Raw genomic sequence first — 72,089 nt, 5'->3', positions numbered from 1 at the left:
CAGCTTAGATAGTCTCTGAGGCAGTTTCAGTATTAAAGGTTACATTGAGATGCTTCGGTTGATTTGTATAAAACTGACTGGTTAATGAAAAAGGAATAAAATATTAGTATGTCAGAAAATAGGAAGAGGGAATAATATGAAGAGGAGAGAGAGAGAGAGAGGAGGGACGGTCCAGATATTATGAAGATAAGATAAGATTAAGAGCCGACTGGCTGTCCGGGCGTAAGGTAAATAAAGGTGACGCGAGAGATTGCGAGGTAAGGGGGGAGGGAGGGGGGTGTGAGGTACGAGACTTGAAAACCATGACTTACACAGGTGATTTTCTAAATTTATATGAATAACTAAGGCTTACATAGACGATTTTGTAAGTTGAAAACATGTAAAATATGTCCGTAGAGTTCTCATGGAAACCCTAAAGAGCTATATACGTTACTTGAATTTGTCCCATAAGGCCTTAACAAACTTCTAAGTCTCGGAAATTATTTTTCTCATAAGAAATCCTTACTTCTAAAATCTGTGACTGTCCAAATTCGCCTGAAAAACCCTGGCTCACAAACGATTTTTCTCCCAGAAAAAAAAAATCGTCTGTGAGTCGTACAACTCACAGGGGTCCTCTCCCCCCCCAAAAAAAAATCGTCTGTGAGTCGTACAACTCACAGGGGTCCTCTCCCCCCAAAAAAAAAATCGTCTGTGAGTCGTACACCCTACTACTCCTATTGACATTGGTCCGAATTGTGGGTTCTCAAGGTGGCACTGCATTGGGCACTAGTAGGCACCTGCATGATTGCTGGATCACCTTCCTCAGGAGCCTGTCTCGGCTTGTTGGAGGGAGGGAGGTCTAGGAAGGTGTGTGAGGAGGGTCTAGGAGGGTTGAGGAAAGTGTCTGAGGAAGGTTGAGGTGGTGTGTGAGGAAGGTTGAGGAGGTGTGGTACACCACCATCTCTCACTGGATATTACTCTTTGCGCTAAAGCGGCTTTCTTTTACTGATAAAGACGGCGACCGAGTGCCAGATTTGCTGCTCTTATCTTCTGGCACTATCTCTTTATAAGAGTTTGTGCAGTAGACGCAACAATGAGCTATTCCAGGAACGATAATGGAGCGCGCATCAGAACAGTCCGCACTCTATCATACACACGAGGTGACTGGGGGCTGGGACCTCCCCTATAGCACAGCAAGGGATGAGAAGGTTGCCAATGAGTGTATATTTACTCCTTATGCATACATCGATATTTACGACGTTATTACGAAAAATTTGACGTTTAGAACGTACGACGCAATACTCTTGGCGCGCCACAGCCGCGGGGCACCGGATTCTGCACAATTACGCATGGAAATGTACCATAAATACTTTAATTTATATCATAACATTATCGGATTTGCGCCAAAGTGTTGCCAGAACGTTGTAGTATTTATATAAATTTTTCAAAAAGATTAGATTTTTTCCGAATTTTTGCGTTGGATAACCCCCCTTAATCGTTGATAATTAGTTTAAATCACATGAAGGAAAAGATGACTATTTTTACTTAAATACACAATACGAAAAACGTGAAAAAAGTCCCTATTACCATATTCGGGGATTTTTAGTTTAAATCACTTTTAGTTTAGTGTTTTTAGATCATTAATAAGGCATTTGGAAATGTTGTTTCTAATACAAACTATAAAAATCAATGTATTTTCATTATAATTAACTAAAATTTTCGAAATTTTCCGTTTATTTACCGATAGATCATATACAAGTAATTGCGCTTTAATCCGGCTGAAACGTTGAAATATGCAATAAAACAGTATTTCTCTCCTAATCAATATTTTACTCACTATTTGAATTAGGTACTAATTGGTTATTGAAAAAAAAAGAATTTAATGGGAATTTCCAATCAATTACGTGTTTGACACATAAATATCGTATATATAGTGAATATATTAAATTAACATTAAATAAACTGAAAATTATTAAAATCGTTGAAAAACGGCAAAATATGCCTATATCGTTGATATTTGGATTAAATCACATAATGGAAAACATGATGATAAACGTCAAAATATTGCTAAATTTGATAATTTTTAGTTCAAAACAAAATGCAAGAAAACTTGCTTAAAAACGCAATAATAAGCAAAATTCTGATATTAATAGGCCAAATCACATATAATGTGAAAACTTGAGGTGGTATCGCAATATTAGTATATGCGAATACGAAAATACACAATACGAAAAACGTGAAAAAGTCCCTATTACCATATTCGAGGATTTTTAGTTTATATCATAAAGTGTTTTTAGATCATTAAAAGGCAAAAGGAAATGATGTTTTCAATACAAACTATAAGAATCAATGGGTTTTCATTAAAATTAACTAAAATTAACTAAACTAAAAAAACTAGTTTCGAAATATTAGTAAATTCAAATATTTTTACTTAAATTCACACAATACGAAAACCGTGAAAAAGTCCCTATTACTATATTCGAGGATTTTTAGTTTAAATCATAAAGTGTTTTTAGATCATTAATATGGCATATGGAAATGTTGTTTCCAATACAAACTATAAAAATCAATGTGTTTTCATTATAATTAACAAAAATTTTCGTGATTTTCTGTTTATATTACCGAAAGAAGATATACAAGTAAATGCGCTCTAATCCGGCTGAAACGTTTCTGAAGATTCAACAATTGAAGATTGAAACAAGATTCTGAAGGGAATTGATAGGGTAGATAAAGACAGTCTATTTAACAAAAGGGGAACACGCACAAGGGGACACAGGTGGAAACTGAGTGCCCAAATGAGCCACAGAGATATTAGAAAGAACTTTTTTAGTGTCAGAGTGGTTGACAAATGGAATGCATTAGGAAGTGATGTGGTGGAGGCTGACTCCATACACAGTTTCAAGTGTAGATATGATAGAGCCCAATAGGCTCAGGAATCTGTACACCTGTTGATTGACGGTTGAGAGGCGGGATCAAAGAGCCAGAGCTCAACCCATGCAAACACAACTAGGTGAGTACAACTAGGTGATTACACACATACACACACACACACACACAGGATAAGACAGGACAGAGATGGTTGGGCAGACTGCATATTTCTGGACTGCCAAAAAGCCTTTGATACAGTACCGCACATGAGACTGCTGTTCAAGCTCGAGAGGCAGGCGGGGGTAGGGGGAAAGGTCCTAGCATGGATAAGGAACTACCTAACAGGAAGGAGCCAAAGAGTTACGGTAAGGGGCGAGAAGTCGGACTGGCGAACAGTAACAAGTGGAATACCACAAGGATCGGTGCTGGGACCAATTCTATTTCTTGTTTATGTTAACGACAAGTTTGCAGGCGTAGAGTCCTACATGTCGATGTTTGCGGATGATGCAAAGTTGATGAGAAGAGTTGTGACAGATGAGGATTGCAGGATCCTCCAAGAGGACCTGAACAGGTTGCAGAGATGGTCAGAGAAATGGCTACTGGAATTCAACACGAGCAAATGTAAAGTTATGGAAATGGGACTAGGAGATAGGAGACCAAAGGGACAGTACACAATGAAGGGGAACAGCCTACCTGTGACGACGCGCGAAAGAGACCTGGGGGTGGACGTAACACCTAATCTATCTCCTGAGGCACATATAAATAGGATAACATTAGCAGCGTACTCTACACTGGCAAAAGTTAGAACATCATTCAGAAAAATAATTAAGTAAGGAGGCATTTAGGGCGCTTTACACTGCCTACATGAGGCCAGTCTTAGAGTATGCCGCCTCATCATGGAGTCCCCATCTGAAGAAGCATATAATGAAACTGCAAAAGGTTCAGAGGTTTGCAACGAGACTCGTCCCAGAGCTACGAGGGATGGGGTATGAGGAGCGCCTGAGGAAACTGTGCCACTGTGACACTAGAAAGAAGAAGGGAGAGGGGGGACATGATAGGAACGTATAAGATACTCAGAGGGATTGACAGAGTGGACATAGACGAAATGTTCACACGGAATAGTAACAGAACGAGGGGATATGGATGGAAGCTTGAAACTCAGATGAGTCACAGAGATGTTAGGAAGTTTTCTTTTAGCGTGAGAGTAGTGGGAAAATGAAATGCACTTCAAGAACAGGTTGTGGAAGCAAATACTATTCATAATTTTAAAACCAGGTATGATAGGGAAATGGGACAGGAGTCATTGCTGTAAACAACCGATGCTCGAAAGGCGGGATCCAAGAGTCAATGCTCGATCCTGCAGACACAACTAGGTGAGTACAACTAGGTGAGTACACACACACACACACACACACACACACACACACACACACACACACATAAGAACTGCCTTCAGAAACATAACATAAGAACTGCCTTCAGAAACTTGTGTAAGGAATCTTTCAGAACCCTGTATACCACTTATGTAAGACCAATCCTGGAGTATGCAGCTCCAGCCTGGAGTCCATACCTAGTTAAACACAAGACAAAGTTAGAGAAGATTCAGCGGTATGCCACCAGGCTCGTCCCGGAACTGAGAGGATTGAGCTACGAGGAAAGGCTAAAGGAGCTGAACCTCACATCCCTGGAAAACAGAAGAGTAAGGGGAGACATGATAACCACCTACAAAATTCTCAGGGGAATTGACAGGGTGGACAAAGACAAACTCTTCAGCACGGGTGGGACACGAACAAGGGGACACAGGTGGAAACTTAGTACCCAGATGAGCCACAGAGACGTTAGAAAGAATTTTTTCAGTGTCAGAGTAGTTAATAAATGGAATGCACTAGGAAGTGATGTGGTGGAGGCTGACTCCATACACAGTTTCAAATGTAGGTATGATAGAGCCCAGTAGGCTCAGGAATCTGTACACCAGTTGATTGACAGTTGAGAGGCGGGACCAAAGAGCCAAAGCTCAACCCCCGCAAGCACAATTAGGTGAGTACAATTAGGTGAGTACACACACACACACACACACACACACACACACACACACACACACACACACACACACACACACACACACACACACACACACACACACACACACACACACACACACACACACACACACACACACACACACACACACACACACACACACACACACACACACACACACACACACACACGCACACAGACACACACACACACACATACACACACAGGACCCAGTAGGAATGAGCGACCACAGTGTACTGGTGTTTGAGTACTTGATTGAAGAAGGGTTATTGAACTCGAGGAGGGATACCGAAACCAAAAGGTTAGCATACCGAAAGGGAAACTATGAGGGGATAAGAAAATTCCAACAGATATAGCATGGGAAACAGAGCTCAGGGGAAAGACGGCCCAAGATATGATGGATTACATCACGCAGAAGTGCAAGGACGCAGCAAACAAGTTTGTCCCAGTCCAAAAGGAAAACAGAGAAATGAAGATGAGAAACCCATGGTTTAATCAAAGATGTAGGCTAGCTAAGCAGCAAAGCAAAAGGGCATGGAGAAACTATAGGAATAACAGGACACTGGAGAGCAGAGAAAGATACCAGAATGCCAGGAATGAATATGTCAGGATGAGAAGAGAGGCTGAAAGACAATACGAAAATGACATCGCAAGCAAGGCAAAGACTCAGCCTAAATTGTTGCATAGCCACATTAGGAGAAAAACAACAGTAAAGGAACAGGTTATGAGATTAAGGATAGGGGCGGAAGGATTCACTACAAATGACAAGGAAGTGTGTGAGGAATTGAATAAGAAATTCCAGGAGGTCTTCACCTTAGAACAAGGAGAAATTCCAGAGGTAAGTGAGGGAATAGCTAACCAGGAACCACTGGAAGAGTTTGAGATTACCAGTGGGGAAGTAAGGAAGTGTTTACTAGAGTTGGACGTGACGAAGGCTATAGGCCCAGATGGAATCTCCCCTTGGGTTCTAAAGGAAGGAGCAAGAGAACTGAGCCTACCACTCTCCATAGTGTATAACAAATCACTGGCAACAGGGGAACTGCCAGATATTTGGAAAGCAGCTAACGTTGTCCCGATATACAAGAAAGGGGATAGACAGGAGGCACTGAACTACAGGCCAGTGTCCCTAACCTGCATACCATGCAAGCTGATGGAGAAGATTGTGCGAAAAAAACTAGTGGAGCATCTGGAGCGAAGGAACTTTGTAACACAGCATCAACATGGGTTCAGGGATGGCAGGTCCTGCCTCACAGGGTTACTTGAATTCTACGACCAGGCAACAAAAATAAGGCAAGAAAGAGAAGGGTGGGCAGACTGCATATTTTTGGATTGTCAGAAAGCCTTTGATACAGTACCACACAAGAGGCTAGTGCGAAAGTTGGAGATGCAGGCTGGAGTGAGAGGGAAGGTACTCCGGTGGATAGAGGAATACCTAAGCAACAGGAGACAACGAGTCTGTGTGAGGGGTGAGGCCTCAGATTGGCGAGACGTCACAAGTGGAGTCCCGCAGGGGTCAGTCCTTGGACCTATACTGTTTCTGGTATATGTAAATGATCTCCCAGAGGGTATAGATTCGTTCCTCTCAATGTTTGCCGACGATGCAAAAATTATGAGGAGGATTGAAACAGAGGATGATAGTAGGAGGCTACAAGATGACCTGGATAGACTGAGTGAATGGTCCAACAAATGGCTGTTGAAGTTCAACCCGAGTAAATGCAAAGTAATGAAACTAGGCAGTGGAAACAGGAGGCCAGGCACAGGATACAGAATAGGAGATGAAGTACTTAATGAAACAGACAGAGAGAAAGATCTAGGAGTTGATATCACACCAAACCTGTCTCCTGAAGCCCACATAAAGAGAATTACGTCTGCGGCATATGCGAGGCTGGCTAACATCAGAACGGCGTTCAGGAACCTGTGTAAGGAATCATTCAGAATCTTGTACACCACATATGTAAGACCAATCCTGGAGTATGCGGCCCCAGCATGGAGCCCGTACCTTGTCAAGCACAAGACGAAGCTGGAAAAAGTCCAAAGGTATGCTACTAGACTAGTCCCAGAACTAAGAGGCATGAGTTATGAGGAAAGGCTGCGGGAAATGCACCTCACGACACTGGAAGACAGAAGAGTAAGGGGGGACATGATCACAACCTACAAAATCCTCAGGGGAATCGACCGGGTAAACAAGGATGAACTATTCAACACTGGTGGGACGCGAACAAGGGGACACAGGTGGAAGCTGAGTACCCAAATGAGCCACAGAGACGTTAGAAAGAACTTTTTCAGTGTCAGAGTAGTTAGTAAATGGAATGCATTAGGAAGTGATGTGGTGGAGGCTGACTCCATACACAGTTTCAAATGTAGATATGATAGAGCCCAATAGGCTCAGGAATCTGTACACCAGTTGATTGACGGTTGAGAGGCGGGACCAAAGAGCCAGAGCTCAACCCCCGCAAGCACAATTAGGTGAGTACAATTAGGTGAGTACACACACACACACACACACACACACACACACACACACACACACACACACACACACACACACACACACACACACACACACGCACACACACACCCATTGGACTGGAAAATTTGAATAGGAAACACACACACACACACACACACCCTCCCACTCATTGGATTGGAGAACTGGAATAGGAAACAAACATGGCAGGGGGAAGACGTAATACGGAGGGAGGTGAAGGACAAGATGACTCGCATCAGGAGATACTCTTTCATATGTGGAGAGGCATCAGGGAGGAGCTGAGGGTAATGGGGGAAAAAGGTAGCCAACCTGCAGGACGAGCTGAATGAGGCAAAAGAGGAGATTAAATGCCTGAAAGAGAATCCTCCCCAATACGAGACACGAACCAGCCCTAAGGAAGATGGTAATGTATCCACAAAAGGGACTTCTACAACTCAACCCTCATTTGCAGACATACTTCGGAGGACCCCATAAGTTGTCTCTGCAGTACAGGAAATTGCTATGAAAGTTGCTACTTCTCAGAAAGCATCAAGTTGCACTAGCCGACTGATAGAGAGGAAAAGAGCAGTAATTGTAGTTGGTATTAACGAGCAAATTGGGACCAGGCCAGATGAGAGGAGAGGTATGGAAAGAGCCACAGTTAAGGAGATCCTTGAAGGGGTACAGATGGAGAGGGAAGAACAGAATATAGAACAAGATTTCAGGATTGGCCAGTACAACATGGATAGAGATCGAGTGATAAAAGTGGATTTCAATAGTGAGGCCTTAAAAGAAGAAATTTTTGCAAAGAAGAGCAGGCTATTCAATGTACTGAAGTTCAAAAAGGTATTCCTGCAGAGGGATATGACCAGGGAGGAGAGATTGAGGGTAGCAGCAGCAAGGAAGGAGCGCATAGAGAGATACAGGAATCAGGGAGCCACAGCCCAGAACCCTATGATCCCAGAAGGGAGTGGGGAATCCACCACAGTCAGTTCAACAGCCCCAGTGGGAGGAGGAGGATCGCACCCACCTCCCACCCAATAGAAGCCCTACGTGCTCTAGCCCCTACGAACCCCTCCACTGAGTGGCAACCTGGACCACCCACCCACAACTCACCCCCTCTCCTCAAGGCTTTCCCTCTCCACCTCCCCAACCCTCCCTACTCCCCCAAACCCACCCAACTCCCCTAAGCCCGCCCTTCTTACCCACTCCCCAAGCAACCCCTTTTCTCCTACCACCCTAAGCCCTCCCTTCTCCCCCACCTCCCAGAGCCCTCCCTTATCCTCCTCCCCATTAAGCCCTCTTTTCTGAGGGTAAGGGGGACCCTCTAAGGGTCCCCCTTACCCTCAGCCCCACTCATAACCCAGGTTCCACCCCCCCTAACTCCTCCCCATCCTAGGCCCTCCAAGTTTACCTACTCCAGTGGAATCAACAGGAACTGAGGATGGACAGAAAAGAGTCAGCTTCCAGGTGATGTACTCAAAAATAGATGGGATTTCAAGCAAGGCAAGTGAACTTAGGGAAAGAGCGCAAGAAGTAAACCCAGATGTAATGGGACTCACGGAACAAAACTCTCAGGAATCATAACGAATGTGGTGTTCCCCAGGACTACACTGTAATAAGGAAAGAGAGGAAGCGTTGGCAGAGTGGCCCTATTCATGAGAAAGGAATGGAGTTTCAAGGAGATGGTTATCTCAGGCTGCGAGGGGTTTAGAGACTACATAACTGGCACCCTGACAATGGGAGGACCAAGAGTAGTAGTAGCAGTGATATATAATCCTACACCAAACCACAGAAGACCCAGGCAAGAGTATGACAGAAACAATATGGCAGTTAATAATATAATTGAGAGGGCAGCCTCTGCTGCCTGTAGAATTCGATCCCATCTGTTCATCATGGGAGACTTCAATCACGGAAGGACAGACTAGGAGAACAAGGAACCGCATGGAGGAGAGGAAACATGGAGAGCTAAACTACTGGAGGTGGCAACAAAAAACGTTTAAGTCAGCATGTCAGGGAAGCCACAAGAATGAGGTGAAATGATGAACCAGCGAGATTCGACTAAGTCTTTACTCTGAATGACTCCAATATAAGGGAAATTGACTTCGAGACCCCAGTAGGAATGAGCGATCACAGTGTACTGACGTTTGAGTATCTGGTCGAAGAGGGGTCAAAGTACTCGAGAAAGGGAGCTGAAAGCAAAAGGCTAGCATTCCATAAGGGAAACTATAAGGAGATAAGAAAATACCTAACAGATATAACTTGGGAAACAGAGCTCAGGGGAAAGACGGCCCAAGGCATGATGGAATACATCACGAAGAAGTGTAATGAGGCAGCAGAAAAGTTTAACCCAGCCCTAAAGGAAAAAAAAATTAAAGCAGATGAGAAACCCATGGTTTAATCAGAGATGTAAACTAGCTAAGCAACTAAGTAAAAGAGCGTGGAGAAACTATAGAAATAACTGGACACGTGAGAGCAGAGAAGGATACCAGAAAGCCAGGAATGAATATGTCCAGGTGAGAAGAGAGGCAGAAGGGCAATATGAAAACAACACAACAAACAAGACTAACACACAACCTAAATTGCTGCACAGCCACATCAGGAGAAAGAAAACAGTGAAAGAACAGGTAATAAAACTGAGGATAGGGGCAGACAGATTCACTACAAACGACAAAGAAGTGTGCGAGGAACTCAATAAGAATTTCCAGGAAGTCTTTGCATTAGAGCAAAGAGAAGTTCCAGATCAGGCAACCAATCAGGCAGGAAAGAGAGAGGTGGGCAGACTGCATATTTTTGGATTGTCAGAAAGCCTTTTGACACAGTACCACATCAGAGACTAGTGCGAAAGCTGGAGATGCAGGCAGGAGTGAAAGGAAAGGTACTCCATTGGATAAGGAAGTACCTAAATAACAGAAGAACGCGAGTCACTGTGAGGGATGAGGTCTCAGACTGGCGAGACGTCACCAGTGGAGTCCCGCAGGGTTCAGTCCTTGGACCCATACTGTTTCTGATATATGTAAATGATCTACCAGAGGGTATAGAATCATTCCTCTCATTGTTTGCTGATGATGCAAAAATTATTAGGAGGATTAAGACGGAGAAAGGCAGAATGAGACTACAAGATGACCTAGACAGACTGAATGAATGGTCCAGCAAATGGCTACTAAAGACAGTGAAAGAACAGGTAATAAAACTGAGGATAGGGGCAGACAGATTCACTACAAACGACAAAGAAGTGTGCGAGGAACTCAATAAGAATTTCCAGGAAGTCTTTGCATTAGAGCAAAGAGAAGTTCCAGATCAGGCAACCAATCAGGCAGGAATGAGAGGGGTGGGCAGACTGCATATTTTACCCGAGTAAATGTAAGGTAATGAAAAAAGTCTATGGAAACAGGAGGCCGGACACAGGATACAGAATGGGAGATGAAGACCTACATGAATTGGACAGAGAGAAAGCTCAAGGAGTTGATATTACACCAAACCTGTTTCCTGAAGCCCACATCAAGAAAATAACATCTGAGGCGTATGCGAGGCTGGCTATCATCAGAACTGCCTTCTGGAACCTGTGTTAGGAATCATTCAGAACCTTGTATACCACATATGTAAGACCAATCCTGGAGTATGTGGCCCCAGCATGGAGCCCGTACGTTGTCAAGCACAACGCGATGCTTAAAAAAGTTCAGATGTATGCTATTAGGCTAGTCCCAGAACTAAGAGGCATGAGATACGAGGAAAGGCTGAGTGAAATACACCTCACGACACTGGAAGACAGAAGAGTAAGGGGAGACATGATCACTACCTACAAAATTCTCAGAGGAATTGATAGGGTAGATAAAGATAAACTGTTTAACACGGGTGGAAGGCGAACAAGAGGACACAGGTGGAAACTGAGTACCCAAATGAGCCACAGGGACGTTAGAAAGAACTTTTTCAGTGTCAGAGTAGTTAACAGATCGAATGCATTAGGCAGTGATGTGGTGGAGGCTGACTCCATACACAGTTTCAAATGTAGATATGATAGATCCCAGTAGGCTTAGGAATATAATAATAATAATAATAATAATTTTTATTTAGGTAAGGTACATACATAAAGAGATTTACAAAGTTTGTTGGCTTTATAGATAGAGCTAGTACATACAATGCCTAAAGCCACTATTACGCAAAGCGTTTCGGGCAGGAAAAACATTAATGACTACAGCTTAAAACTAATGGGTAAAAAGAAAAGATGTGATGAGTACATATAAAAAATAGAGGTAAAAGAGGGGGGAACATTGTTGAAAAAGCAGCACAAATACAATTACAAATTATTACAGAAAATTACATTCAAACAGCGTTGATTTGAAAAACAAAAAACAAAAAATATACATGGGTTGACAACAGGGGGGTAAGGTGGGTTACATGGAATTTATTAGGTATAGCTTCGTTTTTAACTTAAACTGGTTGAGAGAGGTACAGTCTTTAACATGGTTGGGAAGGTCATTCCACATTCTGGGCCCCTTGATTTGTAGAGCATTTCTGGTTTGATTTAGTCGTACTCTAGGAATATCAAAACTGTATTTATTTCTGGTGTGGTGCTCATGGGTTCTGTTACAACCTTCTATGAAGCTTTTGAGATCAGGATTGGCATTATAGTTTAGCGTTTTATATATGTATAATACACATGAGAGAATGTGCAGTGACTTAATGTCTAACATATTCAGAGATTTGAGTAGGGGTACCGAGTGATGTCTGGGGCCAGAATTGGATATTGTCCTAATAGCAGCTTTGTGTTGAGCAATTAGAGGACGTAAGTGATTTTGGGTAGTAGAGCCCCAAGCACAAATACCATAGTTGAGATATGGATAGATAAGGGAGTAATAGAGAGTCACCAGGGCAGGGCGTGGTACATAATATCTGATCTTAGAAAGAATGCCCACAGTTTTTGAAACTTTTTTTGATATGTTTAGAATGTGTCCCTGGAAATTAAGCTTGTGGTCAATGAGAATGCCAAGGAATTTGCCATCTAATTTGTTACAAATTTGGGTATTGTTTATTTTGAGATTTATTTGATTAGAGGATTTATTGCCAAACAGAATATAGAAAGTTTTGTCAATGTTAAGGGTGAGTTTGTTGGCAGTTAGCCACAGATGGACTTTATTAAGCTCAGTATTTACTGTGGCATTTAGTGCAAGGGGATCAGGACTGGAGTAAATGAAGGTTGTGTCATCAGCAAATAGAATTGGTTTGAGGTGTTGGGAGGCATTTGGAAGGTCATTAATGTAGATGAGAAAGAGGAGAGGGCCAAGTATGCTGCCCTGGGGAACACCAATGTTGATGGGTAGTGTGGGAGAAATTGTATTATTCACAGAAACACATTGGAGCCTGTCAGTAAGGTAGGATTTGAGGTATTGTAGGGAGTGTCCTCTGACACCATAATGATGTAATTTAAGAAGAAGGTTTTGGTGGTTGACAGTATCGAAAGCTTTACGCAGGTCCACAAATAACCCAACAGGGAACTCATTTTGATCAAGAACTGTATGAATCGAGTTAAGCATACTAATAAGTGCATCGTTAGTGCTTTTTTTGGGCCTGAAGCCATATTGGCAAGGGCTAAGTATATTGAGTTTGGCTAGATATGAGTAAAGCGGCTTATAGATTAGTTTTCAAAAATTTTTGACAAGTTTGGCAGGATTGATATAGGTCTGTAGTTGTTAACATCTGTGAGATCACCACATTTGTGGACAGGCGTTACTCTCGCTTTTTTTAGAATATCTGGAAAAGTTTGGAGTTCAAGTGACTTGTTGAAGAGCAAAGCAATAGCAGGGGCTAAAGATCTGGAGGCTTTTTTGTAGATTAAAGTTGGTATCTCCTCAAGGGCACCAGACTTGGTTTTAAGGGAAAGGATTATCTCATTGACGTCAGTGGAATTAATAGGCTTTAGGTACAGAGACTGTGGATAGTTACCTGTAAGATAGTCCTTAATGTCAGTACTGGAAGATGGAATATCATTAGCAAGGGATGAACCAATGGAAGAGAAGAACCTATTGAACTCAATAGCAGAATCCGAGGCTGAAAGCTGACCATCGTTATTAGACAGGAGTGTTGGTTTGTTATTTAAAGACTTCTTTGATCCCAATATTTGTGAAATTGTTCTCCAAGTTTGTTTAATGTTGCTCTTTGTTTGGGTAAATTTATCTTCGTAGTATTTAGTTTTGGCTCGTCTAATTATCTTAGATAGCAATAATGAGTAATTCTTTGAGAATTCTTTGGAGACAATTCCTAACCTATACTTCTTCTCAAGGTCATGTTTTTTATTAATAGATTTAAGTATTCCCTTTGTAAGCCAGGGATTGTTAAGCCTTTTGGTTGTGACTTGTTTTGTAAGCATAGGACAGTGGGTATTATAAAGGCTAAGAGTTTTTTGAAGAAAAGATTGAACTGCTAGGTTGATGTCCTCTATGTTACCTAACTCGGACTCCCAGTTGACATTATCAGTAGCAGTTATAAAATTGTCTATAGCAGTTTCATTGTGTAGTCTAAAACGTATCTCTCTTGACTCAAGAGGTGGTTTGCTAATGTTAGTTAAGAGAAATGTGGGGTAATGGTCTGTAGTGCTATCGGTGATTATACCTGAAGTAAGCGGAGAGGTTATGTTTGTCCAGATGTGATCTAGAGTCGTGGCAGTGCTATCAGTGATTCTAGTAGGTCTAGTGATTAAGGGTATGAGGAAGCAGGAGTTCATACAGTTGAGGAAGCTAACAGCAGTAGGGTGTTCTGGCTCGCAGAGGTCAATATTAAAGTCCCCTGCAATAATTAGGTGGTTTTTGTTCAGTCTGTTATCAAGTATTAGATTTCTAAGGTTTGAGTTGAATTCGGACACATCAGTGTTAGGAATTCTATAAACTGCACCCACAGACAGGACAGACTCGGCACCCTTGACTCTGAAGCTGGTGAAGATATACTCCCCATAGCAGTCTCTAGTTCTAATTTCTTTTAAGCATGTTAGTTCTTGGTGGTAGTAAAGAGCAGTACCACCACCTCTCTGAAGTTGACGACAGTTGTGAATTGCTGAGTAGTTAGGCATGTTAAAGAGTTGAGTAGTATCCTCTTTCAACCATGTTTCAGTAAGTATAATAAAAGAGAATTTGTTGTCAATAGCTTCAATCAAGGCACTAACATCATCGAAGTGTTTACCTAGGGATCTAACATTCAAATTGATTACAGAGATATTGTGATTATGAGTTACTACATTGTTTACATCATGTGCTGCAAAATATCTGCAATTTAGATCATTAAAGTGATTATTGTTATAGATAGTGGATAAGAGATTAAGTTCTGGGTCTATACTTGACTGCATTAAAAAAAGCTGAATGCAGGAAAAACAAGGAAAGAAAGGCAGATTACAAGGTAGAAATAAGCTATAAAATAGGGGAAAAAAAAATGTACACAATACTGTGCAAAACAACCACAAAAGGGGCTTACAGGGGTACAATGGAGTAAGGGAGTATGGCTAGGCTAGGCAACCTAGGTAATAAATGAGATTAAAGAAAAAACATATAAACATGGACTATACAAAACACAAGATATAGATATACAAAACAAAAATATAAACAAGACTAAGCAATACAAAAACAAATTGATCAAAAATGAAAAATGAGGTAGATTGCTTATAAGTGCTCTCAGGTACACTGTAAGTAACAATAGATAGATAATATATATCAATATAGATAAGAATGTCACGATACAATAAGATGAGCAGTTACAGGAACAGATGAAAGCAAATCTGCTGTAAAATAGAAAGTAATTATAGCAAAACACAACAATATAATAATATAACAATACAATAAGAGCTTACAAAGTATTGAGTCTGCTAAATTAGAGAATAATTATGGCAAAACACAACAATAAATGCAAGTAAACAAAAGAATTGAAACAATTAGAGGTAGAATTAAGGTCACTAGATAGCCATGGAGGATATACAAGTTTGGTGGAGAGAACAAAAAATCAGTAGAGACTGACAAGATGAATGTATAAAAAAATTTGACAAATGATAATTGTAAAGTAAAATAATCTTAAAGATAAAAATTTTTATTAAGCTTAGTTTTAACTTATAATTAGTATGAATTTAATTAAAAGAACAAAAATGAGATCAATAATTGATTTCAATAAATGATATAGATCAATACAAATAAATTTAAAATATAATTGGAATAGGGTAAGATTAGTTTAAGAGTAAAATTTTACAATGAAACTGAGGTAGATGCTTGCATAAGTGCATGGAGACTTGATGGATTATTTAGGAAATTATATGAATGAGAGAACATTAGGTAAAAGGTAAGGCAGAGACAGCACCTTAGACAAAGTTAGATTAAGTTAGGTTAGGCTCAGGCACTGAAAGAGTTATTTTAAGTACTGGCATTGGTTGGGTTCAGGTTTTCAGATATACCACAATCACTTAAGAAGGCCAGGAGTTGTTGGTCACATATGTACAACTGTTGATTGAAATGGAGAGGCGGGACCAAAGAGCCAGAGTTCAACCCCCGCAAGCACAAATAGGTGAGTACACACACACACACACACACACTGCTGCCACTCCTGTTGTTACCAACAGGACACGCAATAACGGAAGGGAAGGGGGGTTACGGAGAAGCGGGGGAGGTCACTGAGTAAAGGGTGGGGGCCACAGAGGAGTGGGGGGTCGGTACTGGGGGTCACAGGGAAGTGGAGGAGGTGAGGGCGGCTTTGAAGGGGTCACGGTTCAGTGGGGGCAGTATTGGGGGTGGGGCCCGGAGGTTCCGGAGCGCTTCTCTTGTTCTTCCTCCTTATAAATGGGGGTTGTACTGGGGGAGGGTCACAGAGGAGCGGGGGAGGTGGGGGCTGGTCACAGAGGAGTGGAGGAGGAGAGGGCGGTACTGGAGGGGGGTCACGGTTCAGTGGGTTCAGTATTGGGGGTGGGCCCGGAGGTTCCGGAGCTCTTCTCTTGTTTTTCCTCCTTATAAATGGGGGTTGTACTGGGGAAGGGTCACAGAGGAGCGGGGGAGATGGGAGCTAGTCACAGAGAAGTGGAGGAGGTGAGGGCGGTACTGGAGGGGGGTCATGGTTCAGTGGGGGCAGTATTGGGGGTGGGCCAGGAGGTTCCGGAGCTCTTCTCTTTTTCTTCCTCCTTATAAATGGGGGTTGTACTGGGGGAGGGTCACAGTGGTGTGGGGGCGGTGTGTGTGTCTTCTCCTCCTTTTCCTCCTTCTTCTCCTTCTCCTCCTCCTTCTTTTCTTCCTCCTTCTTCTTTTCCTTCTCCGTCTCTTCCTTCCCCTTCTCCTCCTTCTTCTGCCAATACCGGCAGCGGACCACTCCTTCCGTCTCGTCGTCTTAATATCACAGATAAACGTAATATTAGTCAGGAGGGAATGTTTCTGGTTCGATAAGGGAAGATAAGAATAGGCCGGATGGCGGAGCAGGCCGGATGGTACGACAGGTGGCGCCGGCCCAGATAGCGGAGCAGGCCAGATATTACGACAGGTGGACATTCGTTTTCCATCAGGATCCGACTGCCCAAAAATGTCAACAAATGCTACACATGATAGAGTTTTCGTTTTCTATTTCACATCGACGGACTTCGTAAAGGGGTGCAAGGGTCTATTCCTTTTCAAGGGGGACAGGCATCAACCACGACTCCTCCATAGTAGTGTAAAGTGCGACTAGAGCGACGCGCACCACCTGCCCAGGTGGCACTCTTGAGTGCCAGCTGAGCAGGTGCACCGCGTCGCTCTAGTCGCAAAGGGTTTTGGAGGGGATTTTCCTGGAAGTTTGGCGTGTTTCGGACGCGTATGAGCGTCTGGTGTTATGGTATGTGGTCAGGAACGAGGGGGAGTCATGTTGTTGGATGCCAGGTGGTGGGCGGCGTCGTAGTCGCAGCGCGTCGCTCTAGTCACAAAGGGTTTGGGTGTGGAATTTCCCGGAAGTTTGGCGCGTGTCGAACGCGGTCTCGAGTGGCGGGTGAGCAGGTGTACCGCGTCGCTCTAGTCGCAGCGCGTCGCTCTAGTCACAAAGGGAATTTCTGGGAAGTCGTAAGAAAATAGAAGGATAAAAGGAAGGAGTAAATGAATATGTATGTGTGTTTGTCATAGACTTAATCCTGTGTGATGATGATAATAGTTTGATGATAGTAAGGTAAGTAGAGGATGAGAGGGGATCCAACATAGTGGATATGATGTTTGGGGAGGGGGGAGGGAGAACCCCCATACCTGAGAGGAAGGCCTTTACGTCCATTAGCTTCCCCCTACAGGAAGTCGTAAGTGTTGAGGGGTAAGAGAGCGAGAGAGCACCCTCCTGCGGAAGTGACCCATTTTGTCTTAAAGGGTTTTCAATGTTCATCCCGCCACGGTTCCCCATACACTGTGATTCCGGTAAGGAGGGGAGCGAGGTACATACAACAGACCCGCACCTGTCAGCCATCAATCACTTCTCATTTGACCCGGGGCATTTCACTTCCCTCACACACAAACGCGCCGTTAGTTCCCTGCGAGACTTCATCCGCTACACACACACACACTCACCATACAGCTCCATGTCATGGAAAGGCGAAGCTCTACAGCCTGCATGAAATGCGGAGTGTTTTATATTCCATCAGCAAATCAACTGTGTCGGCTGCAATGCGCAAGCTGTGAAAAACCGCCCCTAGGACATTACGACATCAAATGCAAGCGATGTCAGCAGATTTTCTGTGATAACCGTGAGTGTTATTCTTATTTAATATTCCACAGTTCATTTTATGGCATCCACAGGTGGAATATCGCGTGTGTAAACTACTATAGTGTGAGAATATTTACTCATTCGGGCTATTACATTCCACACAGTTAAATATGTTCTTTCCAATTTCAGTTTACAAAACCGTGAAGTGTCCTTATTGCTCACCTGCCCCGCGAGGTGGTCATCGCCGGAATGAAACTTCACGTAAACGTAGGTAGCATATAAAATATACTTCTCATATCTGTATTTCATCCACTTGCAAGCTAACACACATGCATAATAAACATATTTTTCCCCATTCACCCCGTGCTGAATATCATTTGTTCCATTTCAGGTTATAATCCCTACCTCAATCGACGGAGGGAACAGATCGACGTCATCGAGCCTATACCCCATTCCTCACACACTGAGCTAAGGAGAGCAGATCTCACTCGCGGGCAGTCACAGCCCCTTCATCAAGGTCAGCCACACTGCCAGATGGGGGGTTACGAGACCATATCTCATCCTGTTAACACGATGTTACGGATTCATACCACTCACCTGCTCAACCCCTTCACCATGACATAAGTAAGTTAATACTGTCTTATTTCAGTCTATTTCCTAAACATATTAATTCCCACTAGTCTGTTCCCTAACCTCATAATATATATATATATATATATATATATATATATATATATATATATATATATATATATATATATATATATATATATATATATATATATATATATATATATATATATATATATATATGCTTTCTAGAGATAATATGTTTTTCTTTTTTTTACAGACGACACACCGCTGTGCATAGATTTGACATCCAGCAGCAGCAGCAGCAGTGGCTGTGAGAGTGACACAGCAGGGCAGACATTGCCCACATCCGGCTCTCACGGGGAGGGGAAGGCACGTTCACGCCCTCACTCAACCCCCCGTTCCTCCCCCAGCCCCATACCCCAATCAATCAGCGACAGCTACAGCAGCAGCAGCAGCAGCAGCAACAGCAGCAGCAGCAGCAGCAGCAGCAGCAGTGGTGAGAACAGTACCATTAACATCGGCAGCGGCATCACAGACATTGAGAATAGCCATGAGTCAGACGACAGCTCAGCAGACCGTGACCTTGACTCGCAAGCGTCTGTCAATTCTGTCTTGTTAGCACCGTCTGGCGTAATAGCTGACCCTGCGGTCTCACCCATTCATCTCGGAGGGGGATTATCACCACCCCCCACCCCTCCCAGCCCTCTCCCATCACCACCTCTCTCTCCCTCTCCCCCACCTGCCCTAGAAATTCAACCTCAGCTACTGGATCGAATTGATAACTATAACGGCAGTTATGTCCGGCTTTCATTCTCCATACCAGAACATGTTAACACCTCCCCCGGACTCTATCTGAGAACATACAGGGAGTTTTTCATTAATGAGATACGCGCCCTTTTCTCTCCACAACACCCATCCCTCCTAATTTACCCAGACATCACTCTAATTGTGCGGAATTTAAATGTACAACAAGACGGGGAGGATAATCTATTGGATCCTATAAATAACGATGGCTTTCCCATACGAGGTGAGGGGCAAATGATAACTCGTGAGGAGGTAGACACTCTTATTGATTTTTGGGCTGACGAATTGACGGGGAAAATATCCCAGTATCTGGAAGCGAGGGAAGGGTCCAATGTCTTGGTTGAGCGGCTCACCGGGTTTTACATTAACTGTGAACAGATTGAACATCCGATAAGATTAGGCTCGCATGTAGACTATCCTGAAGGCTTGCGTGGAAAAAAATTGGTTTTCAATCCAGAGGGAGAGGCTGATATTTGCCTTATGCAGTGTGTTGCTGCTTATAAATGTTTAGCTAAGGGGATGCGACTAGGTAATATCCGCGCTAGATCTGTGAATGCTAGTTGGTGTCTCAGACACATGAAATGGCCAGCAGATGTCAATTCTGCAGTAACATTCGAGGATATTCACAAGGTAGAGAAAATGAATAAAGTCAGTATATTCATCTATTCGCTAGAAAGAGATGAAAATGCCAGACGACGACAGCGACATTACATTACACTAGCTAGGAAGGGAAGAGGGGGCTATACAGATGTCATACCATTGCTGATGTTGGAAGCTCAACACTTAGTATTAATTAAGGATTTTAACCAATATGTACGTAATTACGAGATCATGGTGATCGCATCCCGAGTCATCACAGCTTCTGTCATTGTTGTTTAATATCACTCCCAGCAGATAGCATGCAGAGCCATGAAAGTACATGCAAAGTACATCAGACTCTCAAATTCTACCCACCAGAGAGGAAGATTACTTTCCGTAACTATGGACGGGGATATGGTCCTAGTCACATGTGCTTTTATGACTTTGAGTGCTTGTTAGACCGCTCGAACCCTAAGGGAATGATAGAAACACGTCACAATGCAGTGGCGTATGCGTACATTATCATTGACAGACGGCTGAATATTGTTGAGAAAGATACTTATCTGGGTAAAGATGCAGCCAATCACTTTATAACCACGCTAGAAGCGTCATGGGCTAGAATCAAGAAGGGGATAGTATTGTACGAACTTCACATGTCTCAGCAACAACAGACACTATTTGAGACAAAAACTGCCTGTGAACTCTGTGATGAACCTTTTAACGGAGAAGATGTAATCAAAGTCCGTCATCACGACCACACAGTAAGATTCCACAATTATCAAGCAGCTTACTGTGATAGATGTAATTTGCAGTGTATAAATTCATACAAGTTCCTATACACTTTTTCACACAACGCTTCCTATGATTTAGGAGTAATCCTAAACGAGATGAGAGATAGACCAGGGAGTGAAATAGATATATTAGCTAAGGATGGATTTAAATTTATGAAAGTCGATGTGAACAACTTAAGATTTTTGGATAGTTTAGCCCTTCTCAACGGCTCGCTAGGAAGAATAGCCAAGGATCATATTGATAGTGGGAAACCTACCACATTCACTTTGGCTATGTTAAAAGGTGTAAATAAAGCGGCCATCCCAAAACTACTCAAGGGTAAACAATCATTCTGCTATGATTATTTATCCTCTATGAGTGTGTTAGATGAACCACACCTTCCTTCTCGCGATAAGTTTTACAATACACTAAAAGACGAAGAGTTGTCAGAAACAGATTATAAACAAGCCTTAGAAATTTTTGATTTGGCTAAATGTCGTAACATAGGGGAGTATCTGCTCCTTTACCTCAAAGTGGACACCGGATTGCTAGCTGATGTGTTCACAGTCTGGCGAGACACCATGCTGGCTCTCTACAAATTAGACATTTCACACTACATTTCTTTACCCTCATTTGCTTGGGATGCGTTCTTGCTTAAATCGAAAGTTGAACTTGATGTTGTGTCAGACCCATTATTATATGATTTACTTCGTCGGAATCTCCGAGGTGGGTTCACCAGTGTGACGAGACAGTACACGAATGTGGAGAACAGGCACACAGGCTTAGATCTAGGGGAAGATAGTAGCTACATCATTTACTTAGATTTTAATAGTCTTTACGGGGCGTGTATGACTGAACTGCTCCCTCGTGGTGGGATTCGGAAACTGACACACAATGAGCGTGACGTGCTGCTGGAGCAAGGCTTGGAGAATATCCCATGTGACGGGTCCAAGGGATATTGGGTGTTGTGTGATACACTGCAGGTCCGACCGGAGGTAGCTAGGTATACAGATGAACTGCCCCTTGTTCTTTCCCATACTTGCATTACTGAGGATCACATTTCACCCTACAGTAAGAACATTCTTACAGAAGAAAGTCGCGGGCTGCCTAAAAACAACACTAAATTAATTGCTTCTCACCTTCCTCAGAAAGACTACCTGGTTAGTCTGGACTTGTTACAGTTGCTCATGCGCATTGGATTAGAAGTAGCTAAAGTTCACGACATCTACGAATTCGAGCAGGAGAGTTACCTTAAAGACTTCATTGAAACCAATGTTCGTGAACGTGCCAGTACCAAATGCGCGATAAAAAAAAAAGGCTTTCAAACTCGTATCAAACTCTATATATGGAAAGAGTCTCACAGATGTATCTAAATATGGGAACAAACAATATTTGGTCACAGATCGTAGACATTTTCTGAAACATGCTCGAAACCCATTCTTCAAGCAGAGTCTTTTGTTAAGTAAGGATCGTGTGATATGTACTATCAAGCAGAAGTCTCTCCTAGTCAACACTCCTACGTATCTTGGCTATCATATACTTCAAATTGCTAAGAGGCGACTCTATGAGTTCTTGTATGATGTTGTCAAACCTGCGTATGGGGATAAAGCGAGTCTGTTATATACAGACACAGACTCTTTCATCATTAAACTGGACTGTCAGGATGTGTTTGAAGAGTTGAATAAGTCTCCTCTCTTCGACTGTATGGATTTTAGTAATTTTAATGACACACATCCATCCTACTCTAAAGCGCGAGAAGGTGAACTAGGATTGCTCAAGTCTGAAATAGGCTCTAAGATTATTAACCAGTTAATTGCTCTCAGACCTAAAACATATTCGTTCACCACTCATGATGGGGAGCACACTTGCAAGTGTAAGGGCGTACCTTACCATCTACAAGAGAAACTCTCACATGACTCATTTCAACACACTCTTGAAACAAACACTTCAATCAGGTATGTGTCTAGATCTATACGCAACGTGCAAGGAAAGATTTGTACATGTCGCAGTACCTGCAGAGGATTGTCAGCATTTGACGATAAACGCTACATTTTAAGCCCCACACAGTCCCTAGCGTATGGTCATCCTGATATTCCCAATAACAATGATGATGAGATGGATGTAGAAGTGAGAGAGGAGGAGGAGCTGGAAGAAGTGTTTATGGAGGAGGAGGAAGTAGAGCAAGCACAGAGACTCTACCCAATATTCCGTCCCTGGAGCAAACGCGATGCTACAGCTCAGAAACTATTCAACCCTCGCTAGATTTTATGTTGTACAATTGTTAGGTAGTATTAAGATGGGTGCCCCATATGACTAGAACTTTTTATACTAAATGAATAGGATGTTTAATATTATTGTTTGTGAACTGTAAGAACTATGATTAGTTTTAAAAAAATATGATGTTTAATATTATTGTTTGTGAACTGTAAGAACTATGTTTAGTTTTAAAAAGGTTGTTGCTGTACATAAAATATGTGAATAAACACCTGTAAATGACTATGTTTGTATAAATACCACCTCAGTTCCTTAGTTTTTAGCAGTCTTAACGAAGCATTAATCATGGACAGTTCCTATGATATAATCCATGAGGAACATCTAGATATTTTCAGAGAACCATCTCGTGTTATTATTGCTGGTTATTCAAACAGCGGAAAATCCTACTTGTGCAGTAAACTTGTAAGGAAGTATCAACACAAGTTCTCCTCAATAATCATATGCGGAGGAGGTTACTCTGAATTACGATCAGATCCACAAATTAAAGGGAAGCTGATCGAGCATTCAACCATTATTGATCCTGTGGAAGAGCGAGTAGATAATGACTCACATATCTTAGTAATCTATGATGACCTTTTTACAGAGTCTGCGAATTCAAAAATCGTATCAGACATGTTTACTAGGGGCAGACATTTCACGGTTTCCGTCATATTGATTACTCAAAATATATTTTTTCCTGGTAAATATTCTAGGAATATTAGTTTAAATGCTTCTCATTTCATATTGGTTAAATCACGAGACCTGTCACAAATTGAAACACTCGGACGACAAATATTTGGGAAAGTGGATTCAAAGAAATTTGTAGAGTTATATAAGCAAGTTATTAGCCAGCCCTACGGCTATTTGCTAGTAGATCTGGGCTCGAACACTCCATCTACGATAACATTACGCGGTAATATTGTTCACGAACCGCCCTATGAGATAGTTTACCAATGGTGAGCAAGAAAGATGTACTGGAACGAGTATATAACGACCCCTCATCTAGCGGAGGGCTTGGAGGGGTGCAGAGATTGTATAAGGCCGCCAAATTAATTAACTCTAGTATAACTCTAGCCGATGTAAAGGACTATCTGAAAAGCTCTGACTCCTATACGTTGCATTATTTACAACCACATAAATTCCCTCGGCGTCGGGTGTTAAGCCCTAAACCACGACTATTTCAAGCTATAGACTTGGCCGAGATGAGTTTATTGGACAAACATAATGACGGAGTGAAATATTTACTCGTATGTGTAGATATTTTCTCCAGGTACGCCCAAGTAGTACCCTTACGCGCCAAGGATGGGAAAAGCACCAGTAATGCTCTAGCTTTAATTCTAGATTCACCTCATTCTCAGGGAGTGCGCAAAATTAATTCTGATCCAGGTGGAGAATTTTATAACGCCACTATGAAAAAAATGCTGGCAGCAAGGAAAGTACAGTTATATAGTGTATTTTCTCAGGAGACTAAAGCTTCAATCGCTGAGCGGTTCATACGTACTTTAAAAGGTAAACTTTACAAGTTTATGACGGCGCACAACACTTTAAAATACACGCAGGCTCTACCAGATATTGTGAAAACATATAATTTAACCCCACACAGAGGATTGAAGGGGAAGACACCTGCAGAGGTGCACGCTCTATCCTCGCCCAGCGAACACGCCAAACAATTTGATTTAATGTATAAAAGCCCGAGAAAATCAAAGAGAGCTGTCATTCCTTCATTGAGTGTTGGTGATACAGTACGCATCACTCTATCTGATCGCATTTCCAAGTTTAAGAAAGGCTTTAAGCAGCAGAACACCGCGAGATCTTTACAGTTACACGTATTGATCGGAGACAACACATCCCTTTATACTTTCTAAAAGATCTGAATGGGGAAGAAATTGATGGTGGCTTCTATAAACAAGAATTAACACCAACACATTTGCCTCAAACCTTTAATATTGAGAAGGTATTGGGACAACGCAGAGTCTCTGGCAAACTCCAGTATAAAGTTAGGTACGCAGGTTATGATCGATCATTCGATCAATGGATTGATGCTGCTGAGATATTACATTTATAATGAAGAAGCCCGTAGTTTATAAATACAAGGAATTGATCCAACTATTATCAAAACTTCAGTATTCCTCGAGAAAGCAGTTGATTGAAAAATTGAAGAAACCACATATAAATTGTTTATCAGAAATTTTTAATAACTTTTTAAAAAAAAAATTGCCCGTGCCTGACAAGGTCGTTAAAAAGTTGAAAAAATATAAATTGCTTATTCGGTCACTAGCCTGTAAGAAACCTTCTGTGACAACTAAGAAACAGATATTAACCAGCAAACGAGGAGGCAGTATTTTATCCATTATTTTACCAATTGCAGCTAGTTTAATTACACGGTTGTTCAGTAAGTAAAATGAAAGCCTTTTATCTCATACCGCGTAAAATAGTGGACAACCGGAAAGCTGCACACAGCCCTGCTTACCCCACTGTGAAAGCTGTTGCTCGTCATCTTACTGTCAAACCACCACCTCCTCCTCAGCTGCATACCAACCCTTCCATAAAACATTTAATAGATTTGAAGTTGAAAGTGAGAGATCATGAATATGCAAGATCCTTGCTAAACCATTATGATGCTACTGGTATCGTTCGTTGGGATCTGAATGGAAATGTATTGGCTCCAGTATCTGGCATACATATAATTAATGACATTATACATAAAATGACTGTGCTTAAATCTGTTTTTTTACCGGATAAACTCCCCATTGCTCAACTGTTTTTCACACTAACATCTACATCGCGAGATTTATTCTGTAATACTACGGCAAGCAGTCAAGTGTATGAGCCTCCATCTGTTAAGAGAAAGGCAACTGTCAAGATTGATCCTCACAGTAAAAGGAATGCTTCCTGGATCGTATATTAACAGGTGAGTGTATATAAATGAGCGTGTAATGTGTAGCTGACCTTACTAGGCAAAAAGCAGTCTAAGGAGATAGAGCGATGGACACTCACGTGATATACGCCACCAGCGTATCAGATACGCATTTATTCCCCAATAACATCCCCGCATCTTTCCAAAATCGATTGTTTAACCAGCTAGAATTATATCCCAGGAGGAGTTATGAAATGTGTCTACAAAAATTACTCCTCCCCACTTCCCATTACGTTATTAAGCGTGATAATCCTGAGGCATATATACGTGTAGGCGTTACGTATGAGAAAGTGAGCGAGGGGAAATACATGCATTCAAAGCATTTATTACCATCTGATGTTTTAGCCGGAACTATAAAAGAAATTAATATCACGATTAATACAGAAATAGACGCCATATTTTCAAGTAATGCTAAACTGAGTTTTTTAGGAAAGTCATTAAAACAATTTTCAGCTAAATATGGAACGCATTTTATTAAATATGATTCTTCCTCCAATCGAAACAAGTTCACTACTGTGATTAGTGATGAGAATATTAGTTCTGCAACGGGGCATAAAAACATCAGTAGAGTTACATTATCATTTGGAACCGCTTTTGGGAAAGTGTTGGGCGTAGTTCCAGAAATAGAATATGACATATTCGCAAAACGGCAGTATGCCTCGAGTGTAGTTAACACATGTCTATTCCCGCCAATGCCTAGAGGAGGAGTTGATATTCTGTGTGTTTATTGCGATAGAATCTCTTCTACTAGATATGGAAACCAGTCTGTAAATATTTTGGATGTAATCTCCCTAAATGGAAGTGATAACAGCAACAATAAAAAACTATATGTGCGTCTTAACACTAACATGATTGACAGCGTCAGCATCACTATTAGGGATCAAGATGGTAACCCAATACATTTTGATGAACGTGGGTGCACCATAGCAGTCTTGCATGTACGCCCCGTTGCAGGAGGTATATAACACCAACGCTTTCCCGCCACTCCTCATTCGTCTGAAACAAGCGGAGAAATGCGTGTCCACTTTATTCCCCCCTCTGTTGAGGAATTATACATTCTGTTAACCCCTCCTAGAGGTGGTGGGACTGATGATATACGGATTTTCAACAGCAGTAGACGTTATACGCGAGGAGGAGGAATATTTTCCTTTTTAAGCGGGATAGCGCATCGAGCAGCGCCCTTTATCATGAGGACTCTGGCCCCGGCTGCGCTTAGCTTGGGGCAGAACGTACTAGACGATATTAATAATGACAAACAAACTTTCAAACAATCTCTTAAGAAACGCGGAATTGAAACATTGAAAGGAGTGGGGAAGCAAATGATAGGTGGAAGAGTGCAGAAAAAGAATAAACAAACAAAAAAATTAGTAAACATCAAACGTTTTACTAAAGCGAAATATAATGATGTGTTGTCATAACTTCTTCTCACTCGGCTGGTGTTGTCTAAAGCGCGAACATGGCCGGATATAACGCTCTGGGCCTCCAGGTGCCATTAGAACACTATACAGCTGCTGTTAGTGAAGCCTTTCCTAAAGTATTTTCCCCTCGATTGGTAGAATCAACAATTGCCAGCAGACAAACGGTGGATGTATTACCTGTGAATTCTGGGGTCAATAATAAGTTTACAGACACCTATCTGGAATTCATTATCAAGGGAGTGAATGGCCAACTGGTGGATTTATCATCTATAGCTTTGGAGTTGTCTATTGATCTAACCGAAGAAGATGGAATAACGCCTTTAGGAGACGCTAAAAACGTTTCGTTGGTGAATGGATCGCAAACTCTATTCAAATCCGCTATTGTGTATTTAAACGAAACAGTAGTTGAAACTAGCTCATTATTCTCATTCTGGTCATACGTAAAGTTATTATCTACGATTTCTGGGTGTAAGGCTAGCCGTTATGATAAACTGTCACAGTTTTTTAACCGAGTCGATCCTGGTAAAATTGAAGCTGGTTATTTCACTAATACCTCGGCTAGTGAGAAGCAACGGATGACTGATATGATAACGAGTGGTGTGAATACTTGTTTTAAACTAATGCTGGATGTCACATCAGTTAGGGAATACGTTTTGGATAATGTGGACATCCGGGTGCGGCTCGAACTTCAACCTGATAAGTGGCTTATACTCAGCGATAATGAACACGCTAATTTTAAATATAATATCAAGTCTACACGTCTATGGGTGGATCGGGTATTGCCTTACCCTGAAGGATTAGTAGCCATTAATAAAGCCATGGTGCAGAACAACTCTCCTATTACGTATACTTTTAATAAAACTTTATACAAAACGTATATATTGGGCACAGGTCAGCGCTCTATAACAATGGACCAGCCGTGGGGGACTGTTATACCAGAACATTTATATATGATCATCCTTGATATGGAGGCAGTGTCTGGTGCATATAATCGCAACCCGCTTTATTTGGAAAACTGCGAGCTTAGTAAAGTATTAATATCGCAGAATAGCACTAATATTGTCAATATTGGGTGTGACTTCCCTCATAACTGCGCCAAGTTGTATTACACAGCATTACAAGCCTTAGGCTTCGATAAAGACAATATATTATCTTATGACACATATGTGAATGGTGGAACCATACTGGCCTTTAATTTACAACCTGAGGATATCGATGACACCATCCCGATTGAAAAAAGTGGTAATCTGAGGATTGCTTTGGAATTTAAACGCGGAGTGGCTAGAAATAAAGTCATTCTAGTTTACGGCTCTACAACAGGTGTGATCAGCATTATTGCGGATCGTCGCGTTATTTGCGATACGCGAGGATAAAATACTAATATGAATTGTTTGGAAATAAATGAGAAGTAATTTAGGTGATAGGGTAGACTATCTAGGATGTTTCCTAGCTGATGACGTACGGAAAATATGGATAAAAATACATAAAAAAAGACCTGTGGTGTTCATAATGAACACTCTGGAGTCTGGTTCTCGTAATAAAATGGGCCACTGGATAACATTCTATGTAAATAAGGATGAAGGTAGAAGCGAGATTGTTATACTAGACAGCTATGCTAATCCTGCAATAGGATCTTATTCAAGATATTTCGAAGAGTTTATGTCTTACTTCCAAGACTATACCCTATATATTATGAAGAAAAGGATTCAATCCTTGAATAGTTACTTCTGTGGGAATTACGCCGTTTATTTTGCATATCATTTTTGCAGACTAAGCTTAGAGGCCGCCCTGCTTCACTTTGATGAAGCATTTAAATATGGTCAATTTCGCAAGAATGATGAAAAAGTGTTGAAATTCAATTACGCTCAGATGAAAATGCCCGTGTGTAAGCAAACATTCTGCTTAAACGGTAGTGATGCTGAGTGTGAAACGCTGTGTGACGAAGTTGGCTAGGATGATAGTGCGGTGAGTAATACTTTATGTAGGATTGAATGATGAACATAATAATGTCTGTATTTATGTTTACAACATTGACAACAACGAAACTTATAACCTTTTCCCCTTTCTACAGATTGACTGATTGACTAGCGTGTCGGGAATGATCGTTGGAGTGGATGAATGACTCCCAATTGGTCTGTCTACTACCTAAACCCGTTCTACAGATTGGCTGGTTGACTAGCGTGGTGGGAAGGTTCGATGGACTGAATGAAAAGCCTTTCTCCATCTGTCTGCTAGCTAAACCACCAAGAAGAAGTCTTATTATTATTATTATTATTATTATCGTTGTAAATCGCTTAAGTGTTTAATAAAGAAATAAATTTATATAATGTGTTTACTTTTCCCTCGTTTATTGCTCTCACCATGTTGATCACGTTACGATATAGCTTACACATACTAAAAGGGTTTGCACAGAACAATGGTTGATGGTATGGGGAGCGGGGGTGAGGGGTGAGAGTGATTGATGGCTGACAGGTGTGGGTCCGTCTGTCGGCAGGAGTATGTACCTCGCTCCTCCTTAACGAATCCGCAGTGTATGGGGAAGTGTGATGGGACGAACATCTCCAAGTCTGGTCTTAAGACAACGAAAACCCTTTAAGACAAAATGGGTCACTTCCGCAGGAGGGTGCTCTCTCGCTCTCTTACCCCTCAACACTTACGACTTCCTGTAGGGGGGAAGCTAATGGACGTAAAGGCCTTCCTCTCAGGTATGGGGGTTCTCCCTCCCCCCTCCCCAAACATCATATCCACTATGTTGGATCCCCTCTCATCCTCTACTTACCTTACTATCATCATCACACAGGATTAAGTCTATGACAAACACACATACATATTCATTTACTCCTTCCTCTTATCCTTCTATTTTCTTACGACTTCCCAGAAATTCCCTTTGTGACTAGAGCGACGCGCTGCGACTAGAGCGACGCGGTACACCTGCTCACCCGCCACTCGAGACCGCGTCCGACACGCGCCAAACTTCCGGGAAATTCCACACCCAAACCCTTTGTGACTAGAGCGACGCGCTGCGACTACGACGACGCCCACCACCTGGCATTCAACAACATGACTCCCCCTCGTTCCTGACCACATACCATAACACCAGACGCTCATACGCGTCCGAAACACGCCAAACTTCCAGGAAAATCCCCTCCAAAACCCTTTGCGACTAGAGCGACCCGGTGCACCTGCTCAGCTAGCACTCAAGAGTGCCACCTGGGCAGGTGGTGCGCGTCGCTCTAGTCGCACTTTACACTACTCTCCATAACACTCCCTATACAATAACATAACTCAGTGAGGATAGCAAGCATGTACCTAAAGTAGCTAGGATGGACATTGGTGTATTGTGCGGGATAGGGTGTTGTCGGATGGACAAGAAGTAGGGGGGGCGGGCAGGGGGTGTAGTCGGGATGGACAGAGGGTGTAGTGGGGGAGGACAGGGTGCAATGAGAAAGGAATAAGTTTTAGCGAGGGAGCACAGGGTGTAATAGGGACAGACAGTGAGTAGTAGGGATGGATAGGCTGTATTGGGCAAGAGCTGGGTATAGTTGGGACAGACTCGGTGTACTGAGTACAGAGAATGTGTAGTGGAGATGGAGAGGGTATAAGCGCCCAGCAATTAACACTATATAGCCCTTGGAAGGGGTCAAGATAAGGATTCGGGATGGGACGGGGAAAGGAATGGTGCCCAACCACTTGAACGCCGACCTACATGAAGCGAAACCGTCGCTCTACCGTCCAGCCCAAGTGGTTGGTCGAGAGTGTGTAGAGAGATGGAGAAGGTGTAGAGATGATGGAGAAGGTGTAGAGATGATGGAGAAGGTGTATTGAAGATGGAGAATGTGTAGTGAAGATGGAGAATGTGTAGTGAAGATGGAGAAGGTGTAGTGAAGATGGAGAAGGTGTAGAAAAGATGGAGAATGTGTAGTGAAGATGGAGAAGGTGTAGTGAAGATGGAGAAGGTGTAGTGAAGATGGAGAAGGTGTAGTGAAGATGGAGAAGGTGTAGAGAAGAATGAGAATATGTAGTGAAGATGGAGAAGGTGTAGTGAAGATGGAGAAGGTGTAGTGAAGATGGAGAAGGTGTAGAGAAGATGGAGAATGTGTAGTGAAGATAGAGAAGGTGTAGTGAAGATGGAGAAGGTGTAGAGAAGATGGAGAATGTGCAGTGAAGATGGAGAAGAAGTAGTGAAGATTGTAAGGGTGTAGTGAAGATGGAGACGGTGTAGTGAAGATGGAGAAGGTTTAGTGAAGATGCAGTCTCCGTGGTGTAGTGGTAAGACACTCGCCTGGCGTTCCGCGAGCGCTATGTCATGGGTTCGTATCCTGGCCGGGGAGGATTTACTGGGCGCAATTCCTTAACTGTAGCCTCTGTTTAACGCAACAGTAAAATGTGTACTTGGATGAAAAAACGATTCTTCGCGGCAGGGGATCGTATTCCAGGGACCATAGGATTAAGGACTTGCCCGAAACGCTACGCGTACTAGTGGCTGTACAAGAATGTAACAACTCTTGTATATATCTCAAAAAAAAAAAAAAAAAAAAAAAAAAAAAAAAAATATATATGTAGTGAAGATGGTGAAGGTGTAGTGAAGATGGAGAAGGTTTAGTGAAAATGGAGAAGGTGTAGCGAAGATGGAGAAGGTATAGAGAAGATGTAGTGAAGATGGAGAAGGTGTAGTGAAGATGGAGGAGGTGTAGCGAAGATGGAGAATGTATAGAGATGAAAAAGATGTATTGAAGAAAGAGAAGATGTAGTGAAGATGGGAAGGAGTAATGAAGATGGAGGAGGTGTAGTGAAGATGGGAAGGTGTAGTGAAAATGGAGAAGGTGTAGTGAAGATGGAGAAGGTGTAGTGAAGATGGAGAAGGTGTAGTGAAGATGGAGAAGGTGTAGTGAAGATGGGAAGGTGTAGTGAAGAGGGGAAGGTGTAGTGAAGATGGAGAAGGTGTAGTGAAGATGGAGAAGGTGTAGTGAAGATGGAGAAGGTGTAGTGAAAATGTGTAAGGTGTAGTGAAGATGAAGACATCAAGAGGGGGGCATGGGGTCCACTACCACCAACAAGAGGGGGAATGCATGGGGTCCATCACCCCACAAATAAGAGGGGGGAGCATGGGGTCCAATACAATAAAAAGTTGGGGAGGCACCGGAAGAGGATCAGTTGTGACAGTAACGGGGGACACATTAGGCTGCAAGGGGGAGGAGACAAGTGGCGACAGTAACGGCGAACACATTAAGGTTGGCAAGCGGAGGTGGGGACCACTTGTGACATTAACGTGAGACACATTAAGGCTTGCCCGTGGAGGGGGACCAGTTGCGACAGTAACGTGAGACACATTAAGGCTGGCAAGGATTGGGGGACTAGTTGTGACAGTAACGAGGGACACATTAAGGCTGGCAAGGATAGGGGGGACCAGTTGTGACAGAAACGGGGGACACATAAAGGCTGGCAAATGGAGGGAGAGCAGTTGTGACAGTAACGGGGGACACATTAGGCTGCAAGGGGAAGGGGACCAGTTGTGACAGTAACGGGCAACACATTAAGGCTGGCATGGGGAAGGAGAGGACCAGTTGTAACAGTAACGGGGGACACATTAAGGCTGGCATGGGGAAGGAGAGGACCAGTTGTGACAGTAACGGGGGACACATTAAGGCTGGCAAAGGAAGGGGGGCCAGTTGTGACAGTAACAGGGGACACATTATGGCTGGCAAAGGGAAAGGGACCAGTTGTGACAGTAACGGGGGAAACATTAATGCTGGCAATAGGAGGGGGACCAGTTTTGACAGTAACGTGGGACACATTAAGGCTGGCAAGGGGAGGTGAAGGACCAGTTGTGACAGTAACGTGGGATACATTAAGACTGGCAAGGGAAGGGGGGCCAGTTATGACAGTAACCGGGGACACATTAGGCTGCTAAGGGAGTTGGGGGGACAAGTTGTGACAGTAACTAGGGACACATTAATGCTGACAAGGGGAGGGAAACCAGTTGTGACAGTAACGTGGAACACATTAAGGCTGGCAAGGTGAGAGTGAGGACCAGTTGTGACAGTAACGTGGGACACATTAAGGCTGGTAAGGGGAGGGGGGACCAGTTGTGACAGTAACGGGGGGCACATTAAGGCTGGTAAGGGGAGGGGGAACAGTTGTGACAGTAACGTGGGACACATTAAGGCTGGCAAGGGGAGGGGGACCATTTGTGACAGCAACAGGGGACACATTAAAGCTGACAAGGATAGAGAGGGGACCAGTTGTGACAGTAACGGGGGACACATTAAGGCTGGCAAGGGGAGGGGGACCAGTTGTGGCAGTAACGGGGGACACATTAAGGCTGGGTAGGGGAGGAGGGGACCAGTTGTGACAGTAACGTGGGACACATTAAGGCTGGTAAGGAGAGGTTGGGACCAGTTGTGACAGCAACTGGGGAAACATTAGGCTGCAAGGGGAGGTTACCTTGAGATGATTTCGTGGCTTTTAGTGTCCCCGCGGCCCGGTCCTCGACCAGGCCTCCACCCCCAGGAAGCAGCCCGTGACAGCTGACTAACACCCAGGTCCCTATTTTACTGCTAGGTAACAGGGGACATAGGGTGAAAGAAACTCTGCCCATTGTTTCTCGCCGGCGCCTGGGATCGAACCCAGGACCACAGGATCACAAGTCCCGCGTGCTGTCCGCTCGGCCGACCGGCTCCCATGAGTTGCGTTGGGGAAGGTTGGAGTTGGGGAGGGGGAACCAGTTGTGTCAGTAACGTGGGAGACATTGAGGTTTTCAGGGGATGGGGGACCAGTTGTGACAGTAACGGAGGACACATTAAGGCTGGCTAGAAGAGGGGGGGGGGCCAGTTGTGACAGTAACGGGGGGGCACATTAAGGCTAGCAAGGGGAGGGGGGACCAGATGTGACAGTAACAGGGGACAAATTAAGGCTTGCAAGAGGAGGGGGACCAGTTGTGACAGTAACGTGGGACACATTAGGCTGCAAGGGGAGGGGGACTAGTTGTGACAGCAAAGGGGGGACCCATTAGGCTGCAAGGGGAGTTGGGGGAACCAGTTGTGACAGTAATTGGGGACACATTAGGCTGGCAAACGAAGAGGACCAGATGGGACAGTAATGTGGGACACATTAGGCTAGCAAGGGGAGGGGAACCAGTTGTGACAGTAATGGGTGACACAATAAGGCTGGCAAGGGAAGGGGGACCAGTTGTGACAGTAACATGGGACACATTAAGGCTGGTAAGGGTTTTGGACCAGTTGTGACTGTATCGTAGGACACATTATGGCTGGCAAGTGGTGGGGGGGGGGGACCAGTTGTGACAGTAACGGGGGACACATTAAGGGTGGCAAGGGAAGGGGGACCAGTTGTGATAGTAACAGGGAACATATTAAGGCTGGCAAGGGGAGGGGGGGGGGACCAGTTGTGACAGTAACGAGGGATACATTAAAGCTGGCAAGGGGAGGGGACCAGTTGTGACAGTAACGTAGGACACATTAGGCTGCAAGGGGAGTTGGGGGGACCAGTTGTGACAGTAACGAGGGACACATTAAGGCTGGCAAGGGGAGTGGGGGACCAGTTTTGCCAGTAACGTGGGACACATTAGGCTTGCAAGAGGAAGGGGAGGATCAGTTGTGACAGTAACGGGGGACACATTAAGACTGGCAAAGGGAGGGAGGGGACCAGTTGTGACAGTAACGGGGGACACATTAAGGCTGGCAAGGAGAGGGGGGACCAGTTGTGACAGTAACGTGGGACACAATAAGGCTTGCAAGGGGAGGGTGGGGACCAGTTGTGAAAGTAACGAGGGATACATTAAGGCTGGCAAGGGGAGGGGGACCAGTTATGACAGTAAAGGGGGACACATTAGGCTGACAAGGGACTGGGGGGAGCAGTTGTGACAGTAACGGGGGACACATTAGGCTGCAAGGGGATGGGGGGGGATCAATTGTGACAGTAACGGAGGACACATTAGGCTGCAAGGTGTTATGATCCCAGGTAGCCGAAAAACGAGTCTCCCCTTTGAGAATTATTCTATCAAGCCTGACCTGACTAGAAGGTCTAGGAAATATAGAGGTGAAGATGCAGATGTAAAATAGTTGGTTGGATTTGATAAACAATTTGAGATTATGGGCATTGAATAAGAAAACAGATAAATGACTGATTATCTTGAGATGATTTCGGGGCTTTTTTGTTAGTGTCCCCGCAGCCCGGTCCTCGACCAGGCCTCCACCCCCAGGAAGCAGCCCGTGACAGCTGACTAACACCCAGGTACCTATTTTACTGCTAGGTAACAGGGGCATAGGGTGAGAGAAACTCTGCCCATTGTTTCTCGCCGGCGCCTGGGATCGAACCCAGGACCACAGGATCACAAGTCCAGCGTGCTGTCCGCTCGGCCGACCGGCTCCCTGGTTAGGAGATGTGGATAATTTGCTGGAGGTGTGAGGCTCGCTTAGAGAGGAGCTTAAGTCACTTGAGTACCAGACATCACGAGTGGAAGCTGCACTCCGTGTGAGCTCCTGTCAGAAAGGAACTCTAGTAATATATCTCCAAGAGAAAGGAAGTGTGTAGACGTTCCGGCTGTGGAATCGAGCTGGGAACGTTGTGGTCTCAAATCCTGGACGGCGAGGAGTGTTTATTAAGCCGTCCAGAGACATTATCCTGGGCCGTGGGAGCGCCCTGATCAGAAGCCGTCAGAGGGATAGCGCCCTCGACCAGACAATCTGTGGTAAGCACGATTTTAAGCCAGTCTATAGTGATTACTTGTAGTTGGTCGTGTGCCCAGCGACAGTAGCTATGTTTATTGATAAGTTAGACATGTTTTGGTAAAGCAGGAAGCCTAAATAAGAGGACGGAGATGAGAGAGACAGCTGGAGGGAAGAGCAGCACGTCCTCTCCAGTCGACCGCCTGAAGCCAACTGACTGGCGGCGGAGAATCCTCCCAGAGTGAGGAGGGCCGCCTGGCAAGGCGGAGCATGGACCAGCCCAAACGAGGGAGTCCACTCTCACAGTATGTAGAGAGCAGATAGATGTTGGATGCAAACATATTGTGTGGCTTATTTCGTCTATGTGTTTATAAGGAAACGTTTTTACTGGAGTGTCAATGGGTTGCAGGTTTGTCTTTGGGGAAGAAGTTGCTGAGAACTTCGAAGCCAGCACAGAGGGAGTAGTTGATGAGACTCCACAGTAGTGGAAGAGTAGGACCTCGAGCTGTGTGGAGAAGCAGTGAGGAGTGTCACGTGCTTCTGTAATACCAGTGGCGAAACTCCAGTTCTGTTCGAGGAAACTTCATGGTGTAGCAGCCAGCAGAGCTGTGGAGGACCCTAGTAGAAGTAGTGAAGCACCATAGTTGCTCCAGGAAAACTTCAAGGTGTAGCAGCCTGGAGAAGCTGCGGAGGATCCTGGTAGATAAACCCGAAAGAACCTGAAGGGATCAGGGTAGTGAACTTCCAGATGTGGAAGGGAAGTTCTAAATGATTACATGTAGGGAGGTGATAGAGTGTTTGGTTGTCATTAGCGTGCAAGACGCAGTGAAAGGTGAGTGATTGTTTGCCATTCTTGTGCCGAGGAGTGTTTATACTGTCGTATAGTTACAGTCGTAGGCTGAATTACCTACAGATGTATGTGTTCTAGGACTGATAGGGTGATCGATTGATCATTGTTGTGTATCAAGGAACATTTATAATGACATTTATGTTATTGCAGCCATATGCTGGTTTTCCTTGAACATGTTTATAGATATATATTCTCTTGCTAATAGTGCAACATTGTGTTATAAGACTTGACCTACTTGAGGAGGTTGGTAGTATTAGGTGGTGAATTCAGAGATAGGATACCACTTGATAGGCAGATGATAGAGTTCTGACGGTGTTGGAGTGCAACCTGACTGAAATAGTATAGAGTGTAGGATTCATTATTATTATATGTGTGTATATATTGTGTATATGCTTGGGCTAGTAAATGTATTCAAATTTGCTGGTGTTTGCCCTTGTCTTAGTGAGGCTTCCCAGGATGTAGTAAAAAAGGAGAGAGAGAGAAAGAACCACCGCTGTGGACAGGGTAGGACGGAAAACTAATAAGTCAAAGGGGATTGAGGAGATCATATCACATAAGGAGATAGTGGGGAGTCACAGCGGCTTGAGTGGGTGTGTGCACGTGACAACGAGGCTAAGTATTGGAGCCGCATCCCCCTAAACGTGTGACGTTGAGCCCCTCTCCAAGAGCCAGAAGCGCCAAGGGTGATCTCCTGGTAAAGTATAAGGACTCTACCGAGTTGTGGGTTGGGTTGTCCAGAAAGAAGGATCAACAACAACGACAACACCACGACTCCAACCCACAACATAATAAAGGGGAGGGGGGGACAAGTTTTGACAGTAATGGGAGGCACATTAAGGGGGGCGGGGGGGGGGAGGGACCAGTTGTGATAGTAACGGGGGACACATTAAGGCTGGCAAGGGGAAAGGGATCAGTTGAGACAGTAACGGGGGACACATTAAGGCTGGCAAGGGGAGGGGGTGTCCAGTTGTGACAGTAACAGGAGACACATAAAGGCTGGCAAGGGAAGGGGGGGGACCAGTGTTGACAGTAACCTGAGACACATTAAGGCTGGCAAGGGGAGGTCGGAACCAGTTGTGACAGTAACGTAGGACACATTAAGGCTGGCAAGCTTAAGGGGGGCAGTTGTGACAGTAACGGGGGACACATTAAAACTGGCAAGGGGAGAGGATCAGTTGTGACAGTAACGTGGGACACATTAAGGCTGGCAAGGGGAGGGGGACCAGTAGTGACAGTAACGTAGGAAACATTAAGGCTGGCAAGGGGAGAGGATCAGTTGTGACAGTAACGTGGGACACATTAAGGCTGGCAAGGGGAGGGGGACCAGTAGTGACAGTAACGTGGGAAACATTAAGGCTGGCAAGGGGAGAGGATCTGTTGTGACAGTAACGGGGGACATATTAGGCTGGCAAGGGGAGGGGGACCAGTAGTGACAGTAACGAGGGACACATTAAGGCTGGCAAGGGGAGGGGGACCAGTAGTGACAGTAACGTGGGAAACATTAAGGCTGGCAAGGGGAGGGGGACCAGTTGTAACAGTAACGTGGGACACATTAAGGCTGACTAGGCGAGGGGGGGGGGACCAGTTGAGACAGTAACGGAGGATACATTAAAACTGGCAAGGGGAGAGGATCAGTTGTGACAGTAACGTGGGACACATTAAGGCTGGCAAGGGGAGGGGGGGACCAGTTGTGAAAGTAACGAGGGACACATTGAGGCTGGCATGGGGAGGGGGACCAGTTGTGACAGTAACTGGGGGACACATTAAAGCTGGCAAGGAGAGGGGGGGACCAGTTGTGACAGTAACGGGGGACAAATTAAGGCTAGCTAGGGGAAGGGAGGACCAGTTGTGACGGTAACATAGGACACATTAGGCTGAAAGGGGAGGACCAGTTGTGACAGTAACGGGGGACAAATTAAGGCTAGCTAGGGGAAGGGAGGACCAGTTGTGACAGTAACGGGGGACACATTAAGGATGGCAAGGGGAGGTGGACCAGTTGTGACAGTAACGTGGGACACATTAAGGATGGCAGGGGGGAGGGGGGACCAGTTGTGACAGTAACCGGGGGCACATTAAGGCCGGCAAGGGGAGGGGGGACTAGTTGTGACAGTAACGGGGATACATTAAAGCTAGCAAGGAGAAGGGGGGGCCAGTTGTGACAGTAACGTGGGACACATTTAGGCTGGCAAGGATAGGGGGACCAGTTGTGACGGTAACGGGGGACACATTAAGGCTGGCAGGGATAGGGGGGACCAATTGTGACAGTAACGGGGGACACATTAAGGATAGCAAGGGGAGGGGGAGCAGTTGTGACAGTAAAGGGGGACACATTAAGGCTGGCAAGGGGGGGGGACCAGTTGTGACAGTAACGGAGGACACATTAAGGCTGGCAAGGGGAGGGGTACCAGTTGTGACAATAACGTGGGAAACATTAAGACTGACAAAGGAAGAGGATCTGTTGTGACAGTAACGGGGAACATAATAGGCTGGCATGGGGAGGGGGACCAGTTGTGACAGTAACATGGGACACATTAAGGCTGCCAAGGAGAGGGGGGACCAGTAGTGACAGTAACGGGGGACACATTAAGGCTGGCTAGGTGAGGGGAGGGGGGGAAACAGTTGTGACAGTAACGAGGGACACATTGAGGCTGGCATGGGGAGGGGGACCAGTTGTGACAGTAACTGGGGGACACATTAAAGCTGGCAAGGAGAGGAGGGGGGAAACAGTTGTGACAGTAACATAGGACACATTAGGCTGAAAGGGGAGGACCAGTTGTGACAGTAACGGGGGACAAATTAAGGCTAGCTAGGGGAAGGGAGGACCAGTTGTGACAGTAACGGGGGACACATTAAGGATGGCAAGAGGAGGGGGACTAGTTGTGACAGTAACGTGGGACACATTAAGGCTGGCAGGGGGGAGGGGGGGGACCAGTTGTGACAGTAACGGGGGACACATTCAGGATGGCAAGGGGTGGGGGGGCCAGTTGTGACAGTAACAGGAGATACATTAAGGCTTGCAAGAGAAGGGGGACCAGTTGTGACAGTAACGTGGGACACATTAGGGTGCAAGGAGAGGGGGACAAGTTGTGACAGTAAGGGGGACACATTATGCTGTAAGGGAAGTTGGGAGGACCAGTTGTGACAGTAACGGGGGACACATTAGGCTAGCAAGGGGAGGGGGACCAGTTGGGGCAGTAACGTGGGACACATGAGGCTTGCAAGGGGAGGGGGGCCTTTTGTGACAGTAACAGGGGACACATTAAGGCTTGCAAGAGGAGGGGGACCAGTTGTGACAGTAACGGGTGACACATAAGGCTGGCAAGTGGAGGGGGGGGGACCAGTTGTGACAGTAAAATGGGACACATTACGGCTGGCAGCGGGTAGGAGGGGGAAGGGACGAGTTGTGACAGTAACGAGGGATACATTAATGCTGGCCAGGGAAGGGGATCAGTTGTGACAGTAACGGGGCACACATTAGGCTGCAAGGGGAGTTAGGGGGACCAGTTGTGAGAGTAACGAGGGACACATTAAGGCTGGCAATGGGAGGGGGAGGACCAGTTGTGACAGTAACTGGGGACAAATTAAAACTGGCAAGGGAAAGGGGGACCAGTTGTGATAGTAATGTGGGACACATTAAGGCTGGCAAGGAGATGGGGGGGGGACCAGTTGTGAAAGTAATGTGGGATGCATTAAGGCTGGCAGGAGGAGGGGGACCAGTTATGACAGTAACGGGGTGACACATTAGACTGACAAGGGGAGGGGGACCAGTTGTGACAGTAACGGGGAACACATTAGGCAGCAAGGGGAGGTGGGGGGACCAGTTGTGACAGTAACGGAAGACACATTAAGGCTGGCAAGGGGAGGGGGACCAGTTGTGACAGTAACGGGGGACACATTAAGGCTGGCTAAGGGAGGGGGACCTGTTGTGTAAGTAACAGGGGACACATTAAAGCTGGCAAGGGGAGGGGGGACCAGATGTGACAGTAACGTAGGACACATTAAGGCTGGCAAGAGAAGCGGAGGGCAGTTGTGACAGTAAAGGGGGACACATTAAGGCTGGCAAGGGGGGGGGACCAGTTGTGAGATTAACAGGGGACAGATTAGGCTGGCAAGGGGAGGGGGACCAGTTGTGACAGTAACGGGGGACACATTTAGGCTGGCTAGGGGAGAGGGGGACCAGTTGTTACAGTAACATGGGACACATTAAGGCTGCCAAGGAGAGGGGGGACCAGTTGTGACAGTAACGGGGAACATAATAGGCTGGCATGGGGAGGGGGACCAGTTGTGACAGTAACGGGGGACACATTAAGGCTGGCTAAGGGAGGGGGACCTGTTGTGTAACAGGGGACACATTAAAGCTGGCAAGGGGAGGGGGGACCAGATGTGACAGTAACGTAGGACACATTAAGGCTGGCAAGAGAAGCGGAGGGCAGTTGTGACAGTAACGGGGGACACAGTAAGGCTGGCAAGGGGAGGGAAACCAGTTGTAACAGTAACGGGGGACAAATTAAGGCTGGCTAGGGGAAGAGGGGACCAGTTGTGACAGTAACGGGGGACACATTAAGGCTGGCAACGGGAACTGTGGGGACAAGTTGTGACAGTAACGGGGCAGACATTAGGCTGCAGAGGGAGTTAGGGGGACCAGTTGTGACAGTAACGAGGGACACATTAAGGCTGGCAAGGGGAGTGGGGGACCAGTTTTGCCAGTAACGTGGGACACATTAGGCTTGCAAGAGGAGGGGGAGCACCACTTGAGACAGTAACGGAGGACACATTAAGACTGGTAAGGGAAAGGGGGACCAGTTGTGACAATAACGTGGGACACATTAATGCTGGCAAGGAGATGGGGGGACGAGTTGTGACACTAACGTGGGACACAATAAGGCTAGCAAGGGGAGAGGGTGACCAGTTGTGACAGTAACGGGAGACACATTAAGGCTGACAAAAGAAGGGGACCAGTTGTGACAGTAACGTGGGACACATTAAGGCTGGCAAGGGGAGGGGGGGGACCAGTTGTGACAGTAACGGGGGACACATTCAGGCTGGCAAGGGAAGGGGGTGGGCATAAGTTGTGACAGTAACGGGAGACACATTAAGGCTGGCAAAAAAGGAGGGGGACTAGTTGTGACAGGATCCTGAGACAAATTAAGGCTGACATGAAGAGGCGGGGACCAGTTGTGACAGTAACGGGTACCACAGTAAGGCTGGCAAGGGGAGATTGTCAGTTGTGACAGTAACGGGGTACACGTTAAGGCTGGCAAGGGGAGAGGATCAGTTGTGACAATAACGGGGGACACATTAAGGCTGGCAAAGGGAGGGGGACCAGTTGTGACAGTAATGGGGGACACATAAAGGCTTGCAAGAGGAGGGGGGGACCAGTTGTAACAGTAAAGGGGGACACATTAAGGCTGGCAAGGGGAAGGGGACCAATTGTGAAATTAACGTGGGACACATTAAGGCTGGCAACGAGAAGGGGGGGACAAGTTGTAACAATAACGGGGGACACATTAAGGCTGGCAAGGGAAGAGAACCAGTTGTGACGGTAACGATGGACACATTAAGGATGGCAAGGGGAGTGGGGGACCAGTTTTGCCAGTAACGGGGGACACATAGAGACTGGCAAGGGAAGGGGGATCAGTTTTGACAGTAACCTGAGACACATTAAGGCTGGCAAGGGGAGGGGGGGGACCAGTTGTGACAGTAACGTAGGACACATTAAGGCTGACATGAGGAGGGGGAGGGCAGTTGTGACAGTAACGGGAGACACAGTAAGGCTGGCAAGGAGAGATTGTCAGTTGTGACAATAACGGAGGACACATTAAGGATGGCAAGGGGAGAGGATCAGTTGTGACAGTAACGGGGGAAACATTAAGCCTGGCAAGGGGAGAGGATCAGTTGTGACAGTAACGGAGGACATATTAGGCTGGCCAGGGAAGGGGGACCAGTTGTGACAGTAACGTGGGACACATTAAGGCTGGCTAGGGGAGAGGGGCCAGTTGTGACAGTAACTTGAGACACATTAAGGCTGGCAAGAGGAGAGGATTAGTTGTGACAGTAACAAGGGAAACGTTAAGACTGGCAAGGGGAGAGGATCAATTGTGACAGTAACTGGGGACATATTTGGCTGGCAAGGGGAGTGGGAGGACCAGTTATGACAGTAACAGGGGGACATATTAAGGCTTGCAAGACGATGGGCACCAGTTGTGACAGTAACGTGGGACACATTAGGCTGCAAGGGGACGGGGAGTAGTTGTGACATAACGGGCCACACATTAGACTGCAAGGGGAGGGGGGACCATTTGTGACAGTAACAGGGGACACATTACGTTAGCAAGGGGAGGGGGACCAGTTGGGAGAGTAACGTAGGACACATTAGGCTGGCAAGGGGATGGGGACCATTTGTGACAGTAACAAGGGACACATTAAGGCTGGCAAGGGGATGGGGACCAGTGTGACAGCAACGGGGGGCCACATTAAGGCTGGCAAGGGCAGAAGGACCAGATGTGACACCAACGTGGGACACATTAAGGCTGGCAACGGGAAAGGGCGGGGACAAGTTGTTACAGTAACGGGGGATTCATTAAGCCTGGCAAGGGGAGGGAACCAGTTATGACAGTAACGGGGCACACATTAGGCTGCAAGGGAAGTTAGGGGGACCAGTTGTGACAGTAACGAGGGACACATTAAGGCTGGCAAGAGGAGAGGATTAGTTGTGACAGTAACAGGGGAAACGTTAAGACTGGCAAGGGGAGAGGATCAATTGTGACAGTAACTGGGGACATATTTGGCTGGCAAGGGGAGTGGGAGGACCAGTTGTGACAGTAACGGGGACACATTAAGACTGGCAAGGGGAGAGGATCAGTTGTGACAGTAACGAGGGACACATTAGGCTGTTAGGGAAGTTGGGGGGACCAGTTGTGACAGTAACGGGGGACACGTTAGGCTAGCAAGGGGAGGGGGACCTGTTGGGACAGAAACGGGGGACACATTAAGGCTGGCAAGGGGAGGGGACCAGTTGTGACAGCAACGGGGGACACATTAAGGCGGGCAATGGGAAGGGGGACCAGTTGTGACAGTAACAAGGGATACATTAATGCTGGCCAGGGAATGGGACCAGTTGTGACAGTAACGGGGCACACATTATACTGCAAAGGGAGTTAAGGGGACCAGTTGTGAATGTAACGAGGGACACATTAAGGTTGGCAAGGGGAGTGGGGACCAGTTTTGCAAGGAACGTGGGACACATTAGGCTTGCAAGAAGAGTGGGAAGACCAGTTGTGACAGTAACGGGGGACACATTAAAACTGGTAAGGGAAAGGGGGACGAGTTGTGACACTAACGTGGGACACAATAAGGCTAGCAAGGGGAGGGAGGGGACCAGTTGTGAAAGTAACGTGAGATAAATTGAGGTTGGCAAAAGAAGGGGACCAGTTGTGACAATAACTATGGACACATTAAGGCTGGCAAGGGGAGCGGGACCAGTTGTGACAGTAACTTGGGACACATTAAGGCTGGCAAGGGGGACGGGGGGGACCAGTTTTGACAGTAACGGGGGACACATTAAGGCTGGCAAGGAGAGGAGGGGGACCAGTTGTGACAGTAACGTGGAACACATTAGGCTGCGAGGGGAGGGGGACCAGTTGTGACAGTAACTGGGGACACATTAAGGCTGGCAAGGGAAGGGTGGGCACAAGTTGTGACACTAACGTGAGACACAATAAGGCTGGCAAGGGAAGGGTGGGACCAGTTGTGAAAGTAACGTGGGATTCATTATGGCTGGCAAGAGGAGTGGAGCAGTTATGACAATAAAGGGGGACACATTAGGCTGACAAGGGGGTGGGGGGAGCAGTTGTGTCAGTAACCTGAGACACATTAAGGATGCTCAGGGGAGGAGGAGGGGACCAGTTGTAACAGTAACGTTGGACACATTAATGCTGGCAAGAGGAGCGGAGGGCAGTTGTGACAGTAACGGGGGACACAGTAAGGCTGGCAAGGGGAGATGATCAGTTGTGACAGTAACGGAGGACATATTAGCCTGGCAAGGGGAGGGGGACCAGTTGTGACAGTAACGTGGGACACATTAAGGCTGGCAAGAGGAGCGGAGGGCAGTTGTGACAGTAACGGGGGACACAGTAAGGCTGGCAAGGGGAGATGATCAGTTGTGACAGTAACGGAGGACATATTAGCCTGGCAAGGCAAGGGGGACCAGTTGTGACAGTAACGTGGGACACATTAAGGCTGGCAAGAGGAGCGGAGGGCTGTTGTGACAGTAACGGGGGACACAGTCAGGCTGGCAAGGGGAGATGATCAGTTGTGACAGTAACGGAGGACATATTAGCCTGGCAAGGGGAGGGGGACCAGTTGTGACAGAAACGTGGGACACATTAAGGCTGGCACGGGGAGGAGGGGGACCAGTTGTGACGGTAACGTGGGACATTAAGGCTGGCAATGAGAGGGGGACCATTTGTGACAGTAACGAGGGACTCATTAAGGCTGGCATGGGGAGGGGGACCAGTTGTGACAGTAACTGGGGACACGTAAAGGCTGGCAAGGAGTAAAAGGGGGCCAGTTGTGACAGTAACGGGGAACACATTAGGCTGCAAGGGGAGGGGAACCAGTTGTAACAGTAACGGGGGACACATTAACCCATCCTATTCTAAATCCCTATCCTCGTATTCCTTCAAAGTGTGATATAGTCGTAATAGTTTAGTGTTTTCTCCTGATAAATTACCTTACCTTCTTTCAGGTCAGAGTTTGATCATTAGTGCTTCAAGGGTCTGGGAACCGTTCCTTCATTTCTACCTTATATCCCAACTGCCAGATCTTATATCCATGCTAAGTCATTCTTTTGAATGACGAATGTTCGAGGCCCAGTGGTAGTTTACTTTTGATATCGTTCGCCTTATGCGTTTCTGTTCTCGTATTGGCATCCTTGGTGATATTTAGCGCCCTCTGATTATCCCACACATTTGATGGTGCTACATAGCCTTCCCGGTTTGGTGCCTTCTTTTGATAATTACTTGATAATTATTTGGTGGATCTAATAAAAGAAGAGAATGACCTGGCTGTCCTTCTGTCTGTCTGTCTGTCTGTTAGAAGTTGGGGGCCAGAAGTTAGCATTCCAAAACCTTACTGGTCTTTGTCCAAGGGCCAGATTCACGAAGGTACTTACGAATGTTTTTCTTCTGAAAACGGACGGCATGAATATATATATACATATATATATATATATATATATATATATATATATATATATATATATATATATATATATATATATATATATATATATATATATATATATATATATATATATATATATATATATATATATACCTGTTATGCCAGTTGCTGGAAGGCTTCTGTGCTGGCTAGGGTTCGAGTCTCCTGGTGGGAAAGTGTTCTAAAGTTGTATACTTAACTCTCGTGTTTAGGAGAGTTGTGCCTTAAGCAGAGACACTGTGTCTTCCCATATTAACAGGGACTTGATGAAATTAACGTATAAATGACCCCTCACTTGCTCTGGTGCTCTTGGGAGGTGTTGATCTTTGGGGTATTTAAATACTCCGAAATTACCATCTCTTTTAGGGGTCTGAGCGGGTGGTGGAGCGGGTTAAGGCGTACCTGTTATGCCAGTTGCTGGAAGGCTTCTGTGCTGGCTAGGGTTCGAGTCTCCTGGTGGGAAAGTGTTCTAAAGTTGTATACTTAACTCTCGTGTTTAGGAGAGTTGTGCCTTAAGCAGAGACACTGTGTCTTCCCATATTAACAGGGACTTGATGAAATTAACGTATAAATGACCCCTCACTTGCTCTGGTGCTCTTGGGAGGTGTTGATCTTTGGGGTATTTAAATACTCCGAAATTACCATCTCTTTTAGGGGTCTGAGCGGGTGGTGGAGCGGGTTAAGGCGTACCTGTTATGCCAGTTGCTGGAAGGCTTCTGTGCTGGCTAGGGTTCGAGTCTCCTGGTGGGAAAGTGTTCTAAAGTTATATATATATATATATATATATATATATATATATATATATATATATATATATATATATATATATATATATATATATATATATGTCGTACCTAGTAGCCAGAACGCACTTCTCAGCCTACTATGCAAGGCCCAATTTGCCTAATAAGCCAAGTTTTCATGAATTATTTGTTTTTCGACTACCTAACCTACCTAACCTAACCTAACCTAACTTTTTCGGCTACCTAACCGAACCTAGCCTATAAAGATAGGTTAGGTTAGGTTAGGTAGGGTTGGTTAGGTTCGGTCATATACCTAGGTTAATTTTAACTCCAATAAAAAAAATTCACCTCATACATAATGAAATGGGTAGCTTTATCATTTCATAAGAAAAAAAATAGAGAAAATATATTAATTCAGGAAAACTTAGCTTATTAGGCAAATCGAGCCTTGAATAGTAGGCCTAGAAGTGCATTCTGGCTACTAGGTACGACATATATATATATATATATATATATATATATATATATATATATATATATATAAATATATATATATATATATATATATATATATATATATATATATATATATATATATATATTTATTTATTTATTTATTTATATACAAGAAGGTACATTGGGTTTGTGAGAATACATAGCATGGTAGAGTAATTGCACTCTTGTAAAGCCACTAGTACGCGCTGTGTTTCGGGCAGGTCCTTAATCTAACAGATAATTTTAAGTGGGTAAATTCTATCAGAATTAATTAAATGATAACAAATACATTGCAAGAAAAAAAAATGCGATGAGAGATTAGTAAGTATATTAAAGCACATTGGTATATTAAAGCTCTGATTGATTACATTGACAGCTTGATTGGTACCAGAAGGATGGGTTATTTAGGATAGGATGGGTTTAGGATAACGGGGTTTCAAATTGAAGATCTTGAGGGACACAGCGGCTCTACAATCGATTATTTTGAAGTCGGCTGTGCCCAACATCGCCTACACCGGAGAAACTGTCTTCATAACTGACCTCACTGCTACCACTCCTTATCCTCTCGCCAGAGTCCACCTGGATTGTCCCTTCGTGACCGGAGAAGTTCAAGTCGCCATCAGGGAAAAGCCTTTTCCCATACCTGGAGTGCAACTTCTCCTGGGCAACGACTTGGCAGAAGACCTACAACCGACCAACCTGATCGTCATAGACAAACCCCAGGTGTGTACCTCTGTGACGGATAATCCTATTTTTGAGTATGTTCCAGCAAAGGTTCAAGAGAGTGATGAAGTTTCTCCTCCGGTTTTTGTGACCACCCGTGCACAAGCCGCACGAACACAGCCAGGTGACTCTACTGCTACCGCTGTCCCTCAAGACCCTCAGAAACTACCCCCGAATCTGACCAAGTTGGAGTTCCGTAAGTTACAGAGGGAAGATCTTACCTTAACACCATTATTTTTCCAGGCTGAGACTCAACCTGACAGTATTCCTGGGTTCTTCCTAGAGAACGAGTTGCTCTACCGCAGATATAAACCCAGTAAACTGAAGGAGGAGGACGATTGGGCCAACGTCGAACAACTAGTGATTCCTGCCAGCCTGCGGCCCACTATTCTACACCTGGCCCACGGAGCACTCTCCCACTACGGATTTAACAAGACTTACCATGGAATCCGTCAAGACTACTACTAACCAGGTATGGTAAATAGCGTCAAACAGTGTCATACATGTCAGATGGCAGGTAAACCGAACATCTCTATTCCCAGAGCGCCACTGATTCCCATACAGGTGCCTGCGGAACCTTTCCACAGACTTATTATAGACTGTGTTGGTCCTTTACCTCGGACCAGTTCAGGTAACGCCTATATCTTAACCATCCTGTGTCCTACCACCAGATTCCCCATAGCAGTTCCAGTAAAGAACATTACGGCAGCTACGGTTGTGAAACACTTATTGAAGATCTTCACCCAGTATGGATTTATCAGGGAGGTTCAGAGCGACTGTGGCACCAACTTCACCAGTGATCTCTTCAAGAGGACACTGGAGGAGTTCAACATCAAACAGGTATTGTCCAGCCCCTATCATCCTGCTTCACAGGGTTCTCTTGAGCGTAGTCATCAGACTATTAAAGCACTCCTGAAGAAGTTTTGTAATGAGACCTCTAAAGATTGGGATAAGCAAATTGACCTAATATTATGTATCTATAGAAGTCTTCCCAATGAGTCCCTAGGAGTATCTCCTTATGAGATGCTCTACGGACGTAAGTGCTGTACTCCCCTCAAGGCTTTCAAAGACTCTCTACATGATGCCACCTTCAGTGAGCATCAGAATGTGCCCCAGTTTCTTCAAAACCTATAACACATTCTAGAGAGGGTCCGCAGTTTTGCCCAAGATAATCTATTGAAAGCACAGGAGAGGATGAAGACTCATTACGACCAGACCAGCAAAGTACGAAAATTTCAGCCGGGAGACTTCGTGCTTGCTTATTTTCCTATCCCAGGTTCTCCTTTACAAAACAGGTTTTCTGGACCCTACCGCATCAAGGAGTGCAGAAACAACCATAACTACGTTCTAGAGACTCCAGATAGGCGGCAGAAGACCCAGCTGTGCCACGTCAACCTCCTGAAGCTATATAACGATATCATCAAGCCCTTCATCCTCCATGTCGCCGCCAGTGGTACCGGCATCAGGGGTGACCTAGTACAGCAACGAGGCGAAGAGCGACCTGTCAGCGACCACAGCAACAAGGAACTACGGAACAATTGGCAAGGAGCTACTCTTCATCATCCTGGATCTACAGCACTTTGTTCCATACCTGAAAAGTGCTCGGTCTACCATCAACACGGACCACAACACCCTACACTTCCTGCAGCAAGTCCACTTCTACCCTCAACGTCTTCTACAATGGGCTTGATAACTGCAGAAATTCAACCTGGAGATCCGCTCTACCAGGGTTCTGACAACATCATAGCCGACGCCCTCTCCAGAGTTTACAAAGTAGAAGCAACTCCACCTATTACTCCACCACATGACGACGTAATTCTTCCAGAACCGCAGGCTTCGGGGGAGAGTTGTGACGATAATCTCTTTCAAGAGAGATTGAGCCTGCTCTTCCCTACAAAGTACTTCAATATAAAAGATAATATAGAAGATACGTCCAGCAAGTATCGCCAAACGTTTTGCCCAGAGAGCAAAACGTATCCAGCACACCGGCACACCTGCTACCCGCCACCATAACCAGCAAACTGCTCGTCCTTTGCCTGCCTGTCGCTGATTGGCTGGTGTCCCGTCGCACCTGCCCTCCGCCCTCCACCACAAGTCGATGTCTGGGCTGCAGTGCTCCAGTATCGTCAGAATATCTCAGTGCTCCTTGCAGTTGACATCTCTCACTGGTAGACTAAGCCTTGGCTTTCGTGTACTAATGGAGGTGGCAGCTCGAAGCCACTATTCCAGCACCACCACTAATACTTAATTTTGCTATCACTGTAACTCACTTGTCTTAACGTAACTTTTCATTTGCCAGTGATTATTCATATTATTTTGTTTGTTGACTTGTCTTTTATATTTTATGTGCTTAACTTTATTCATGTCTTGTTTTTCTAAAGTAATTAAAATTTCATTGTTAATTTACTTGTGTTTTGTGTGTCTTCCCATTACCTTACCACAGACGAAAGCTCCAGCTTTTCTCTTTTTTTTCTATAATGTGACAAGGCCCTGCCCCTAGCTTTTGAAACAGCCTAACACCAACGCTTTACCGTCACAATATATATATATATATATATATATATATATATATATATATATATATATATATATATATATATATATATATATATATATATATATATATATGTTTCATTGAATATGACCGCATATTCTGTATTTATTATTTTCTGGTTTAGGGCTTCTATCCCTCTAACTATTTTCTTAGCATCAGGGCTTAATTCAAATAGGAGTTCTCCAAAACTCATTTTCGTACTTTTAAGGTGAAGAAAATAAGTGATTTACTATAGAGTGTATTACACTTATTTGTATAATTTGCACGACGTTTCGAACCTCCATGGTTCATTCTCAAGTGAACAGATCTTACAATACTAGTTGATTTTATACCCGCATTAGGTCAGGTGATAATACAATGAAGGTGAAAACATGGGGGGATACATAAGGGATAAACATAGGGGCTGCAGAAGGCTTATTGGCCCATACGAGGCATCTCCTATCTAAACACAAAGATTAATCCAGTGTAATTGGCCTGTTATGTTGGACATTGTCTTCTGTGTTGGCATCGATATGTTCTTGTCTTGTCCTTACTCTCATGGTGGGTAGAGTAAATAGTTCCGTGATTTGGGTGTTCATGGTAGGTCGCTCTATTCTTATGTGAATTGCCTCAAGAATTTGTAATCTTCTTGAATCTTGGGTTTTGTCTATTATGCAAGTATTCTTGTTCAACATTTCTCTTGTTAGAGTAATGTCATGGGCTTGTCTCATGTGATTCCTAGGGGCACCAGATTGAAGATGGCATGTCAAACGCCTCGTCAGCTTGGTCGACGTCATACCTATGTACTTACATTGAAGGTTACATCGTTCGTGGGGGCAAGTGTACATGTATACAACGCTTGACTGCTGTAGAGGGTTCTCCGTCGGCTTCGGGCTGTTTTTGATAAGGAGTTCGGAAGTCTTCTTGGTTTTGTAGAATATTATCAGGTTTATGTTTTGGTTAGGAGTAGTGCTTTTTACTCCTTTACGGATTATTTCTTTCATTATTCTTTCCTCTTTTATATGTTCACTGTGCATGGTTGATTTGTAATATAATTTTATTGGGGGTGTTGTGGTTTCTGTTCTAGGTTCTGAATTATACCAACGGTCCAAGTGTCTTCTTATAGCAGCGTTTATTTCCGCGTTGCTATATATATATATATATATATATATATATATATATATATATATATATATATATATATATATATATATATATATATATATATATATATATATATATATATATATATATATATGTCGTACCTAGTAGCCAGAACTCACTTCTGAGCCTACTATGCAAGGCCCAATTTGCCTAATAAGCCAAGTTTTCATGAATTAATTGCTTTTCGACTACCTAACCTACCTAACCTAACCTAACCTAACTTTTTCGGCTACCTAACCTAACCTAACCTATAAAGATAGGTTAGGTTAGGTTAGGTAGGGTTGGTTAGGTTCGGTCATATATCTACGTTAATTTTAACTCCAATAAAAAAAATTGACCTCTTACATAATGAAATGGGTTGCTTTATCATTTCATAAGAAAAAATTTAGAGAAAATATATTAATTCATGAAAACTTGGCTTATTAGGCAAATCGGGCCTTGCATTGTAGGCTGAAAAGTGAGTTCTGGCTACTAGGTACGACATATATATATATATTTATATATATATATATATGTCGTACCTAATAGCCAGAACGCACTTCTCAGCCTACTATTCAAGGCCCGATTTGCCTAATAAGCCAAGTTTTCATGAATTAATGTTTTTTCGTCTACCTAACCTACCTAACCTAACCTAACCTAGCTTTTTTTGGCTACCTAACCTAACCTTACCTATAAATATAGGTTAGGTTAGGTTAGGTAGGGTTGGTTAGGTTCGGTCATATATCTACGTTAATTTTAACTCCAATAAAAAAAAATTGACCTCATACATAGAGAAAAGGGTTGCTTTATCATTTCATAAGAAAAAAATTATAGTAAATATATTAATTCAGGAAAACTTGGCTTATTAGGCAAATCGGGCCTTGAATAGTAGGCTGAAAAGTGAGTTCTGGCTACTAGGTACGACATATATATATATATATATATATATATATATATATATATATATATATATATGTCGTACCTAGTAGCCAGAACTCACTTCTCAGCCTACTATGCAAGGCCCGATTTGCCTAATAAGCCAAGTTTTCATGAATTAATGTTTTTTCGTCTACCTAACCTACCTAACCTAACCTAACCTAGCTTTTTTTGGCTACCTAACCTAACCTTACCTATATATATAGGTTAGGTTAGGTTAGGTTCGGTCATATATCTACGTTAATTTTAACTCCAATAAAAAAAAATTGACCTCATACATAGTGAAAAGGGTAGCTTTATCATTTCATAAGAAAAAAATTATAGTAAATATATAAATTCAGGAAAACTTGGCTTATTAGGCAAATCGGGCCTTGAATAGTAGGCTGAGAAATGAGTTCTGGCTACTAGGTACGACATATATATATATATATATATATATATATATATATATATATATATATATATATTTATATATATATATATATATATATATATATATATATATATATATATATATATATGTCGTACCTAGTAGCCAGAACTCACTTCTCAGCCTACTATTCAAGGCCCGATTTGCCTAATAAGCCAAGTTTTCCTGAAATAATATATTTGCTCTAATTTTTTTCTTATGAAATGATAAAGCAACCCTTTTCTCTATGTATGAGGTCAATTTTTTTTATTGGAGTTAAAATTAACGTAGATATATGACCGAACCTAACCAACCCTACCTAACCTAACCTAACCTATATTTATAGGTAAGGTTAGGTTAGGTAGCCAAAAAAAGCTAGGTTAGGTTAGGTTAGGTTGGTTAGGTAGACGAAAAAACATTAATTCATGAAAACTTGGCTTATTAGGCAAATCGCGCCTTGAATAGTAGGCTGAGAAGTGCGTTCTGGCTATTAGGTACGACATATATATATATATATATATATATATATATATATATATATATATATATATATATATATATATATATATATATATATATATATATATTGAACAGTGAATAGTTCCGTGATTTGGGTGTTCATGGCAGGTTCCTACCATGAACACCCAAATCATGGAACTATTTATTCTACCCACCATGAGAGTAAGGACAATACCAGAACATAACGATGCCAACACAGAAGACACTGTTCAACATAACAGGCCAATTACACCTGATTAATCTTTGTGTATATATATATATATATATATATATATATATATATATATATATATATATATATATATATATATATATATATATATATATATATATATATATATATATATATATATGTCGTACCTAGTAGCCAGAACGCACTTCTCAGCCTACTATGCAAGGCCCGATTTGCCTAATAAAGCAAGTTTTCATGAATTAATATTTTTTCGACTACCTAACCTACCTAACCTAACCTACCCTAACTTTTTCGGCTACCTAACCTAACCTAACCTATAAAGATAGGTTAGGTTAGGTTAGGTAGGATTGGTTAGGTTCGGTCATATATCTACATTATTTTAACTCCAATACAAAAAAATTGACCTCATACATAATAAAATGGGTAGCTTTATCATTTCATAAGAAAAAAATTAGAGAAAATATATTAATTCAGGAAAACTTGGCTTATTAGGCAAATCGGGCCTTGCATATTAGGCTGAGAAGTGCGTTCTGGCTACTAGGTACGACATATATATATATATATATATATATATATATATATATATATATATATATATATATATATATATATATATATATATATATATATATATATATATACATATATATTTATATTGTGACGGTAAAGCGTTGGTGTTCGGCTGTTTCAAAAGCTAGGGGCAGGGCCTCGTCACATTATGGAAAAAAAAAGAGAAAAGCTGGAGCTTTCGTCTGTGGTAAGGTAATGGGAAGACACACAAAACACAAGTAAATTAACAATGAAATTTTAATTACTTTAGAAAAACAAGACATGAATAAAGTTAAGCACATAAAATATAAAAGACAAGTCAACAAACAAAATAATATGAATAATCACTGGCAAATGAAAAGTTACGTTAAGACAAGTGAGTTACAGTGATAGCAAAATAAAGTATTAGTGGTGGTGCTGGAATATTGGCTTCGAGCTGCCACCTCCCTTAGTACACGAAAGCCAAGGCTTAGTCTACCAGCGAGAGATGTCAACTGCAAGGAGCACTGAGATATGCTGACGATACTGGAGCACTGCAGCCCAGATATCGACTTGTGGTGGAGGGCGGAGGGCAGGTGCGACGGGACACCAGCCAATCAGCGACAGGCAGGCAAAGGACGAGCAGTTTGCTGGTTATGGTGGCGGGTAGCAGGTGTGCCGGTGTGCTGGATACGTTTTGCTCTCTGGGCACAACGTTTGGCGATACTTGCTGGACGTATCTTAATAATAATAATAATAATTTTTATTTAGGTAAAGGTACATACATAAGAGATTTTACAAAGTTTGTTGGCTTTATAGATAGAGCTAGTACATACAATGCCTAAAGCCACTAATTACGCAAAGCGTTTCGGCCAGGAAAAAACACTAATGACTAAAGCTTAAAACTAATGGGTAAAAAGAAAAAAATGCATTGAGTACAAATAAAAATAGAGGTAAAAGAGGGGGGAACATTGTTGAAAAAGCAGCACAAATACAATTACAAATTATTACAGAAAATTACATTCAAACAGCGTTGATTTGAAAAACAAAAAATATACATGGGTTGACAATAGAGGGGTAAGGTAGGTTACAGGGAATTTATTAGGTATAGCTTCGTTTTTAACTTAAACTGGTTGAGAGAGGTACAGTCTTTAACATGGTTGGGAAGGTCATTCCACATTCTGGGCCCCTTGATTTGTAGAGCATTTCTGGTTTGATTAAGTCGTACTCTAGGAATATCAAAACTGTATTTATTTCTGGTGTGGTGCTCATGGGTTCTGTTACAACCTTCTATGAAGCTTTTGAGATCAGGATTGGCATTATAGTTTAGCGTTTTATATATGTATAATACACATGAGAGAATGTGCAGTGACTTAATGTCTAACATATTCAGAGATTTCAGTAGGGGTACCGAGTGATGTCTGGGGCCAGAATTGGATATTGTCCTAATAGCAGCTTTGTGTTGAGTAATTAGAGGACGTAAGTGATTTTGGGTAGTAGAGCCCCAAGCACAAATACCATAGTTGAGATAAGGATAGATAAGGGAGTAATAGAGAGTCACCAGGGCAGGGTGTGGTACATAATATCTGATCTTAGAAAGAATGCCCACAGTTTTTGAAACTTTTTTTGATATGTTTGGAATGTGTCCCTGGAAATTCAGCTTGTGGTCAATGAGAATGCCAAGGAATTTGCCATCTAATTTGTTACAAATTTGGGTATTGTTTATTTTGAGATTTATTTGATTAGAGGATTTATTGCCAAACAGAATATAGAAAGTTTTGTCAATGTTAAGGGTGAGTTTGTTGGCAGTTAGCCACAGATGGACTTTATTTAGCTCAGTATTTACTGTGGCATTTAGAGCAAGGGGATCAGAACTGGAGTAAATGAAGGTTGTGTCGTCAGCAAATAGAATTGGTTTGAATTGTTGGGAGGCATTTGGAAGGTCATTAATGTAGATGAGAAAGAGGAGAGGGCCAAGTATGCTGCCCTGGGGAACACCAATGTTGATGGGTAGGGTGGGAGAAATTGTATTATTCACAGAAACAGATTGGAGCCTGTCAGTAAGGTAGGATTTGAGGTATTGTAGGGAGTGTCCTCTGACACCATAATGATGTAATTTAAGAAGAAGGTTTTGGTGGTTGACAGTATCGAAAGCTTTACGCAGGTCCACAAATAACCCAACAGGGAACTCATTTTTATCAAGAGCTGTATGAATCGAGTTAAGCATACTAATAAGTGCATCGTTAGTGCTTTTTTTGGGCCTGAAGCCATATTGGCAAGGGCTAAGTATATTGAGTTTGGCTAGATATGAGTAAAGCTGCTTATAGATTAGTTTTTCAACAATTTTTGACAAGTTTGGCAGGATTGATATAGGTCTGTAGTTGTTAACATCTGTGAGATCACCACATTTGTGGACAGGCGTTACTCTCGCTTTTTTTAGAATATCTGGAAAGGTTTGGAGTTCAAGTGACTTGTTGAAGAGCAAAGCAATCGCAGGGTCTAAAGATCTGGAGGCTTTTTTGTAGATTAAAGTTGGTATCTCCTCAAGGGCACCAGACTTGATTTTAAGGGAAAGGATTATCTCATTGACGTCAATGGAATTAATAGGCTTTAGGTACAGAGACTGGGGATAGTTCCCTGTAAGATAGTCCTTAATGTCAGTACTGGAAGATGGAATATCATTAGCAAGGGATGAACCAATGGAAGAGAAGAACCTATTGAACTCAATAGCAGAATCAGAGGCTGAAAGCTGACCATCGTTATTAGACAGGAGAGTCGGTTTGTTATTTAAAGACTTCTTTGATCCCAATAATTGTGAAATTGTTCTCCAAGTTTGTTTATTGTTGCTCTTTATTTGGGTAAATTTATCTTCGTAGTATTTAGTTTTGGCTCATCTAATTATCTTAGATAGCAATAATGAGTAATTCTTTGAGAATTCTTTGGAGACAATTCCTAACCTATACTTCTTCTCAAGGTCATGTTTTTTATTAATAGATTTAAGTATTCCCTTTTTAAGCCAGGGATTGTTAAGCCTTTTGGTTGTGACTTGTTTTGTAAGCATAGGACAGTGGGTATTATAAAGGCTAAGAGTTTTTTGAAGAAAAGATTGAACTGCTAGGTTGATGTCCTCTATGTTACCTAACTCGGACTCCCAGTTGACATTATCAGTAGCAGTTATAAAATTGTCTATAGCAGTTTCATTGTGTAGTCTAAAACGTATCTCTCTTGACTCAAGAGGTGGTTTGCTAATGTTAGTTAGGAGAAATGTGGGGTAATGGTCTGTAGTGCTATCGGTGATTATACCTGAAGTAAGCGGAGAGGTTATGTTTGTCCAGATGTGATCTAGAGTCGTGGCAGTGCTATCAGTGATTCTAGTAGGTCTAGTGATTAAGGGTATGAGGAAGCAGGAATTCATACAGTTGAGGAACCTAACAGCAGTAGGGTGTTCTGGCTCGCAGAGGTCAATATTAAAGTCCCCTGCGATAATTAGGTGGTTTTTGTTCAGTCTGTTATCAAGTATAGATATGAGTAATCTTCTATATTATCTTTTATATTGACGTACTTTGTAGGGAAGAGCAGGCTCAATCTCTCTTGAAAGAGATTATCGTCACAACTCTCCCCCGAAGCCTGCGGTTCTGGAAGAATTACGTCGTCATGTGGTAGAGTAATAGGTGGAGTTGCTTCTACTTTGTAAACTCTGGAGAGGGCGTCGGCTATGATGTTGTCAGAACCCTGGTAGAGCGGATCTCCAGGTTGAATTTCTGCAGTTATCAAGCCCATCGTAGAAGACGTTGAGTATAGAAGTGGGCTTGCTGCAGGAAGTGTAGGGTGTTGTGGTCCGTGTTGATGGTAGACCGAGCACTTTTCAGGTATGGAGCAAAGTGCTGTAGATCCAGGATGATGAAGAGTAGCTCCTTGCCAATTGTTCCGTAGTTCCTTGTAGCTGTGGTCGCTGACAGGTGTATTCTCTTCGCCTCGTTGCTGTACTAGGTCACCCCTGATGCCGGTACCACTGGCGGCGACATGGAGGATGAAGGGCTTGATGATATCGTTATATAGCTTCAGGAGGTTGACGTGGCACAGCTGGGTCTTCCGCCGCCTATCTGGAGTCTCTAGAACGTAGTTATGGTTGTTTCTGCACTCCTTGATGCGGTAGGGTCCAGAAAACCTGTTTTGTAAAGGAGAACCTGGGATAGGAAAATAAGCAAGCACGAAGTCTCCCAGCTGAAATTTTCGTACTTTGCTGGTCTGGTCGTAATGAGTCTTCATCCTCTCCTGTGCTTTCAATAGATTTGTGCTTGGGGTTCTACTACCCAAAATCACTTACGTCCTCTAATTACCCAACACAAAGCCGCTATTAGAACAATATCCAACTCTGGCCCCAGACATCACTCGGTACCCCTACTCAAATCTCTTAATATGTTAGATATTAAGTCACTGCACATTCTCTCATGTGTATTATACATATATAAAACGCTAAACTATAATGCCAATCCTGATCTTAAAAGCTTCATAGTAGGTTGTAACAGAACCCATGAGCACCACACCAGAAATAAATACAGTTTTGATATTCCTAGAGTACGTCTTAATCAAACTAGAAATGCTCTGCAAATCAAGGGGCCCAGAATGTGGAATGACCTTCCCAACCATGTTAAAGACTGTACCTCTCTCAACCAGTTTAAGATAAAAACTAAACACTACCTAATAAATTCCCTGTAATCTACCTCACTCCTCTATTGTCAACCCATGTCTGTTATTTTTTTTTTTTTTTTTTTTTTTATAATCAACACTGTTTGTCTACCTATTGTATTTGTGCTGCTTTTTCAGTCATGTTTCCCCCTTTTTTTTATCTTTATTTGTATCTGTTCTCAACATCTTTTATTCTTTATGCTCAATTAGTATTAAGTTCTAGATATTAATGTTTTCTTGCCCGAAACGCATTGCGTAATAGTGGCTTTAGGCATTGTATGTACTAGCTCTATCTATATACCAATCCATTAATGTAACATCACTTGTATGTATATACCTTACCTGAATAAACATCTGAATCTGAATCTCTGACATCTGATTATCTTGGGCAAAACTGCGGACCCTCTCTAGAATGTGTTGTAGGTTTTGAAGAAACTGGGGCACATTCTGATGCTCACTGAAGGTGGCATCATGTAGAGAGTCTTTGAAAGCCTTGAGGGGAGTACGGCACTTACGTCCGTAGAGCATCTCATAAGGACATACTCCTAGGGACTCATTGGGAAGACTTCTATAGATACATAATATTAGGTCAATTTGCTTATCCCAATCTTTAGAGGTCTCATTACAAAACTTCTTCAGGAGTGCTTTAATAGTCTGATGACTACGCTCAAGAGAACCCTGTGAAGCAGGATGATAGGGGCTGGACAATACCTGTTTGATGTTGAACTCCTCCAGTGTCCTCTTGAAGCAACCCATCCTCCGAATTGACAGTACGATTTAATACTAAGTGTAATAAGTACACTTTCTAACTGTCATAACCAGTGCATAATTGCACTTATGGAGCTGTTACATTTACCCAACTCCCTCCCCCGATTTAATTCCCCTCGTTTTCTGTTAAGACACACAGAATTTTAGGATGAAATTTTCAATTTCAATTTGCAATACACAAGTATTAAATATCAAGAATTTTTTTTTTCTGGTTTATTAAACAATATAGATTTTATACAAAATTTTAAAATATCCTGAGTTATTTTACAATTTATTGATATATTTTAGTTTTGTTTTATTAGTTTTATAAAACTGTAATATCAATATAGCTATAGGTTAAGTACTAATTGTAATTAAGAAGCAATAAAATTATTATCTTAAAAAACTAAGACGGTTAGGTGAGGTTGTGGTTTTCTATTCAGTTTTTGGGGTAAACTCAAATATTCACAGTATATTTGACAGTACGATTTAATACTAAGTGAAAATAAGTACAATTCCTAACTGCTATGAATAGTACATAATTGCACTTATTTGTCTCCTTACATTTACCACCCCATTTTTGGAGGACGGCCTGCTTGAAGAGATCACTGGTGAAGTTGGTGCCACAGTCGCTCTGAACCTCCCTGAGAAATCCATACTGGGTGAAGATCTTCAATAAGTGTTTCACAACCGTAGCTGCCGTAATGTTCTTTACTGGAACTGCTATGGGGAATCTGGTGGTAGGACACAGGATGGTTAAGATATAGGCGTTACCTGAACTGGTCCGAGGTAAAGGACCAACACAGTCTATAATAAGTCTGTGGAAAGGTTCCGCAGGCACCTGTATGGGAATCAGTGGCGCTCTGGGAATAGAGATGTTCGGTTTACCTGCCATCTGACATGTATGACACTGTTTGACGCTATTTACCATACCTGGTTAGTAGTAGTCTTGACGGATTCCATGGTAAGTCTTGTTAAATCCGTAGTGGGAGAGTGCTCCGTGGGCCAGGTGTAGAATAGTGGGCCGCAGGCTGGCAGGAATCACTAGTTGTTCGACGTTGGCCCAATCGTCCTCCTCCTTCAGTTTACTGGGTCTATATCTGCGGTAGAGCAACTCGTTCTCTAGGAAGAACCCAGGAATACTGTCAGGTTGAGTCTCAGCCTGGAAAAATAATGGTGTTAAGGTAAGATCTTCCCTCTGTAACTTACGGAACTCCAACTTGGTCAGATTCGGGGGTAGTTTCTGAGGGTCTTGAGGGACAGCGGTAGCAGTAGAGTCACCTGGCTGTGTTCGTGCGGCTTGTGCACGGGTGGTCACTAAAACCGGAGGAGAAACTTCATCACTCTCTTGAACCTTTGCTGGAACATACTCAAAAATAGGATTATCCGTCACAGAGGTACACACCTGGGGTTTGTCCATGACGATCAGGTTGGTCGGTTGAAGGTCTTCTGCCAAGTCGTAGCCCAGGAGAAGTTGCACTCCAGGCATGGGAAAAGGCTTTTCCCTGATGGCGACTTGGACTTCTCCGCTCACGAAAAGACAATCCAGGTGGACTCTGGCGAGAGGATAAGGAGTGGTAGCAGTGAGGTCAGTGATGAAGACAGTTTCTCCGGTGTAGGCGATGTTGGGCACAGCCGACTTCAAAATAATCGATTGTAGAGCCGCTGTGTCCCTCAAGATCTTCAATTTGAAACGTCCCTCCGGATTTGAACCGTTGGCAGAGACAGTTCCAGTATACAGGTGTTTACTGAAAAAAAAGAGAAAGATCATTAACATGAACACCAACATTCATCATAGGCTTACCGGACTTAGGAGGAGTTGGTTTGGGTTTTGGCGATTCGGTGGTTCCTTTGTATTGAGACTTACCACATTTATCTATGGTATGTCCATAGAGTCTACAATACTTACAGTACAATTGCGAGCCAGCTTGATCGGTACTCACTTTCTCGTAACTGTACCACGACTTCTTACTGGACGATGGTTCTGGTGTCAGCCGGTGGATGAGGTTGTAAGTGTCAGCCGACTTAGCACACTTCAGGTAGTCGGTTTCTTCTTTATCTGCTAAATATAGACGGACAGGAGGTGGCACACGCCTCAAGAATTCTTCAACTAGCATGAGGTTGACGAGTTCTGCAAAGGTAGAGACATGTGCTGCTTCCAGCCATTTCATAAAATATCTTCTTTTGGTATTAGCAAACTCGAGAAAGGTAGTGGTACTTGCCTTCAGGTGGTCACGGAATTTCCTTCGATAACTTTCGGTGGAGAGAAGGTAGGCGACAGGAGGGTACAGAAGGTAGGATATTAACAATATCTTTCAGGACCCTTTCCTCCGTTTTATGAGCTGTGGAAAAGAAGTTCCTGTAAAATCGTCTAATAGGGGTATAGGTGTTGTGTTAGTTGTCTCTTCAGAGGTTGCATGGCGTTTCACTTTCCTTCTTATGATGTCTTCGACGAAACCATTGGAGAAGCCGTTCCTCCTAGAGGGAGGAATAATAATATATATAAAACGTTATCCCTACAGACAAAAATCAGAGGATACAACTGACGATTTACTATAAAACCATAAAAACGGCCAGCCTACTCATGAGAAACTCTCCAGACACAAAGCAAAACGCTTTAAAAGAGACCAACGTCGTCTATGCCTTCAAATACCCTCTTGGGGACTGTAAGCTCCAAAAAACCCAGTATATAGGCAAGACAACAACATCTCTTTCTAGGCGTTTAACGATGCATAAGCAACAGGGCTCCATTAAGGAACATATAATCTCTTCCCACAACCAAACCATCGCCAGAGAAATGTAATAAGTTTTACAAAACGCGTTCAAGTGTCGCGTCAGACTAGAAATAAAAATGAATTTGGGAGAATTGATTTTTGAATTACCACCAGCAGTGAAAAGAAATGTACGAAAGATTGAGAAAATTCGTGTTAGAATTATTAATCTGACTTTTCGGTCATATTTAATAATATATATATATATATATATATATATATATATATATATATATATATATATATATATATATATATATATATATATATTATATATATATATATATATATATATATATATATATATATATATATATATATATATATATATATATAAAGTTTGTGAGGGTTCCACCTCTGGTGCCAATGTGGGGACCCATAGCCTCGGAGAAGAAAATAAAAAGTATTCAGAGGAGACCTTGTGGTTTCTCACTGAACACTAATATTATCTTCTCCTACCACCCCCATTCTTTTGTATGCACACATATATATTTACTTTATTTGAACTTTGTTACAAAAAAGGAGTTACATATGGGTTACAAAGATGGTTATCATAGGTTGTCGAGTTCCTCTAGCTCCTCAGATGGCGGGCAGGAACCCTGGATGCAGTGCGCATTTCCCCTCTGTATCGCCACACTGAGGCGCTGGAAAAGAAAGCTTGCAGCTCTTGGGTCCCTTGTTGTTTCAATGAGCCTAGAACCCAGTTCCTTCAAAAAACTGGTAGCACTTTTACCCCAGGCGCCGAGTGTCTCAGAAGCAATGGGGACAAAATTGTAGTGGTATATATATATATATATATATATATATATATATATATATATATATATATATATATATATATATGCAAACAAGCCTGAATGGTCCCCAGGACTATATACAACTGAAAACTCACACCCCAGAAGTGACTCGAACCCATACTGCCAGGAGCAACGCAACTGGTATGTACAGGGACGCCTTAATCCGCTTGACCATCACGACCGGACATAAGGAAGTGATAGCCGAAGCTATTTGAACCACTTCCCCGCCGGCACTCGGATGGTAATCTTGGGCATAGCATTTTATCAAATCACCTCATTCTTTGGGGCACACGTGAGGAACACAGTTTTGCATTTGTGTTCCTCCTTGTGTGTGTACAGTGTTGCAGGCCATGTGTAGTGACGATGGTTTCAGTGTTGCAGGCTATGTGTAGTGACGATGGTTACAGTGTTGAAGGCCATGTGTAGTGACGATGGTTACAATGTTGCAGGCCATGTGTAGTGACGATGGTTACAATGTTGCAGGCCATGTGTAGTGACGATGGTTTCAGTGTTGCAGGCTATGTGTAGTGATGATAGTTACAGTGTTGCAGGCCATGTGTAGTGACGATGGTTACAGTGTTGAAGGCCATGTGTAGTGACGATGGTTACAGTGTTGAAGGCCATGTGTAGGGACGATGGTTACTGTGTTGAACGCCATGTGTAGTGACGATGGTTTCAATGTTGCAGGCCATGTGTAGTGACGATGGTTACAACGTTGCAGGCCATGTGTCTTTTCTTTGCAGGGATATTCCTGCACCGGGCCCTAAGCCTCTTGCTGGCCCATTAAATGTTGATTGTTTCTTTTTTACTTGGGCGGAGTAGAAGTATTTATGACTCGTATGGTCGCTTCAGTAAGATTTTGTCCCATGTGTTTAACAACTTCTTCTGCTCTGTTGAATCTAAGTTGAAATCTTAATGGGTTTGTAACTCTGCACTGTGTTAGATAATGTTCCAGTGGCCTGTTGGGCATTTCTCCACAGTACTGATATTTCCTCTCATTTCCGAAACCTGTAAGCCTATTTCCCATGCACATGGGTATCCAAGGCAAATGCGATGTAAGTGTACTTTTGTTGTTCTACTGCTCCCTTTCATCAAACTAAGTGGTTCGTAGTTGGTTGAATTCTTGTACCAACCCGCAGACCCTGATGTTGCAACTGCTGTGTTGTGGTCACTAGTAGTAGTTTTAGAGCCAGATAGTGCCACTTATCAGACAATGGAATCAGAGGCGGGGGGTGACAGTGCCACCTCTCAGAAAAGGGAATCAGAGGTGGGGAGTCAGATAGATTCAGATTCAGATTCAGATGTTTATTCAGGTAAGGTATATACATACAAGTGATGTTACATTAATGGATTGATATATAGATAGAGCTAGTACATACAATGCCTAAAGCCACTATTACGCAATGCGTTTCGGGCAAGAAAAACATTAATATCTAGAACTTAATACTAATTGAGCATAAGAATAAAAAGTGTTGAGAACAAATACAAATAAAGATAAAAAAAGGGGGAACATGACTGAAAAAGCAGCACAAATACAATAGGTTGACAAATAGTGTTGATTAAAAAAAAAAAGAAAATAACAGACATGGGTTGACAATAGAGGAGTGAGGTAGATTACAGGGAATTTATTAGGTAGTGTTTAGTTCTTATCTTAAACTGGTTGAGAGAGGTACAGTCTTTAACATGGTTGGGAAGGTCATTCCACATTCTGGGCCCTTTGATTTGCAGAGCATTTCTAGTTTGATTAAGACGTACTCTAGGAATATCAAAACTGTATTTATTTCTGGTGTGGTGCTCATGGGTTCTGTTACAACCTTCTATGAAGCTTTTAAGATCAGGATTGGCATTATAGTTTAGCGTTTTATATATGTATAATACACATGAGAGAATGTGCAGTGACTTAATATCTAACATATTCAGAGATTTGAGTAGGGGTACCGAGTGATGTCTGGGGCCAGAGTTGGATATTGTTCTAATAGCAGCTTTGTGTTGGGTAATTAGAGGACGTAAGTGATTTTGGGTAGTAGAACCCCAAGCACAAATACCATAGTTGAGATAAGGATAGATAAGGGAGTAATAGAGAGTCACCAGGGCAGGGCGTGGTACATAATATCTGATCTTAGAAAGAATGCCCACAGTTTTTGAAACTTTTTTTGATATATTTAGAATGTGTCCCTGGAAATTCAGCTTGTGGTCAATGAGAATGCCAAGGAATTTGCCATCTAATTTGTTACAAATTTGGGTATTGTTTATTTTGAGATTTATATGACTAGAGGATTTATTGCCAAACAGAATATAGAAAGTTTTGTCAATGTTAAGGGTGAGTTTGTTGGCAGTTAGCCAAAGATGGACTTTATTTAGCTCAGTATTTACTGTGGCATTTAGAGCAAGAGGGTCAGGACTGGAGTAAATGAAGGTTGTGTCGTCAGCAAATAGAATTGGTTTGAGGTGTTGGGAGGCATTTGGAAGGTCATTAATGTAGATGAGAAAGAGGAGAGGGCCAAGTATGCTGCCCTGAGGAACACCAATGTTGATGGGTAGGGTGGGAGAAATTGTATTATTCACAGAAACATATTGGAGCCTGTCAGTAAGGTAGGACTCGAGGTATTGTAGGGAGTGTCCTCTGACTCCATAATGATGTAATTTAAGAAGAAGGTTATGGTAGTTGACAGTATCAAAAGCTTTACGCAGGTCCACAAATAACCCAACAGGGAACTCCTTTTTATCAAGAGCTGTATGAATCGAGTTAAGCATACTAATAAGTGCATCGTTAGTGCTTTTTTTGGGTCTGAAGCCATATTGGCAAGGGCTAAGTATATTGAGTTTGGCTAGATATGAGTAGAGCTGCTTATATATAAGTTTTTCAAAAATTTTTGACAAGTTTGGCAGGATTGATATAGGTCTGTAGTTGTTAACATCTGTGGGGTCACCACATTTGTGGACAGGCGTTACTCTCGCTTTTTTTAGAATATCTGGAAAGGTTTGGAGTTCAAGTGACTTGTTGAAGAGCAAAGCAATAGCAGGGGCTAAAGATCTGGAGGCTTTTTTGTAAATTAAAGTTGGTATCTCCTCAAGGGCACCAGACTTGGTTTTAAGGGAAAGGATTATCTCATTGACGTCAGTAGAGTTAATAGGCTTTAGGTACAGAGACTGTGGATAGTTACCTGTAAGATAGTCCTTAATGTCAGTACTGGAAGATGGAATATCATTTGCAAGGGATGAACCAATGGAAGAGAAGAACCTATTGAACTCAATAGCAGAATCAGAGGCTGAAAGCTGACCATCGTTATTAGACAGGAGAGTCGGTTTGTTATTTAAAGATTTCTTTGATCCCAATATTTGTGAAATTGTGCTCCAAGTTTGTTTAATGTTGCTCTTTATTTGAGTAAATTTATCTTCGTAGTATTTAGTTTTGGCTCGTCTAATTATCTTAGATAGCAATAATGAGTAATTCTTTGAGAATTCTTTGGAGACAATTCCTAACCTATACTTCTTCTCAAGGTCGTGTTTTTTGTTAATGGATTTCAGTATTCCCTTTGTAAGCCAAGGATTGTTAAGCCTTTTGCTTGTGACTTGTTTTGTAAGCCTAGGACAGTGGGTGTTATAAAGGCTAAGAGTTGTTTGAAGAAAAGATTGCACTGCTAGGTTGATGTCCCCTATGTTACCTAACTCGGACTCCCAGTTGACATTATCAGCAGCAGTTATAAAATTGTTTATAGCAGTTTCATTGTGCAGCCTAAAGCTTAACTCCCTTGTTTCTAGAGGTGGTGTGCTAATGTTAGTTAAGAGAAATGTGGGGTAGTGGTCTGTAGTGCTATCGGTGATTATACCTGAAGTAAGCGGAGAGGTTATGTTGGTCCAGATGTGATCTAGAGTCGTGGCAGTGCTATCAGTGATTCTAGTAGGTCTAGTGATTAAGGGTATGAGGAAGCAGGAATTCATACAGTTGAGGAAGCTAACAGCAGTAGGGTGTTCTGGCTCGCAGAGGTCAATATTAAAGTCCCCTGCGATAATTAGATGGTTTTTGTTCAGTCTGTTATCTAGTATTAGATTTCTAAGGTTTGAGTTGAATTCAGACACATCAGTGTTGGGAATTCTATAGACTGCACCCACAGACAGGACAGACTCGGCACCCTTGACTCTGAAGCTGGCGAAGATATACTCCCCATAGCAGTCGCTAGTTCTAATTTCTTTTAAGCATGTTAGTTCTTGGTGGTAGTAAAGAGCAGTGCCACCACCTCTCTGAAGTTGACGACAGTTGTGAATTGCTGAGTAGTTAGGCATGTTAAAGAGTTGAGTAGTATCCTCTTTCAACCACGTTTCAGTAAGTATAATAAAAGAGAATTTGTTGCCAATAGTTTCAATCAAGGCACTAACATCATCGAAGTGTTTACCTAGGGATCTAACGTTCAAATTGATTACAGAGATATTGTGATTATGAGTTAATACATTGTTTACATCATGTGCTGCAAAATATCTGCAATTTAGATCATTAAAGTGATTATTGTCATAGATAGTGGATAAGAGGTTAAGTTCTGGGTCTATACTTGTCTGCATAAAAAAAGCTGATTGTAGAATCAGAAATAAGTAGAAATAAGCTATAAAATAGGGAAAAAATATATACACAATACTGTACAAAACAAACACAAAGGGGGCTTACAGGGGTACAATGGAGTAAGGGAGTATGGCTAGGCTAGGCAACCTAGGCAATTAATGAGATTAAAGAAAAAACATGTAAACATGGACTATACAAAACACCACCACCCACATTAGTTCATCAGAGGTGGGTGTGGCAGCCACCAAAACAGTGTAAATAGGTATCCTTTATGTTATGACCATGTTCTTTATACAGCAAAATTATGGTGATATGTATATTAATGTATAATAATACACAGGGGGTGCCAGTTGCAACCACCTCCAGTAAAAAGTGGTTCAGTAGGGCGTCTCTATGGACGGGAGTAAAAAACAGGTTTGCACAGTAGGGCGGTTCCCCCTACTCCATCCATCACCTGACAGGCTTGACTGTGCCATAAGAGAGGCCCACACCCCTTTCCCAAATGGCCTTAAAGGTGCTTATACTCAAATACTATATATATATATATATATATATATATATATATATATATATATATATATATATATATATATATATATATATATATATATATATATATATATATATATATATATATATATATATATATATGTCGTACCTAGTAGCCAGAACTCACTTCTCAGCCTACTATGCAAGGCCCGATTTGCCTAATAAGCCAAGTTTTCATGAATTAATGTTTTTTCGTCTACCTAACCTACCTAACCTAACCTAACCTAGCTTTTTTTGGCTACCTAACCTAACCTTACCTATAAATATAGGTTAGGTTAGGTTAGGTAGGGTTGGTTAGGTTCGGTCATATATCTACGTTAATTTTAACTCCAATAAAAAAAAATTGACCTCATACATAGTGAAAAGGGTAGCTTTATCATTTCATAAGAAAAAAATTATAGTAAATATATTAATTCATGAAAACTTGGCTTATTAGGCAAATCGGGCCTTGAATAGTAGGCTGAGAAGTGAGTTCTGGCTACTAGGTACGACATATATATATATATATATATATATATATATATATATATATATATATATATATATATATATATATATATATATATATATATATATATATATATAGATATATATATGAATGAAAACTCACACCCCAGAAGTGACTCGAACCCATACTCCCAGGAGCAACGCAACTGGTAACTACAGGGTGCCTTAATTCACTTGACCATCACGGCCGTCAAAAGGAAGTGATAGCCAAGGCTATTTGAGCCACTTCCCCGACGGCAACTCGGATGGTAATCTTGGGCATAGCATTTCACCAAATCACCTCATTCTTTGGGGCACACGTGAGGAACACAAATGCGAACAAGCCTGAATGGTCCCCAGGACTATATGCGAATGAAAACTCACACCCCAGAAGTGACTCGAACCCATACTCCCAGGAGCAACGCAACTGGTAACTACAGGGCGCCCTAATCCACTTGACCATCACGGCCGTCAAAAGGAAGTGATAGCCAAGGCTATTTGAGCCACTTCCCCGACGGCAACTCGGATGGTAATCTTGGGCATAGCATTTCACCAAATCACCTCATTCTTTGGGGCACACGTGAGGAACACAAATGCGAACAAGCCTGAATGAAGGTTGACAAACAGTGTTCATTAAAAAAAAATAACAGACATGGGTTGACAATAGAGGGGTAAGGTAGGTTACAGGGAATTTATTAGGTAGTGTTTAGTTTTTATCTTAAACTGGTTGAGAGAGGTACAGTCTTTAACATGGTTGGGAAGGTCATTCCACATTCTGGGCCCCTTGATTTGTAGAGCATTTCTGGTTTGATTAAGTCGTACTCTAGGAATATCAAAACTGTATTTATTTCTGGTGTGGTGCTCATGGGTTCTGTTACAACCTTCTATGAAGCTTTTGAGATCAGGATTGGCATTATAGTTTAGCGTTTTATATATGTATAATACACATGAGAGAATGTGCAGTGACTTAATGTCTAACATATTCAGAGATTTCAGTAGGGGTACCGAGTGATGGCTGGGGCCAGAGTTGGATATTGTCCTAATAGCAGCTTTGTGTTGAGTAATTAGAGGACGTAAGTGATTTTGGGTAGTAGAACCCCAAGCACAAATACCATAGTTGAGATAAGGATAGATAAGGGAGTAATAGAGAGTCACCAGGGCAGGGCGTGGTACATAATATCTGATCTTAGAAAGAATGCCCACAGTTTTTGAAACTTTTTTTGATATATTTAGAATGTGTCCCTTGAAATTCTGCTTGTGGTCAATGAGAATGCCAAGGAATTTGCCATCTAATTTGTTACAAATTTGGGTATTGTTTATTTTGAGATTTATATGACTAGAGGATTTATTGCCAAACAGAATATAGAAAGTTTTGTCAATGTTAAGGGTGAGTTTGTTGGCAGTTAGCCAAAGATGGACTTTATTTAGCTCAGTATTTACTGTGGCATTTAGAGCAAGGGGGTCAGGACTGGAGTAAATGAAGGGTGTGTCGTCAGCAAATAGAATTGGTTTGAGGTGTTGGGAGGCATTTGGAAGGTCATTAATGTAGATGAGAAAGTTTGATTTGCCCGTTACGGCTTAAGCCACTCAAGAGGTGGCACGGGTATGATTAGCCCGACAATCGTATGTATTTATGCACCTCATTTGCTTCTGTCTCAAGAACAGTTCTATAAAGTGCACTTGACTGTCGGCGTCGTTACAATTCAATGCTTCATGTGTGCCTATGCAATTTAGCTTTAAGATTTAATGTTGGAATCCTTCACACTAATATGTTAATCTTTAACTCATTCTTATAATCATATTAAATCCTTCTAACATTTGGGAATCTATTTGTTTGGAGATGATACTTCCATCAGCTACTCTAACCACAATCCAAATTAAATAATGTTGTTAATAATGAACTGGAAACAAATCCACTTATGATTGTCGACCAACAAATTAACACTTATCATTGTAACGAACTACTACATCCTATTTGGACGAATTCTACAAATGCAATACAGCTTTGGTTAGACAATGTAAACATTAGCATTAAATATGCTGGGCATTCTCGTTTCCCTTTTGACGCCCGGTGGTGATGTTACATCATTGTCGGACATAATTTATTAGGATTGGGGCTGTAGCCTCGGAGTCGGGTTGACTTTGACTACATAATCACATCGCTTCTGTTCCCTCTTTTTTCACAGGAACGAAAATCCGGCCATCCCGCCGTCTGCATCGAGGAAGAGGACACGGGTGGCCTCCACGAGAGGCCACCAATGTAGACGTGCAAGGTCGCAGCCAGCTAGGACTGGCTGCGACCAGCAGCCAGCCCTAGCTGGCCAGCCTGGGCAAAGCTGGCCAGCCTGGGCAAAGCCAGCTCGTTACGCCTCCCCCTCTTCGGGACCTCATCTGGGGACTCGGACATCGAGGGTTAGCAGGTCTCGAGGAACGGAACGGCTGAAATCGCTGGGGTCGGATCAGCGTCACTGCCCCCACAAATTTCAGCAGAAGACTGGGCAACGCTGCAGACGTTCATCACACAGGCACGGGACTCCTCTGCAGCCGCGAGCAAACACGACGTAGGGAACACGGTGGATGTCACTGCTGGTCAGCCCTCCCCCTCCAGGAGGACGACCGCGCCAAAGAGTTAAGGAAGGCACGTCACGGCGACATGACATTTCCTCCAGCATGTCCACGGACGGTGCTGCCGCACAAGTTCCTCAGGGAAGCGGGCCTCGCCGAGATTCCGGCCGACGTTCCACAACACCTACTGCCCCGCAACTTCGCTCTGCAACTTTGAGGACCCTACTCAATTCTCTGCAACCTGCGACATGGAGAGCATATCAGGCAGTTGGGCGGAGTATGTGGCGTACGTCGCGGGGGAGCGGCGGGGGGTACACCCTCTTGATGCCCCAACATCAACACTGGCGAACTTCCTACAGTCTACTCACGCGGGGTTTGGCGTTCCGCTCGCTGAGTACTTACCTAGCGGCTATTGCCTTCATCTTCAAACTTAATGGTCGGAAGGACCCCACACGTGAGCTTGTGGTCACACAACTGCTAAAAGGGGCACGAAATACTGCGCGGCGAACAACGGTACGGCGTCTTCCTGTGACGAGGCGCCTACTACATTGTCTTCTGCAAGCTTTGGGAAAA

General features: G+C 43.1%; 1 protein-coding gene across 1 annotated transcript; it reads left to right on the top strand.

Annotated features, from left to right (window-relative positions):
• Nucleotides 1-18,577: 18,577 nt before the first annotated feature.
• Nucleotides 18,578-71,215, top strand: LOC138363582 (uncharacterized). Its single transcript, XM_069322940.1, has 3 exons — nucleotides 18,578-18,584; nucleotides 18,894-19,267; nucleotides 71,138-71,215. The coding sequence occupies exons 1-3, from the start codon at nucleotides 18,578-18,580 to the stop codon at nucleotides 71,213-71,215; spliced, it is 459 nt and encodes a 152-aa protein (XP_069179041.1).
• The last annotated feature ends 874 nt before the right edge of the window (nucleotides 71,216-72,089 follow it).

The sequence above is a fragment of the Procambarus clarkii genome, chromosome 11, assembly GCF_040958095.1.
Source record: "Procambarus clarkii isolate CNS0578487 chromosome 11, FALCON_Pclarkii_2.0, whole genome shotgun sequence".
NCBI lineage: Eukaryota > Metazoa > Arthropoda > Malacostraca > Decapoda > Cambaridae > Procambarus > Procambarus clarkii.
The sequence above is the reverse complement of the archived record's forward strand: the minus strand, read 5'-3'. Positions and strand labels throughout refer to the sequence as shown.

Coding starts and splice junctions, on each gene's coding strand:
- LOC138363582 (XM_069322940.1), top strand. Junction 19,268..71,137: donor TCTTGTTAGCACCGTCTGGC/GTAATAGCTGAC, acceptor CTTTTTTCACAG/GAACGAAAATCCGGCCATCC.